Here is a 70,872-nt window from a genome sequence, read left to right as displayed (position 1 = left end):
AGCCTCATCATCGAGAGGAGTTCCAGGGTGAACAAAATTTGTGACATCAGCAATATCTAATTGCATGTTGTTAAGGATTAATATGAAGTCTGGCATCTAAACTTCTTTCTCCAATGAGAACTGGCATGGAACCACCTTTAGACATATTAAATGTGGCAATGCCAGCATTAGCTTTAATACAAGCAAAATTAATAAAGAAGTCCTTGAAGATTATAAAGGAAATGACCAACGTCTAAAGAAATTTGACAGCACAATTCTGACTGAATATAAGGGCAATAAAGGTTTGCTTATCAGCTATTTTGACAAATAGAAGGGAATAAGATTTTGCAAGGGTGCGTGTTCTAAAGAAAACCAAGAAAAAAAATATTAATTATAAAATACTTATAAAATACTTACCGAACTGATAAGAAATTACAAATTTGCTATTATATAAGAACAGTAAAAACTTATAACTTGTTAAGAGTCGAGATGAAAAACGTTGAATATATAAAAAGATAGAAAGGAGATGTACAATGCTTTTGAGGCCCAAGTGCAGAACAGAAGGACTATTAATGATGTCACTCGAAAAAGGAGAGAAGTTATGCAACCAAAGGTTGAAACTCAAGAAATTAATTGTAATCAAAAGGAGATCACTACCAAGAAAATTAATAAGAAGGCCTATGTCCCTTCTTCCATAGAGAACAACGTGAATGGGAAAATATCTTATTCCTAGTAAAACTCAAGACATTAGAGACAAAGAAAAGACCATTGCATAGGTGGAGTTTCTAAGAAGAATGGAAATCCTTTTGAAATTCCTGATTCAGCTACGACATATATGAATGAAGCTAGAAGTATGAACAATATCTGAGCAATGTCTAGAAATCCCCAATCATGAAATCAATTTGGACGTATTAATCTAGGCAAGACTAGGAATCACAAGTATTTCCAAATATTTAAGCGTGCTGCAACCCAACACCCACAAAAAATTAATATATAAATAAACCAGAGGAAAAAAAAAACTGAGATAGAGATGTCTCTGGGACCACATAGTATTTCAACTGAAGATTGGAAGTACATGGGCAATGATGGTCTATCCTAGAGCACTAAAAAATACTAAATTATTTTTTAAATGGTGGGAATAGAAAAAGAAAATTGCATTTCAATTATGTAGACCAATTATTGGATTGCCAAAGCTAGCTATGAGTAGCCAACCCAAACAGTTGGAAGCGTAGCTTTTTGAAGTAAAGTGAGCAAGTACAATCAGTTGTTCCTATGTAGTTTATATCACATTTATGCATCTAAGCTCAGAACTCTTAATATGGAGGAAAATTCCATCATTCTTGGCACTGGATAGTTTATATGCTTCATACATTAATATAGTGAATATCAAATATTAATTAAGAAACAATAGAAGGTGACAGTTTCCACCAATAGGTTAAATCATCTTAGTTCCTTTTTTTTCCTTTTCTTAATAAGAGAAATAGGCTATTTCAACGTATATGAATATTTAAAGCAAACATTAGACTTTTGAGTAAAAATCCCTTCTCCAACATCATTCTCCAACTTTGTAAAATCCCTTCTCCAACATCATTCTCCAACTTTGTTTACCCTAATAATTTCCTTTCGATTATACAACTTTTCAATACTTTGAAGAGAGAAGGTCTGGGGGAGAAGGATTGCTCCGCAGACCAAAAAAATTCCCTTAATGGCATTTGTTGTTGGTAATATGATATTTTGACAATATCAGCATAAACGAAATAGGAAGATTGAAGGATACGAACTCCCACTTCAAAATTTCCATTTGCAAGAGCTGTACAATGTAATGCATCATCAATGTCCTTGCATCCTGTGACAGCCAGAAACATAATTAATCGAACAAAATTAGATGCCTTACAAAATAACAAGATCCTGTCTAAAAGGCATTTGATCAAGTAGAAAAACTACAGAAGGAAAGAAAGAAAGAGAAAAGGCTATAGGTCAAATGCCTGGAGGATCCACACTAAAGAGACGCAAATGACGCAAATCCTGCCTAATGGGATTTGCCAAATCTTCAGAAGACACAGACCAAGGTAATGGCGGCAAGCATGCCAAAACTTGAGAAGAAAATGGTCTTGCATCTATATCATTCTCAATCAACACCACCTGCAGCATCCACAGAATTGATTACAGCTATAAATTGAAATAGGTTTGTCAATAACGAACTCGAGTTCCTGATACTAGGAAATTTTAGATCAACAAGCAAAAATATATAGAATATGATTACTGAACAAAGATATGATATCGTACAGGGATGTAAATGATCTTGGTCATCACCCACTTAACCAAAAGAAAACAATAAAAAGTCAAAAAAAAAAAAAAAGAAGATAAGACCACCCATTACCGCCTACCTCACTCTCAGTATCTCTGTCACCGATTTCTCCAATTGTCCGTACATAATGCCCAGAAGGATATCGAGATAAACAATCCCAAGAATCAACCGCAACAATAATTCTTTTGTCCAGAAGATTCCCAAGCTGTCGAGTTTGAATCCGAATCTTAGGAAACCTGCGATCTTTGGAAACAAATAAAGCATGGGCAATACCACCACTGCCTGCAGGCATAGGCATTGGCTCCAATGATCCACAATATCTGCATGATATCATAAAGTTCAAAAACATAATGCCCTGCCAGAAATGAGAAAACTCAAGGGACATCGCTAATTCTAGCCACCTATAATATTTTAAACCTCCTCCGTAAATTCTAATAAGTATGAAATAAATGAGTATTGCAGTTAAACTTGTCACCAATTTTTTTTTTTTGATAAGTAAGAATTGTATAAAAAACGCTCAAAAGGGGAGCGCATCCCAAAGGAACAACAAGAAGCAAAAACCACTAAGCCTTCAAAGAGGCCAAAAAATCTGCAATGTCCTCAATAGATCTATAATCTCTACCCGAAACCCAACAAAAAAGAGTGGAAACAATGGAGAATTTCAGAACAGAAATAGGTGACTCTTTTCCCTCAAAATAAACTTGTCACCAATAAAGTAAAAAACCAACAACTAAAACAAGTTCCACTGCGATGCACGAGAGAAATATGCCTCTAGCCACAAAAATTTACCACCCAGATATAGAATTAGGACCAGTGATGTGCTAGAGGATATGCTTCTAACAACTAAGAAAGCACTTTCCTACAGGCAAAAGTGAAATGCATGCAGAAATCACAGAACACCCCCCCCCCCCCCCCCCCCCCCAAAAAAAAAAAGGGAAGAGGAACAAGAAGAAGAAGTAATATTGTTGAACTGTCTCAACACCAGTTCAAAAAAAAAAAAAAAACTAATTATACAATACAATGCAATAAACATAATGACTTTAAATCACAGTAACTACATAAACATATTTCAAGACCTGTATGAAGATTTTTTTTCCAAATTCCATAATATTTTAAGCATTATAAAACATGTAAACTATACTTCATATTGCCTATTCTAGATGAGCTTATACCACATTGTTCGGTCTTCAGAATAATAAAATTAAAACAGTTATAAATTTTCAACACTGTCAAATATATTAAAAACAGCCTCTCAAATAACTTAAGAAAAAATCATTACAAAAAGTAGGAAAATACCAGAAAGGCAAAACAAAAAAAATGTCACTGACAATTGGAAATTCATGCCTAGAGGAAGTGCCTGAGCAGCCACCAAATACTTTATTTTAAAATAGCTAATCAATTATTTAGCAAATGTGAAAATATATATATATATTTTTGAAAATATTTCAAACAGAAACAACAAAACCCAATAACACAGAGAAGTGGCAATACCACAAACTCCTCAGAGGGAAATCTGAAAGGTGCCCCATAACTGACTAGAAGGTAATACCTAGCATAAAGCAGCTGTATGGATGAGGATGAAGATGATGATGATGATGGTGGTGTGTGTGTGTGTGTGTGTGTGTGTGTGTGTGTGTGTGTGTGTGTGTGAGAGAGAGAGAGAGAGAGTGTTTATCAGGGGAAGAAGAGGCCGGGAAAGTATTGCAGAAACAGTCAACTGCATCAAACAGTAGCAAATCCTGTAAGAAATTTATTACCTACTTAAAGAGTAAAGTCCTTCCATTTGTGAACAAAAATTTATTGTGCGCAAAAGGGATGAGTGAGTAAAACACCGACCGTAAGCAAGACAACTAAACCAATCACCGGTTTGTAAGAAAAATAAAAAGAAAAAGCATAACCACAGAAAGACACCAAGTAAGCAAGACATTAAACTTACGAGTGCCAATTTCTCTTTATGATACCAACAACACATCCAGAAGGGCGACGAGGATTTGCTTCTCCAGCAGAACCCTGGGTTAGATTTGCTACTCTAGGAGCATCGTCAGCACTTCCTGGAACTAGATGAACATCATCATCCTCCTCGTCCTCTGGAAAATAGTGAAAGTTAATGAAAATCATTTGTTTTCCGATGTGCGGAGACATACACATTATAGAGAGAAAGCGAAGCACACAACATTACCTATGATTAAATTATACTAACAGTAGAAGAGAGACGATTAAAAATCAACTGATGAGGGAGAAATTACATAGGTGATATGGACATATCCAATGTAATCCATGGATGAACCAATTAGAGAAATATTAGTTTGTAAAGAAGGTAAGAAACAAATGGGCGAAACAAGATTATCTCCATGAAATAATAAAAAATGATTTTAAAAATAATAATAATAATAATAAATCAATATAAATGGAAATTGGCTGGTAATAGACTAGAATGGAAAGGAGATTCATGTGGCCAACTCCATTCAAATGAAAGACAAGTATGATGATGATATGTCGAATTGAAATCTATGGACCAAAATCATTTATTTTTTGACACGTGAAAATATATCAAATTTGTTAAAGGATTGAAATATTAAAGTTACACCCTGTCTATCAGCTTAAGCTTTTGGAGTAGATGGTCGTTAACATGGTATCAAAGCCAAACGCCTCGAGTTCAAACCTTACCACCACCCTAATTAAAAAATTGAAAAACACATGTTGGACCAAAAAGAAGGCCACACATGAGGGGGAGTATTGAAGGGTTTAAATATTAAAGTTACACCCTCTCTAGTAGCTTAAGCTTTTGGAGTAGATGATTGTTAACAAAATTCATTTTAGGAGACGACAAAAGCTTTATTAAAGAGGTATTGTTTTCAAATAATTCTGGAAGGTAGTTGAGGAGTTGCATGTGCTCAGACCAAAGTGAACTCAATACTAGAATCAACCAACCCAAAAACCAAAGCAAGATTAATCATAACAGTTTTAACTACATTTGTCAAAAAAAGAAAAAAGAAAAAAAGAAAGATAACTAAGAATTACTTTGTGAATTAATAAGGTGGACAATAACGCTAAAAAGTAACAAATTAAATTGATGATATGTAAGGGGAGGGAGCTAAGTCACACAGCGGGAGGGTGAAAGCGACAAAATGTAAGTTACACAGAGTGAGAGTGAGAGTGCGTGAGAAAGAGAGGGGGAGGGGGGTGGGCGCGGGGCGGGTGCGGCGCCCACTTAGAAGAATTGTGTGACTTGGGGAGGGAGAGAGAGAGAGTCCAAAAATTAACTTAACAGCCAAAAGTATAGAGCAAATGGCAGAAACCTAACCAGCCAGGCCAGCTATATCTGATGGGATGGGATGGGATGGAAGAAGAATCCCCACTTTTCCTGATAGTGGAAGAACCTTTTTCCCTTCCCTCAACATAAAAAAACTAATAAACAAATAAAATGAAAAGATACAACACTTAAGTTCAATTTATTTACCAAAGCCACCAAACTAAAATAAAACAACCATGGTCAACCCCTCTTTCTTTCTTGTCGCCTCCAAACTTTCCTCTCAGATACAAGAGTAAATCATATTCTTTCTTTCAACAAGCAATAGCTTCCCAAAAATAAAGAAGCTAAGAATTTGTCTTTATGTGCACATAAAACCAATGACCACCTTCAGGCTTCTGCCAACAAACAAGGCATGTATAGATTTCATGGATGTTCAGAACTTCTAAACCACTAAAGGTACTTACAATCAAAATTCCTGGAGAGCAGTTTTTAGAGAATCACATAGTTGAGTAACTTTTTCCAGGAAAAGCGCTTTGATTGAAGAAATATGTGTATAAATTTATATGTTAAATTATGCATACACAAGTTATTACCATGTCTTTGTCTATGTAATAAACATAAAGTTGGTTCAAGAGTCAAGAATCACTATGACATTAAGATACCTTCATCGGCTATAGAGAGAGTCTTTTCCTCATGCCACTGATCTTGAGGCAAGAGTTCTACTGCCACAATATCACCATCAAACGCCCTATTCATATTTCCACGACCATAAATAATTATCTCATCACCAATGCTCTCACTCCCGACATATGCTTCAAATGGGTTGAAACGATTAACACGAAGCTTCCCCTGATGATAAATTCCACGATGCAGTCCTGACGTAATCTCGGACATGGGTTTATGCTGGACAAAAGGCAGAAAACAGGAATTGTTTTCAAGACAAGAAGTTGTTTCAAGACAGCACATAACCAACAAACACTACTATGCAGGGAGACAACTATAGTTACAGACATGCACTAGTAGTCAACAATACCTCAGGGTAAATGACTTTCCTCTTTGAAGGTCTCAAATCTTCAACTTCCTCCATGTCTACATCTTCAGAAGATGGTTGAACAAGCAGATCAAGCAAACCTGCTTGACCAAGTGATTTCACATATGATTCAACTGAAAAAGAATAAGGAGAATCAACAGTCAGCCTTGTCTGTATAATAAGTTAAATCAGTCCATCTCATAAGGATAAATTTAACAATATCCAAGTAATAATGTAATATTTAGTAGTAAAAGATTTACAGAGTTTTTATCATATTCCTAATGAGTCGATTGATCTGGTTCTGTTGGTTTAGTCATGCTATGGTATTCTGTTTGGGTAGTTTTGATAGTTTAGATTCTAGTTTGTATAGTTTTGCCTGGTTTGGGTATCATTCTCATTAAACTAGGGGGTAAACCCTCCCTAAATCCCAAAAAAAATTATTAGTAGTGGCATAAGTAGTAAAAGCCACAACAACAGCAACAGAACAAACATTGCTGGAATTTAACAAATCAGACCCTTTTTTTTTTTAGGTAAAATTTCAGACCCATTAAAGAACTGCATGAACGGAAAGACAAGGAAAAAGCAAATCACATGTTTTTATGTACCTGTCTCTGCACAAATTCCATCTTCAGTGGCTTTCCTCTTATTTTCTCTGTCATTCGTGATTAATAAGACCCGTGTTGCACCACCAAGATGATTATGATACCACTGAGTTGCCACTCGAATTGCTGAACTTCCAATTCATCAATTTCAGAAGAAGGAAATCTACAATTGCATGTTCTTACACTAAAAACAGGAATAAGTACCACAATTACAGTAAAGTGTGCTTAAAAAAATGGTTCATACTTTCAATATATATAGTATTCCTGTTATACTCCCACCATGCTGTAAGACATCCCCGTATATGATTACAATTACAAGACAACGCAAACACACGCAACGTGAAATAAGACACCATATGCTCCCCATTTTTAGATAAAACAACAGAACACCATTTAAAAGTAGCTTTTAAGACATCATTACACTAGCATTGTTTATAAAATGCAATCATCTGAAGTAACTGTTATAAATTCCAAATTTTCTGCAAAAATTTGTACTGTCATCTTATATATCTTAACAATTAATTGCAACATGAACCGGTGATTTTATAGTGTATATGCAAAAAACTGCTCCATGGCTTAGCATTATTAAGACCCTGTAGTCCTTGTAATAATAACTACCAATGAATCAAAATCTGGAATGTATTGTTATTGTGATAATCGAGATGGCTAACCTCTATCGTTCCGATCATTTGGACTTTCACCAACCATTGCCTTCACATATGTATCCCTTCAGAAAAAAGTAAATCGATAAATAAAATAAAAATTGTCAAGTACTATATAATAAGTCATAAAACATAATCAATTACGAAAAATAAAGCAACAAAAACCCACAACAAATAACAATTTGAAAGTTGAGAACGCACACATAGTACATAAGATTGGAAGGTGCATATATAAATGAATCAAGCCAAGAGCATATTGGCAGTGGTAAACTAGCCATCAAAAGCAAAAGCACGTTGAAAATAACATCCAGTTTACATAGTATTCTAAATACGGACGTATTGTATACCAACAACATTAATTAAAATTACCTTTTTGAAAAAAATATTTAATTAAAATTGTAAACGAACTTCTATATGTATCTTCATTTTTGGACCCAAACGATATTTTGACTTGTCTTAAATATAAGAAGACTGCCTACAGGACCATTGCTTCCTTAAATTGTTGAAAAGAAATTGAAAGAATTCAAACATCGTGAAAATGATGAAAATTAAGAGATGACTCACCTGTGATGTTCGTTAGAGAAAACAAAGAACTTCCTCGTAGAATTGCTGCACAGGGCTCTAACTCTGTTATAAACCGAAAGATTCTTGTTCTTGACCTCTTGCAGCACAACCGATAACACAACAACATCGTCAATTGCCGGATTCTCAAGCAAATCAATCTGAGAACACGGACAGTGAAAACCAAACCAAAGTTCTAGTTATACATATATATGTGTGAATGTATATATATATATACATACATACATATATATATATATATATATATATATATATATATATATAATTTGTGCAATGTAAAACAAGAACTTGTGAAATGACCTGATTGAGAACAACATTGGTGTCGACAATGAGAATGGTGGAGTCAGACGAAGTCAAGCGAGCGGCGGAAGTATCACAGACTTTGCAAAATGAAGCTCCGCAGTAGATATCGTCTCTGAGATAGTGTTCTCTTAGTTGCTGCAACAAACAAGAATCACATCAAGAACCCTACTTAAACCACCAATAAGAAAAAGAAGACGAAGAAGAAAGGTTATTAGGTTAGGGTTTTGGATAGTAGACAGACCTTGATTACTTTGCCCTGCCTCGTCTTTCTCACGAATGACTTTTGCTGCAACATCTTTCCCCACTAATTTGCCTTGCCTCCACCTTGCGCGGTGCAAGTTATGTCTATAAACTTCGATTGCGCCTTCGGGTCTAGTTTTCTTTTCTTTTCTTTTCTTCTTTTCTGTTTTTTTAGGGCTCGCTTTTACCTTCCTATTTTTCTTTTAGGTAAATTACAAAAACCCCCTTTACTTTTAAGTTTTAGCAAGAAACCCCTTTGAAGGAAAAAATTGACTTAAAACCTCATACTGTATGCATCTAATTTATTGAAAAGTATTGTTATAATGACGCAAATGTCCTTTAAATAAATTATAAAAAAATTTGACGCAAGTGTCCTTTAAATAAATTATAAAAAAAAAAAAAAAAAATTTCTTTTTAATTTTTATAAAGTAGAACTTCAAGAAAAGTTAAAAAAACTCACACCATTAAATTGAAGTAATTTGAAAATGCCCTTTAATGTAAATATAAGAAATTTTAAGGGGTCTTAACATGATTTTCATTTTAAGTTTTCTTTTTTGTTTTAACTTTTTTTTTTTGAATTAAAAATTATTTGAAATTATTTTCATTTTTCTTATAGACGTCTATTAAAAAGTTTTGAAAATTTATTTAACACCGCGAATGACTTATTTGTATTAATTTTAATTTTATATTAAGATAAACTATTTTCTTAAATTTATACTAAGGGATATTTTCATCATCTAAGTCACACAATTTTTCTCAAGAGGTGTTGTTCTCATGTTCCGAGCGCGCTACCGCTCTCATGTTTTCCGCGCGCTCTTACTCAAATTCTCCTTGATTATAACTTAATTTTGCCGCTCTTACACTCTCGCTCTTGAATTCGCTTTTACTCTCGCTTTTATGTGACTTAGTTCATCATGATAATATTACTTTTCAATAAATTGAATAGTTAGAGGGTTTTATGCCAACTTTTTAGTTTAAGGGGATTTATTACTCATATGCACTCAATTTTTATGGGACAATATATACATCCACTTTGTTTATATTAAGACTTGAACTCACAACCTACTGTTCACTCAAGATATAGAGTAGATATCACTATGCTACAATTTAATGCTGTGTTTGGAAATATGAAATCGGCATCTTAAAATTGAAATTGAAGAAAATTAATTTAAAGTTTAAACTATTTTTTTTATTCTATTATAATGTCTCAAAAAAAAAAAGTGTTGGGTTGGAATTAAAGATTATATTTGTTCAAAATTTTAACTAGTTCTAAAATGTAAGGATTCATTTGAAAACAAGCCTACCCAAAAAAAAAAAAAAAATTAAATTTTACTATATCTAATTTTAGCTCAGGCAAAAAAAATAATAATAAAATAAATAAAATTATTACCACTATTAATCCATCTAAAGAAATATTAGTTCACTCCATTGACAATTCATGAATTCGCCCTTATTTGAAAGCATAATAGACTTCGGCAGACTTAAAACGTATGAAGAAGATAAAGAGGTGAAAATTACAAAGAGCAAGTTCATTTCTTCGCCTTCTAAATTAAAAAGCCCTTAGTTCAAGTCTCAAAAGATCGCGAGTTTGAGTTTCTTGGAGGAAAGAAATAAAAATATATAAGAAGTTGCCGAAAAAATGTTGGAATTCTTGATCCAGCTAAGGAAGGAAAATAGGTAGAAATATAACATACAACAATACTTTCCAATTCATGCATTACTATAACATCACTGTATGTATTTCACAAGCATAGTGCTTGTATATTTGCAGGAAGAAGCTATCGGTAAACAACAGTTAGTATTAGATTATTTGTTCTAGATATTGACTGCCAAGGATTTGAATGTGACCCCTATTATCTCAAGTTAATTAAGAAAACTCTTGTTGGGACTCAATTTGAGCGAGAAATATCAAATTTAATAATAAATCAGAATACATTTATATTATATTTGAGATCAAAAAATATTTGCGAAAAACTTATACTAAATATTTTGAATCGGTATTTTAAATTTGAAATTAAAAAAAATTAATTAAAAATTAATAATAACATCATATTTCTATTGAGCAACTCTTATGTACTATTGCCAATGATGATGATACTATTGGATAAAATGAGTCCACCTGAATAGACACTCGTCCGATTTATGAATTGAGAAATGATTTGAAACCTAAATATGCAGTTGAATAGGCCAATGGAGGGCTTAAACAGCCCTTGGATGCATCATCCATTTAAGTTGGACTTTTCCGAAAACATGTTTCGTCAACCCACTGTAGTTATAATTGTGATAGAGAACTGTCACTATATGATCAATATATGAATATAATAAATAAGAATGTACCATTGTGCAAATCATATTTTGTAAGAACTGCGAACACATTGACAGATATGTTAAGTGACACATAATTGCATTGGTATCATTTTGAAAATAATAAGTTTGATTTGTTATACCCATAAGGTCAACTGGTCGACTCCGTAAAGCCCACAAAATGGAAATTAAAAATATATAAAATTAATATATATATATATATATATATATATATCTAGTATTTTTTGTTGTTTATAAATATATGATGGGTGGTTGAAATAAATTATTCATATATTCACTAGTGTAAATCTTGATATTTTTCTAATCTCCAACAAACAAACCACCAATTTTCTTCATTAATTTTTTAATTTTCCTCTTTTCTGTCCAAAATCAAAGAGTTAGTCACATCTCTCAGTGTCCAACCCTTCTAATGAAACTTGTTTTTGAAGCCCATAGAGGGACACTTCAATTAAATGCACAAGAGGACTTAAAAAGTCACGCGTCATCGGCGAACATCACGAGGCAGGCTCGCAATCACCAATTAGGTCGTCCTTTTTGGCGTCCCATTTCGCAACTCAAATTTTTGGACTTGCCAATTGGAGACTCCATTGGACTTGTTGCATTGCTAAATTAGGCCTAAAATCTCTAAAACCTACACCATTGGACTTGCTCTTAAATTCTTTGTTCTAGATATTGATTGCCAAGGACTTGAATGTGACACCCAACCTCTATTATCTCAAGTTAATTAGGAGAGCTCAGCTTGTTCGGGCTCTGTTTGAGATTGTCGAACATTATACTAAATATTATGAATTCGAACATTAAATTTGAAATTAAAAGAAATTTAATTAAAAATTAATAATAAATATCCTTCAATTCCAAATCAAATTTCTATTGAGCAACTCTAATATTCCAGGACCATTGCTTGATGGGTTCACTATTGGATAAAATGAGTCCCACCTGTATAAACATTTGTCCGAGTTATGAATTGAGAAATGATTTTGAAACCTACTAAATATGTACCACGGAGTTGAATATGTCAATGGAGGGCTTAAATAGGCCCTTGGATGCATCATCCATTTAAGTTGGACTTTTCCAAAATGTTTCATCAATCCACTGTGGTTATAATTGTTAGATAACTGTCGCTATACACAATCAATATATGAATATAATTTTTTTTTTTTTTTCCCCTTATCATTAGAACACTTGGATACGCTCCATAATATACGTATCATTCAAATCAGGATTACAGTTCGAAAGCGAGACTTTAAAGACTCTCCTTTTGAATCCCTATCAATATGAATATAAATTAAAATGTACTATGATACAAAACATATTTCATAAAAACTGTGGACACATTGAAAGGTATGTTAAGTGACACATTGGTATCATTTTGATAATGGTAAGTTTGATTTGTTGTACTTTTAACTGTTCATGTCCATAGAGCCCACAAAATGGAAATAAAAATATATATATATAAAATTAAAAAAATATGTATAATAAAAATATGTATAATTTTTATTTCTTTAGTATTGCTTTTTGTTTATAAATATCTGATTGGTTTGTTGAAATAAATCATTCGTATATTTAGTATTGTAAATCTTGATATTAAACAATACAATATTTATTATGAATTAAAAAAATTAAAACAATACAATATTATATGATTTTTTTTAAAAAAAATAAACAATACCATTATTAAAATTAATTAGGAAAAAATAACAACCACATGACAATTTTTTCCTTTTTTAAAAGAACAATCATATGGCACAAGCATATACAATATATTTTTTTCTATTTAAAAAGCACTTCTCTTTTTTGTTTTTTATTTTATTTTTACTTTTTTACCCAAAAAAGCCTTTAACGGCTCTTTTGTCCAATTATGTTGAGGGAAAAAAAAAATAAAAAATAAAGAAGAAAAAAAAACAGCCAAAAAAACCTAAAAAACAGGTTTCTGGAATATTTTTTCCAACCAAACATGCCTTGGGTTAAGGGCTACAGTGATTTGGACTTAAAACAATTAAAAAAAAATCAGGCCGGCACAAGGCAAGCGTGCTAAAGCCAACTGGGTCGCCGTTTTAGGCGACCCATTCCGCGACCCAAATTTTTGGGCTTTACAATTGGAGACTCCATTGGACTTGTTGCATCTCTAAATTGGGTCTAAAATCTCTCAAACCTGAACCATTGGACTTGTTCTTAGATTCTTTGTTCTAGATATTGATTGCCAAGGACTTGAATGTGACACCCAACCTCTATTATCTCAAGTTAATTAGGAGAACTCAGCTTGCTCGGACTCCGTTTGAGCGAGAAATACCAAACTCAATAATAAATCAGAATATATTTATATTATATTTGAGATTGTGGAATTATTTTTTTAAAATTTGAAATTAAAAGAAATTTAGCTAAAAATTTATACTAAATATTATGAATTCGAACTTCAAATTTGAAATTAAAAAAAAATTTAATAAAAAATATCCTACCATTCTAAAGTCAAAGCACTTATTCAATACTTTCAAACACTAACATCAAATTTCTATTGAGCAACTCTAATATACCAGGATTTTAACAAAAAAAAAAAAAAAAAAAAAAAAAAAAAAAAATCTCTAATATACCAGGACCATTGCTTGATGGGTTCACTATTGGACAAAATGAGTCCCACCTGTATAAACATTTGTCCGAGTTATGAATTGAGAAATGATTTTCAAACCTACTAAATATGTACTACGTAGTTGAATATGTCAATGGAGTGCTTAAATAGGGCCTTGATGCATCATCCATTTAAGTTGGACTTTTCCAAAAACAAGTTCCATCAATCCACTGTGGTTATAATTGTTATAGATAACTGTCGCTCTACACAATCAATATATGAATATAAATTTTTTTTTTCCTAATCTTTAAAGCATCTGGACATAATTATAATACAAGTACCATTCAAGTTAGGATTATAGTTTGAGAACGAGACTTCCAAAACTTACTTATCGAATCACTATCAATATCACTATGCCCCTGAAAGCACTATATAAATATAAATAAGAATGTACTATTATGCAAAACATATTTCATAAAGACTGTGGACACATTGAAAGATACGTTAAGTGACACATTGGTATCATTTTGATAATAGTGAGTTTGATTTGTTGTACTTTTAACTGTTCGTGTCCATAGAGTCCACAAAATGGAAATAAAAAAAAAATATATATATATATAATTAAAAAAATATGTATAATTTTTATTTCTTTAGTATTGCTTGTTGTTTATAAATATCTGATTGGTTCGTTGAAATAAATCATTCATATATTCAGTATTGTAAATCTTGATATTTTTCTAATCTCCAACAAACAAACCACCAATTTTCTTCATTAAATTTTTATTTTTCACTCTTTTCTGTCCACAATCAAAGCAGTCACATCTCTCAGTGTCCAACCCTTCTACTGAAACTTGTTTTAGAGGCCCACAGAGAGACACCTCAATTAAATGCATCAGAGGACTTAAAAAGCCACGAGTCATCGGCTAACATCTCACTTAAATGCGTAGGAGAATTTAAGGTCCCGTTTATTTGAAAATAAATGAAAGGTAAAGGAAATAACGGGATATAATTTAGGGTAAAGCGCAACAAACTCCCTTAAATTATGACCTAATTAGCAAATATCTCCCTTAAATTATAAAAGTTACAAATAACCCCCTCAACTAACCTTTTTTGGTGCATATTACCCACTCCGGCGGTCAGAGGTTGAATTTTGATTGTTAAAATGGCACGTGACTACCCAATTTAAATTAAATGACCATAAAGCCCTTATGAAAATTAAAAGACCTAATTGCCCTTCTTAGAATCTTTAGACCCCCCCAGCCAAACATGCCCTATTTGTGTGTCCCAGAAATTCTTAGCCTTGAATGGAACACTAAACTTCAGAGAACAAATCAGTGAGCTTCAGAGATCAAACCAACAAATTGTATAAGATGCTAAAGGAGGAACAAAATTGGGAAGATGAAACATATATTTGGATGAATGAGTATTAAAATAATATCAAAAGATCACATTTTTTTTTTTTCCCAACACAAAAGAGGTTCTTAATGAAAACGAAGGTGTTATTATTAGAGAAAATTGGTGAGGTGACTCCTTTCTCACAGGCTCTCCCTCGCAAAAGATCTAAGTATGAGGGGCAACCAAAAATTGAACTTGAACTGGATGAAGAAAGAAATCTAGTGTACTTTTCTTACCCTTACTCTTATTTGATTCTAAACTTCATCACGGCCGGACAGGGGCTATCTGCACCTATATAGCATTGCCTTTGTACAGTTCTTTATTTTCCAGAATAAAGAACATTGACAACCGGAAAAGGTTTAAGTACAACAATTCAACCGGCGAGAAGCTCTGAGCATTAATGACTAAATTAACCGTATAAATCAAACCGACGACCCGAAAGCTTCAAACTAAATGACCACCGGCCCAACCGAAGATGAAAACAAGTGCAGAGCTACAATGACCCATCCATTCTGGCGAGCTCTGAGCGGCAGTGTCCATTGAAATTGGATCGGTGAGCTCCGAACTGAAGCTGCCAAGACAAGATAATTAAGAAAAATGGTTTGGAGAGGTGTTTGAACTGAACTAGAGTTCCATTGAAGACCTAACTAAGAGCTCCATATAGAGGGCTTGAGAAGCGACCCAACCTGAAAAGCGTCAACATTCAATCCATTGGAAAAGCTTCAGCGAACCTCAACCGTTAGTTTCAGACAGACCCAGAAACTTCAGCGATGAACTCCGGCGAGCCACAGTTTCAAAAGACCTACATCGAAGTCTCGAAGAGCTTCAGCGACCCAACAGTTTAGTGAGTGCAATACGAATGAATGAATGGAAGAGACGACGGTAAAAAATAAAATTTGGAAAAAGAAAATGAGAAAAACAGAATGAATGGAAGAGATAAGCAGTTAATGGTGATAAGGTTGGTGACGTGTCGAATTGTTAGTGGTTCTTCAGAATACAAGGGGCCACATCAATTAATCAACTTTAAAAGCATGGTTAAAGAGTTAAATGACCACGTTTTACTAAAGGGCAAAAACGACTTTACCAAATTCCGGCCACGGAAACTTACCTGATATGATTTCTATGTCCTAAATTGCAAGGGATATTGTAGTTTCAGGGGTTAGTTGCACAAGGGATATATTTCAAGGGGGTTTCTTGCACTTTACCCTATAATTTATTATTATTATTAATATTTGGGTGTATTTGATATAAAATGTTGAAAGAACAATATTGATTGAACTTGTGGGGTGACAGTTAACAATAGCAATTAACAACTGACAAATACAAATATCTACTCATTCGTGAAGATGGCGACAGGTTCAATCATCACGAATGAGTAGATTAACTTGGGCTCTGCTAATGGAAGTATGGAACCCAATCAATTGCTTCATTTTAGTGTGTGTGTGTGTATATATATATATATATTTGAACATTCAACAAGATTTATTCTATGCAGAGGTTGATATGATGAAATATTGATGGAAATTTTTTAAAAATCGTAGCCCTTAATAAGTGTCATTGATTTTCTTTCATTAAGGTGATTTCCGTAGAGATACACTAAACAACAACAATCCCCTCTTCTCTGCGCACGTGGCCTATATGCCGAAGCAAGTAACTCATCTTGTTTTTTATTCTTTGTTGCTTTAGATTTGTTCACCTTCTCATTTTTTAGTTCATCATCTTTTCTGTTCACTTAATGGTGATGAACCTCCTTTCACATCATGCTGCTAATACTAAGATGGAAAAGTTCTTACTCTGCAACTTTGCTAAATATGTGTATGTGGTTGGGTTTTTTTGGGGTTTTATAAGCTTCTTGGGTTTTGATAATTAAACTAAATAAACTTAGTTTTGCACTCATGTTAACTAGGGTTTAAGAAGTTGTTCTTGTTTTCCCCCGAAAATCTGGCTATATTACTTGTCATTTCACCTTGTTGCAAATTTAGATCTTGAGTCTTCATAATAGTTAATTATGTTTTTTAACAATCTTTATTTAATAATGTTCTTGAATTTTTCCTTTTTATTGTTTGCTTAGTTAGTTACAATTCAGTTGCTAGCTTCACATGATCTAGGCATATATCAGTATTGGAACATAGAGTTTCTTATCAAAACTTGATGCTGAAGTATGTTCGTTTGTGTTTCTTCACATTACAGGGTGAAAATTAAGGTTTGTGATCGACAATTCACCATGAAACTAATTTGGGTACTTCTGTTAATGGTTTTGTTTAATGGGTACTTTTCAAATGGAGTGAGCACAAATGTTACGACAAGGCCTGAAGTTGTGAACATTGGTTCCATATTCTTTTTCAATTCTACAATAGGCAAAGTTGCCAAAGTTGCCATAGAAGCTGCAGTGGAAGATGTGAATTCCAACCCGAATGTTCTTGGTGGAACCAAGCTCAATCTTGCAATGTATGACTCCAATTCTAGTGGATTTATGGGCATTCTAGAAGGTACGCGCGCACAACTTTGTAACATCGGTAGTTTTCTTCATTTCTGTTTAGCATCTCAGTTCGATAACAATATCTAAATGTTTAATTTTCATTACTGATAACAGCTCTACAGTTCATGGAGGAGGAAACTGTGGCCATAATTGGGCCTCAATCATCCGTTATAGCTCATGTGATTTCGCACATTGCAATGGAGCTGCAAGTCCCTCTTTTATCCTTTGCAGCAACAGACCCCACTCTGTCTTCACTTCAGTACCCATTCTTCGTTAGGACAACACAGAATGATCTGTTCCAGATGGCTGCAATTGCAGAAATTGTGGAGTACTATGAATGGAGACAAGTAGTAGCAATTTATGTGGATGATGATTTCGGTAGGAATGGGATAACAGCCTTAGCAGATCAACTTGCCACGAAACGTTGTCAAATCTCTTACAAAGCACCAATGAAGCCTGAAGCGAGCAGAGCTGACATCATGGATGTCCTGATTAATGTGGCTTTATCCGAGTCTCGGATTCTTGTTCTTCACACTTATGACAGTTGGGGTCTAGATGTACTTGCTGTGGCCAAATATCTTGGGATGTTGGATAGTGGTTATGTGTGGATTGCTACAAATTGGCTCTCTAATCTTTTGGACACTAATTCTCCTCTCCCTTCAGAGACGATGGATAATTTTCAAGGAGTTATCACATTGCGTATGTACACTCCGGATTCAGAACTGAAAAGAAACTTTATCTCAAGGTGGAGCAACTTGACAAGTAAAAAAGGGGCTAATTCTGCTTCTCTTGGATTGAATGCTTATGGCCTATATGCCTATGACACTGTTTGGCTGCTCGCTCGTGCAATTGATGCATTTTTCAATCAGGGTGGAAAACTTTCCTTCTCTAATGATTCCAAGTTAAATTTGCTGCGCGAAGGGAGTTTGCATCTTGATGTTATGAGCATCTTTGATGGAGGAAACTTATTGCTTGATAGCATTTTAAAGGCTAATATGACTGGTTTAACGGGACCAATCGAGTTTACTCCTGACAGGTCCCTGATTCATCCTGCATTTGAAGTCATTAATGTCATTGGCACAGGCTATACTAGGATTGGTTTTTGGTCGAATTATTCAGGATTATCAGTTGTGCCTCCGGAAATACTCTACACGAAGCCACCAACTCGTTCCACTTCAAATCAGCATCTGTACAGTGTAATCTGGCCTGGACAAACTACACAGAAACCTCGCGGATGGGTTTTTCCAAACAATGGAAGGCAACTGAGAATTGGAGTCCCTAACCGAGTTAGTTATCGTGAATTCATTGGAGAAATACCAGGCACTGATATGTTCACAGGGTACTGCATTGATGTATTCACTGCTGCCCTCAACTTGTTGCCATATGCTGTCCCATATAAATTAATACCATTTGGAGATGGTTATAATAACCCAACGTGCACTGAGCTTGTCCGCTTAATCCCTATTGGCGTGAGTATGAAAAAGTAAGCTTTGTCATTCGTTTGCTACATTGTCTGCCTTATGTCTAATCCTGTGGTTTTTTATTCTTTGATACAGGAATTTGATGCTGCAGTAGGTGACATTGCTATCACCACTGATCGTACTAGAATAGCGGATTTTACTCAGCCATATGTGGAGTCAGGGCTAGTCGTAGTGGCTCCAGTTAGGAAGTTAAATTCTAGTACTTGGGCTTTTATGAGGCCATTTTCGCCAATGATGTGGTGTGTCACAGCAATTTCTTTCGTAATTGTTGGAGCAGTTGTTTGGATTATGGAGCACAGATTGAACGATGATTTTCGTGGCCCCCCTAAGAGACAAGTTGCCACTATTCTATGGTGAGAACCTAAGGATTTTTTTCAAATTTATATGACAATGACAGATTAAAAGTTCACTTCCTTTTTGATTAGTATAGTGCATGCACATCAAATTGCTGCACCCTGAAGCTGAAAGCTCCAATTCTTCAATCAACACAGTTTTCTCTATTAACTATAAGATTAAACAAGGCACATCAACATGTTTTGATCTCCTTTTCTTTGCATAGCAATACGTCGGCCATTTTTTATTTATTTTTCCATCGATGTCTCTTTATTGCTGATCTTCGTGCTTTCACTTTGCAGGTTTAGCTTCTCAACTTTGTTCTTTTCCCATAGTAAGTGATATGACACTGGTTTGATAATCATCTCTATTTGTCACTGAATAGAAGTGATAAAATTTCTTTTTTCCTGTTTAATGCAGAAGAAAGAACAGTGAGCACCCTAGGTCGTCTTGTGCTTATCATATGGCTATTTGTGGTACTAATTATCAACTCGAGTTACACTGCAAGTCTGACCTCAATACTTACTGTGGAGCAGCTTTCTTCGCCCATTAAAGGTGTTGAAAGTCTAATGGCGAGCAATGTCCCTATTGGCTACCAACAGGGCTCATTTGCCCGAAATTATTTGATTGAGGAACTTGGCATTCGCGAGTCAAGGCTCGTCGCTCTCAAGTCAGCAGAAGAGTATGATAATGCCTTAAAAAATGGTCCCAAGAATGGTGGTGTTGCTGCATTGGTTGATGAACGCGCATATATTGAACTCTTCCTCTCAACCCGTTGTGAATTCAGTATTGTTGGTCAAGAATTCACCAAAACTGGATGGGGATTTGTAAGCAACTCTTTTTTAACCACATTTCTTTTATGAGATATATAACTCATTTGTTACACTTTTTGTGTGGCTCATTCAACATTCACACTCAGTGCACTACTAGATTCTAATTCTCAACTTAGAAAATTAGGTCACAATTTTGTTCCTCGTTTACTATCAGGCCTTTCAGCGGGACTCTCCTTTAGCAGTTGACATGTCAACTGCCATCCTGAAACTGTCTGAGAATGGGGATCTTCAAAGGATTCATGACAAATGGCTTACAAGAAGTGCCTGCAGTTCACAAGGCTCAGAGCTTGAAGTAGACCGGCTTCACCTGAAAAGCTTCTTGGGCCTCTTCCTCGTGTGTGGATTAGCGTGCTTGTTTGCTCTTCTACTATATTTTCTTTCAATGGTACGCGAGTTCAGCCATCATTACTCCGATGAGTCTGAGTCATCTGGTGGAAGCTCGCGATTAGCACGCCTTAAGACATTCTTTTCATTTGTTAATGAAAAAGAAGAGACAGTAAAAAGCCGATCCAAGACTAGGCAGATGGAGAGGGCTTCAACCAGAAGCAGTGAGGAAGTTGAATCAACAGATGGTTCCAAGAAAATCCATATGGAGCTCTCTTCAAACAGAACCGTTAGTTTTGACAGTGGAGTCTAGTAATTGGTGGCTTTTGGAGAAAATTTAGTTTAAACTATTTCCTCCCATTTCAAATCTAATGTGCTGCAGCAAGTTAAATAATTCTCAGTCAGCTTTTTATAGTCCGTCTTTACATTTGGTTTCATGGTGCTGTGCGTTGGTCTCTTGTACGTAAGTGCTTTTTGTAACAAAAAGTTGTGCATTTTTATTATTAGCATAATAATAGGCTGCAAGTTTATCCCTGTTCTTTGCCATGAAACGCTTTCTTGAGTTTTTTATTTTTATTTTTTTATGCTGAACTTATAACAAAAAGAAAGTATAAATTTGAAAAAATAGAAGATGGAATACCATACAGGAAATGCTGGGTAATAGAAGTTCCATTCAATGTTGCTAGGGGAAGCCATTCCGTACACAAGTTAATGATTGATGCAAAGTTACTTATTAGATTCTTGTGTTCCAGTTTTGCTAATTATTTTTTCAATATATAATCTAGAAAATTCAAACACTTCAATAAAAAAAATCATACTTGTATTTTATCTGTGTCCAACACGGACACTCCTCAAACAGACACTATATAGCGTCCATAAATAAAAATAAATAAATTTTGAATATTTAGCCTACACTGGACACTTTCCCAAAATACTTATGTTGACACTTTTCTACATTTCTAATACAAATTTATTTGATAATAATTAAAATAATATGAACACACTTCAAAGTGTTAAACTTTTCTTTTAAGAGAATTGATATTATATAATAATATAATAAAATAAGGAAATAAAACTTTTTGTGGGCTTCTGATAAGTTTGGGTTAAATAATATAAAGAAATAAAAAAAATAGAGATGTAATAATATATAAGAAAATAATTTTGGGGATTTGCTATTAGTTAGAAGAAGGGCAGTCCATATGATGCAGGCCGACCAAAATTTGATCTGTCCAGAAATATATGCTAACTGTGATATGTGCGGCAAGTCTTGTGGGGCTTGCTTTTGGCCAGTCCCACACCATCGCTATTTTGGCCGACTCAACTAAGCAATTATTTATGTCTTTAAAAATTATCTGTGATTTTTTAAACTAAAACAACCAAAACCTTATTGTATATAATTTTGGATTCTCTTGTCTAACTTGGAATTTCAAATAATTTTACATATTTATTCTTAATTAAGATACGGAAATAAATTAGTATAATTGCAAATCTATTAGATTAATATAGGGTTTTTATTTGAGGTGATTCCCAAATTTAATTTGAGAAATGACAATTAATAAAAAATAGAAAAAATAAATAGAAAGTTAATAAACGACTATTTAATACTAGAATGCTGCACGTACAATAAAACACACCCTTAATTTGCAAGAGGGATGCAAGTGTTATATAAAATAAAACCAACGGCGAATTACTTGAATACCACAAATCACAGGGACACTAAAATCAAATTACAGAAATTTAGGTCAAGTTTCGGCAATACAAGAAACATAAATAAAATATAAAAGATCAAAGACGCCAAAACCGAACCGTTAGTCTTTGACAAGACGTTACGTACCTAGACGACCGCGGTAACCTCACGGACTCGGAGATCCCAAAACCGCAAAGACAGAGGGAAGATTCGAATCTTCGTTCTTGCACATCGATGGTCTCCCACAGATCTTCACAACCTGAATCGTCAATCACGTGACCATAATCTCATAAAATCTTTGATTTACCCAACTCAGTCACCGACTTGCCGGACGATTTGATATTGGCTCCGATCAGCTTCAATTCCGCCAATGAGACGCCACTTTGTCCGTTTTCTATTTATTTTCTTGCTCGTCGTAGGGCTATCGGGCTCAGCCGGCGACGTTTCTAACTCGGAGGTCTCAAAGATCTCGTATAAGAGTCTGATTGGGAACGATTTCAATAGCCACAATCGAGCCGCCAAGCGAACTCTCCTGTCACTGTCAAAGTAAGCTCACTTTCTATTTGTTTGAATTTTGATATATATTTTTTTGTCTTTAATTTGATTTGTTTGAAGGTAAATGACATAGACGCGTATGGGTTTGGATTCGTGTTGAAGTTTCCTAGTGTTTTAATCCTGTTATAACCTGCTGATACACACACATATATATGATTCATACTATTGACAGTGATGTGATATCCATAACACGTTCTAAGTGATATGGATTATCATGTCCTTTGAAAACGTGGATTCCTATTTCTCAATGATATCCCACAATCAAGACAATTGGCTGAACCATTTCATAGAAGTTCATTGATATCTTCTTTTTGTAAAGCAAATTGACTTTGATTCATGATTGGAATTTGTTTAGTAGTAGATTAGTCTTAGAGCTCGCCAAGTTGTATATGAGCTGAAGCTCTGGGGCATTTCCCATTTTTATAGGAAATTCTGTTCCAGAAAGAGATATTGTATAAGCATTTGTTTATAATTCTTATGATACATGCTTAATGTTGCTGTGAGGTGTCATAAATACAAATAGTCTATTACTTATATCCATGCTATAAACACTTGTCTGACTGATTTTTGGGAATACATTATTCCTTTTACGCATAAACGTGACAAAATTGATCATACGTCTGTAATGCATTGTATGTCCCATAATAGGTCCCATTCTTCTACCCTTTCCCGGGAGTCGATGACTAGTCATAGCTATTACCTTGACGCCAAAGAAGAGTTCAACCCAATGCTTTATTTCTGTCCTAGTTGATACTGATTCGACATTAGAAGTATATTGATTTTTCCCATGATAAATGGGCATTATATTTCGAATAAAATTTCAGAAAGCTTTGTTGAGTAAAAAATTTATGGACATCGAAAATTTTGAAGAAGTGGGATGCAAGGATCGTTAAAGCCCACTTATAAAGTTAATGAAGTTGAGTTTGGTTTGCTCAGGGTGGTATATTCATTGTGATTGTTGGAATTTTCAAAAAGTTGTCTTGTTTTCTGTAAAACCAGGTAATATAATTCTTGAACAAATTCTTGGTTCTGGTTTGGGCTGAAGCCGCTGAACTTGACCAGAGTGATGAGAGAACTGTTTTTAATCTTTATCCACGTTCTCTTCTTAACCAATCCGAAGAAAATAAGTTTCTATTTACTTATATTTTTTCTTCCATCTCTTTCTCCCTCCCTACCTCCTTGTGCACCAAACAAGTGAAGAACAAACTTTAAAGATCATCAACGTTCAATATTATCTTCCCTTCTTGTATCCTATTTTGTATTTTCTTTCATTTTGGATTATCTTACACTTCTTTCTCTTTCCCTTCCCCCTATGGCCAGCATATCTGTCTTGATTTGCTTTCAGGACACAGGTCTTCCTATCTTGCTGAGAGTTTCAATTTCTACATACTTGTTGGCTTGTTTCAGTGGAGTTTACTCTAGTATTCATGCGTGATATAGTCTTTGGCATTTATGTTTTTAATCAATATTACTATGATTTTTTTAATTTAGTTTTTATTTGGATTACACCTGCTTCCACTTTTGATATAGCATGGTTAGTTCACTCCTTTCCCTTGCCTATTATTGTGTGCTTTATTCAAATAATTTTATTGAAACAGTGAACATGACACTGCACTTGTTGCTGCCCTGGATGGTACAATCTATTTGATCGAGCCTAAATCTAGAAAAGTACTCTGGTCATTTACATCAGGCTCATCTATTTATTCTTCATATCAAGCTCCTGTCAACCATGACAACGATACAGAAAATGTCTCTGGACCTGGTGGTGGTTACTTCATAGATTGTGGAGATGACTGGGAGTTGTATGCACACAACAGGCTTGGGAAAGTGGTATGTATGAAAATTCACACCTCTATTTCTCACATCAACGCGTTTAAGAATGGTTTGCTGAGTCAAGTCTGACTTCTTCCGGATCCATATGTTCTTCCCAAACTGATGGAATGTTTTGTTAGAACTTATTTTTTGTAAAGACAGTTCAATCCAATTTAGTCCATTTTCTGCTCTTCTATATCAAGGAAGTTGGGTGTCTGATCTGTCTTTTACCTGCATTATTAACTTTCACAAATTATCTTTTATTTTTTTTTTTTTTGATAAGTAAATTATCTTTTATTTCTTTAAATACATTCCACTATCATCTCTGAGGGAGAGATTGGAGAGGATGTTGTTAATTGATTTAAAGAATGATGGTTTACATGCATGAGAGTTGTTGATGCATCGTAGTAATGATATATATATATAGAAAAGTTCTTTAAGACTGAGTATTAAATCAGGCATGCTCATTGGAATGTAATTTCTAACAGTTGAGCAACATGTTCATAAATAAGCAAGGTATATTGTGAATGTTGAGATAGATGTGATAATTTTTTTTTTTTTTTTTTTTTTTCCATTGGCAAGGAACTCACGCACCCATTTGCCCCTATGGGGACTTAAACCCTACCTGTCACTTTGAGACGCAGAGGAGATACCACTAAGCTACAAGCCTACAACGCCCTTGGTAGAGGAGATAGATGCGATAATTTATAAGTCATGAACTAATAAAATTAGAAATATGCATAGTTAGGAGTCAGTGAAAGTAGAATATTTTGGAGATAAAATGAGAGAAAATCAATTTAGATGATTTAATCATGTGTAGCTACGACCACTAGATATGCCAATGCCAGAGAATTGGCATGGTCAACTCTGAGAATGATGATGCTATAAAAGGCAGTCCAAATTAACATGAAAATAGTATATAAAGACATAAAGCATGCCGTTTAACTAAAGTTACGATCCTTGACCATAGTTAGTAAAATACGATACGGGGAAAATACGGATACGTAAACATACGAGTATAATTCGATATTTTTTATAAAATTCGTTTTATAAAAACGAAAACGTAAAAATACGAATACGGATGCGTACGTGTATAAAACGTTATATGCACTAAAAATTCGGGACCAAAAATTCAACTATACACATCTTATTATTTTCTTATATATCATATATTTGTAAGGACAATGAATAATAGGTAACAAATAATAAAAAATAATAGGTGTTTCATTACTTTGATTAAAGATCAAGCATTGGATTGACAATAATAAGAGATTAAAAAAAAATAAAAAAAATAGAGTGATATTGAACAACTGAGTGCTCAGAGCCTTCCCGAAATTGCACAACAAATAGTATTATTTTGATGGTGTGAAAGAGAAAGGCTATATCAAACAAAGGACTATAGTTTGTGTTAAGAATGTGTGTTTGAGAAAAATTCACCATTATAAAAAAAAACAATTATGTTACTTTAAAGTATAAACACGAATTAAACGGAGCAACCTAAACGAATAAATTAATAAATGTTTTACATACGGGATGATGAAAACAAACGCGCGTATTTTACCGTATCTTTCAAACGAAAGTATTTTTTCAAAATTCGTACGTATGCGTTTAATTCGCGTATCATACGCGAATTTACTAACTAGGTCCTTGACAAGTAGGATGATAAAATAGGATTATATAATCTACCATAATTATTATTGATACAATGTTGTTGGAGTTAAATTGATACAAGAGTACAACAAAAAAGTATAGGAATAGATTATTTAACTTAAGAGAAACAGGGGCAAGACCAATAATGCTTGTGTTTGGGCTGTAAAATTCACAGTTCCAATGGAACTGGCGGGCGTGCTAGGAACGTAAGAAGTTCCAAGTGAGAGTCATCCAAACTATATTCCAGATGGAAATGGAATGCATTAGGCAATTGAATGAGGGTCTGGAATGACCACCCTCAAGGTTCTTTTTTGCCTTTGATAAAGGACTTAGGGTTTTCTTATGGCTGGAGAGTAAAGGAAATTGAAGTGCAGGACTGAAAGTCAGGGAATTGAAGGACAATTGTTGAAAGTAAAGTATTTAAAGTGCGGGACTTGAATAAAATATAATGAAAGTACATTGCTAGAATGTAAAAGATATCTGGAATTGAATGAAAATTAAAGTGCTGTTTGGGTTGTGTGCTGATCAGGGTCTTATATAGAGTATTTTAATGGAAGTTGATATAACACTTCCAGCAGTAGTTGAGATGCTTCTAAGTGGAATGTTCAGATCGTGTCATGTCCTATGTCCTCCCCCTCCTCCTTCTTCCTCTCTCTCTGTGTCATTACACACTTGAGAACATGTATTCCCACGATTTGCAACATTTGATGAGTAAGCTGGGTGGTGGAATGCTGTAGTTGCTCAGAAAATCCCTTTCTATTAATGGAGAATTTCCTGCTTTACACCAAAAGAGATCCTTTCCTTTTTCCTCCTTTCCCTATTCATCATACATTGCTCCCTACCCTAATTCCATTCTGGACCCTAAGTCCAAAGTAAACTTGGCTGGTCCTTGTGTTCGGTCTGTCCGTTTTAAAGTTTGGGCTCGATGTATATGTGGATGGACTCGAGGGTTGGACTGGGCCAATCCCAAACGGGTGGGCTGGGTCGCCACCAGCCCAGTGAGAATTTCTGCCCCTTCAAATGCCAATCACAAATTTCTAGTCATGCTCTGGATTTTCACATGGAGAAAACCACAACCTTGCATCTTTTTAGCAACTTTGCTTACACGGTTTAGGTAGTTGTTCTTCTGTTGCTTCATTCAGGTCACTCCGAAGACAATCCCCTACAATCTCTCCATTAGTGGTCTGTTTGGTATGACTTAGTTCCAGTGGAGTCCTTGATCTTTGCATAGTTCCTTGTTTGGTTAGATCATTCATTGCATGATTCTAGGAACTACTTCAACTGATATGGTAAGTGGTAGTAACATGTTACTTCTTCAATTTTGACAAAGTCAATTCTGATTTAAATCTTCTTTCCTTAAAACGTCATCCCCTGCCACGTGGCAATTAAATTCTCTGACCTGTTTAGATTATGCCACGTACATTCCTTTAGGTGGTTCGTCTCTCATTGAATCCTTTCTTTTCTTGACTTAGTCTTCAGCTCCAAGTGGCAGCATTCGAATGGTGTAAAGTTTCAAGACTTAACTTTCTGGTGGAATATAACTGCAGGCAATCCCCTTTCCTTTTGGTTGCCATGTGTCGTTTCCCAATCAGTTGTATGTGAAATAATCTAGTTTGGCAAGCTCCAATGGAACTCGCCACGTGCCACCTTCTCATTGGCTAGCATGAGCTAAAATTGGTGGAGTAAACACTTTGTAAGTCGAATAAGTTATTATCCCACAGAGCTTGAATCATGAAATCCAAGGATGGATGCCATGAATTAAGTCTTCCAATGTCAAATTACATTGAACCTCCTACTAACGGGTTCACATTTTAAGCATCTGATCTACACACTATGCTGCATAGTTTAGCCGATTTCTCTTGCCACATGGCATAGTGTACGATTCTTACACATATGAACCAAGTTTGTGTGTTAGCTCCTAAGCCTCCTATATAGATTGTATTTTCTAGATGTTTACTTATAAGTTGCTTGATGTATGACAACGCTGTGACTCAACTCAGCTCAACATGGCTTTTCAAGCTACTTAGGGTATGGGTCACATACATGAATCCTATTTTTCCATTCTGTTTTATCTAAACCATAGCCTCATCAAAACCACTTGCATCCTATTATTTTAGGTGTTAGACAATACTTGTAAACCTAATATAATGGTACCTAAAAATGGTTTAATGGCGGGCTTAGGTTAAGGAAAAAGTTGAACATTTAGGGTTTTACTTAGTGGAAGAAAGGTTGTGGCATTTAAATGAAAATGGGTTGGAATTGGTCATTTTAAAAGTGTTATGTTGCTTGGAATTATAAATAGTTTATTTGATTCTTTAGATAGCAAGTTTAATGTGATTTTTTATGTTAATCTAAAGGCCATTTGGTCGGAGAATGAGTTTTAGTTAGTGGAATAAACCAACAGGCCTGTGGCCTAGCGGTACCAAGCCCCTACTTCCCAAGGGGAGGGGAGGTTAGGGGTTTAAACCTCAGTGGAGGCATGTGTGTGTAAGTACCAACTAGAAAAAAAAGAAAGAAGAATAAAGGTAGTAAGGCTTTAAATGAGTAGGTGATGAAAAATGTATTTTTTGAGAAGTGAAATGTTGCATGGAATATAAATAATTTACAGTTCTTTGAATGCAAGTATTTGTGTTTTTTATTGTTAAACTAAAGGCCTTTTGCAGGAAAATAGGTTGGGATTGATTAGGATTTGGAATTGTAGGGTTTTAGGGCTAAAATATGGGCTGTTTGTTGGAGTATCACCAATAACTTATGAATAGTGGTTGAGAAATAAGAAAAAGAAAAGGAGAAGGAGAAGAGGAAGAATCTATGATTAATGTGAGAGTTTCTTACTTCTCACCCTTTCAAGGAATAAGCTACATCAGACAAACACAATCTTAGATGGTCATAACTTAACTACATTGAATAGGAAGATCTAATATCTAATTATAGGTTGGCAGGCTGTTTCCTAATTTTGTTAAAAGTACATACCTAAATGTTACAAGCAACATATTAACCTTATATTATTAAAAATTAAATTCAATTACTCGAGGTCAAGATAGAAAAAAAAAAAAAAAAAAAAAAATGAAAAGAAAAATTGATTGCTGAAACTATTTTAGACCTCTTAATCTCTTATAGACTCCATATTAAAATTAAATAGCATAACTTGACCCAAAATCCAGTAATGCACCATAGCTATAGCATATGTACTCAAAAAATTATGACCAGCTTATTAACCCTTGATTAAGATAATTGAGACTAAATGCAACCCTGAAATTGTTTACACGAGGTCTCAATTATGTTCCATGTGAAAGCCCTGGCTTCCTTCCTTTTGTTATCCTGCGAAGCATCATTGCCAAAATTTTAATTTTGGTATGCGTCCTGTGTGTTTTACAAAACATTTGCTTGCAGTTTCTTCATTAAATATTGAAACAACCATCACAATGCAGTTTTTATAAAACTTGTGGTATGTTGACCAGTTTTTATTCCTTCCAAAATTGGAAGGAAGAGAGGAGGGAAGAAAATGATAATTGTTGTGTATAATTTAAAATGACATTATAACCCTTAATGTAATTTTGCCAAATTATATAACGAGGGTGTTATGGAAAAAAATATATACAACCTCTCATTCTCTTCTCTCCTACCAAATAATGGAAGGTGTTATCTCCTTGAACTCCCTGCCACTCACCAAACAAAAGGGAAAATGAAACTTCTTACTTAAGATTGTCTCATCCAGCCTTCCTACTCTCCTTTTTATAGCTATTAAAGGTTCAAGGTGCACTAAGACGCTAAGGTCTACTGGAGCCTAAGTGCAAGGCACAACATAAGGTATGGGCCTGATTGAAGGTGCTCGTGTATTAGAAATGAATATTAAATACAAATACTCAAAAAATGCACATAAATTCTTTTGGTATGCACAGGCATTAACTAAGTCAAATACCATTATAATTGTGCAACAATAAAAAAACAATAATTATGTAATTTTGAACATGTGTTATATTATGATTAAAAAGATGAATCAAGCAAGAGATGGATTGAAGGTAAGGAGTCACATAAGCCCATGAATTCCATCAAATATTTATAAGATTAAACAATGTGATTCATCGAATATGATATGTGTAGACTACGTAGATTCATGGTCAAATAAAAAACAAAGGAAACAATATAAATGAATGATTAAAAAAATAGACCGCGTGCTTGAAGACTTTATGTGAGCCTTGTTGAAAGGCCCTGGCCTATAGTCTGTTGAGGCACTTTGGCTGAGCCTTGATGAGCTCAGACCTTTTTTTGGAGCCTAAGCGCACCTTTTAACAACTATGTTCCTTTCCAAACAAAGCATTAGAGAGGTCTTACACTTATACATATGCGCGTGCACGTGCTTGCTAAATGTAACTGAGTCCATTTAACATATTTATCGAGTTTTGTGTTTGACATTTCTGATTGGTCACGCACATTGTAAATATATACGATAATTCAAGTTTATTATATACTTTGGATAACATTCTTTACTATGAGTTTGTTTTTCCGGTTGTATCATTGCTTCAAAATGTGTGATATCACTGATATGGCCATTTTAAACACTCTTTTTTACATGGAACACTATTTTTACCCTAGAAAATGAAAGAAGGATTTTATAAAATATGAATAATTGGTGTTTTCCAGTGTCCTTAGATTTAAGAAATACGGTTCTTGGTTTTACACCACACTTAACACACATCCTAGACCATGTAACGTAGGCTATCAACATTTGAATTGAAGAAGTTCATTCTTTATCTCATGTTTAACATTTTTAGTCATGTTCTTTCTAGATCTTCTAAAAACACTTTTACAACTTAGATATGTCAAATTCAATATATTAAATGTTGAACTCAAAACTTGAACCATGCTAGCAAATGATTGCGAATTGGATAGATTCATCATGAGACTTATTTACGCCTTAGTCTTTTGATGTTTTTTTGCTTGATTGGTTTAGTTCTTCGTCACTATGCCAAATCTACTTTCTTCAAGGTTGGAAATCAAAGGATTAGTTGATCTAAGTTTGCATGTCTTGAATCATCAAATAATTCTGATATATTAGCTTATTTTACTTATCAAAAAAAAAAAAAATTCTGATATATTAGCTTATTTTATTTAATTATAAAATTTTTAGTTGTTATTTTTCATTTTAGACTTTGTTCTACACGCAAGGATGGAGAAAGATGGTATTTGCCACCAACAGGGACTAAGAAATTAGTCTAAATATCATTGATTATTCTGAATCATTTTTGTTGGTTAAACTACTTAAAATCATTAAAAAAAATAATAATAATTTTGGGAACCTGGGACTAAAACATGCATGTTCCTACCATTTGAGGGATCCATGTGATTAAAAATAAAATGCAAGGCTTTGTTATGTGGCACCAACATGTAAAACATCCATTGCACCTACATCCATGTTAGTGGCTCTGCAACATTTATCAAAAAAAAATGTTAGTGGCTCTGCAACCAACATTAAAACATCCATTGCACCTACATCCATGTAACTGCAACTACGATGATTGCTGTAATTGTGACTTAAAACCTTGTCTGTGACTAGAAAGTAAATGATCCTGACATCACTAGAGAATTTTTTTATATTGACCCATTAACTCCAAATGGACCCATAATTATTAGTGATTCTCCAGAAAAGTTTTTTCATGGCAGTCCTTTTCCTGCTCCCAATAATTCGTAAACCCAGTTCACTTACATCCTCTGCTCTACATTGGACCAGCTGATTATATGGATCGCATAGGTGGATGACAAAGAAGTTTCAGTAGATATATTATTGTAAAGCTGATTCTGAAGGATTTAGTTTTGTTATAACAGCTCTTCTATTTACGAGCTATTAAACTTGAAGGTGGGATGGTTTTTAGAAATTGTCAATTTTCAGCATATTGTTTTAGCACGTAAGAAGGTATTTTGTCAGTAAAGGATTGTGAGATGGATCATTTGCATTTGTGTTGAAGCAGATGCTGCCGGATCCAACCATCAGCTGTCCTCTTAAAAGTTCAGAAATCCAAAAAATATCTCCATTTCAAAGCCAGCTTTGTTAGAGTTTTCTTCCCTTGCTAATGTAGATGCTCTTCATATTCATGATTTCAAACCCATCTCTGGGTTTTCTTTGCAATTTAAGTTGTATTGAAGACGAAGAGGTCTTTTCATGTGAGGCACTATTACCTTTGCAATGCAAAAGGGAATTTTCCTTGTGCTTGTTGCAGTATTTATTTTTGTCCTCGTCCTCCTCTTTTTCTTCTTCTTCCAAGGAGAGCCTTTGCCATATAGATTGCTGGTTATAAAGCGTGAAAGATTTATTAATTTTCTTTTTGAATTTTAATCTTAATTTTTAGATAGACTTATCAAAAAAATAAATAGATAGATCTGTACAATTTATGATGGAGCTAAAAAGTATCATCAATTTCGTTTCTTTTGTCCTTAACTTCTTAAACAAGGTATTAGTTTTGTGCTTTTCCTGCGTATAAAAGTTCTTGATGGGTGTAATTGTGTGTTATGTATTAATATTTTTATTTTTTGTTTATTCATAGATTTATTATGAGTATACAGAAGACATCTTTATGATGTCACAGACCAGATCATTTGACCTGGAAGATTGACCCTGTTGAATTGTGACCTGGTCCCTTTTACAGTACCAATAAATGATCTGGGTGTAAAAACATTGGTAGAAGCATGTTTTGGTGCATATGAGATTTACTAATTTTATTTCCGTGTGTGCGCGCGCGTTGATTGGCTAATGTTAAGATATGGATCTGCTGCCATCTTTCATTTACACTTGTGAGTATTGAATACAAACACATATATAATTGAACACATAGTAGGGACTCAAAATACATGAGATATATCTTGCATGTGAGATTTACTAGTTTATTTATTTTTATGTGTATGTGTGTGTGTGTGTTGATTGGCTAATGTTAACATTTGGATTTGCCACCGTCTTTCATATACACTAGTGAGTATTGAATACAAACACATATATAATTGAACACAAAGTACTCAAAATACCTGATGAGATATATTTTGCTCAAGGATTCTCTTTTTCACACGGGTGCTAATTAATGTGACTGGTTTTCTGTATTAAGTTGTAATTATTGTTATCTTTTGTCATAATCATGAACTCCATGTTCATAATCATTCTATGGTTCTTGCACTCGCAGAAAATTCCATCTACTGTTGAAGATTTTTTGAAGATTATGCCACACGTAGATGAAAATGGAGGCGTTGTTGTTGGATCTAAAATTACTACTGTTTTTCTGGTTGATGCTAAGACTGGAAGGCTAATTCATACGTATAGTTCATCCGATTCTACACCCACATTGCAGACCAATGAAGAGAAGAGTGTTTTATATAATCCTGCTATTGAGGAAACAGGACAGTCAGGTTCTACGGACTGGAAAACCGGTGAGATGCCACTTTACATCACGAGGAAGGATTATTCACTCAAGTCTTTTGTTCCAAAGTCGGACAAAGTTTTGTGGAATTTGACTTTTTCGGAAATTGAGGCAGCTTTTCTTTGTCAAGACATTGAGAATTCAGTTAGCGGACTTCATCCAGATTCTGGATACGAACTTCCTTCGGAACCTGATGCTCGTTTTAATATGCCATTGGCATGTCAATCAAGGGCTGTTGTCTACCGCTTTCGCAGTCATAACATGTTAGAAACTCTCCATAGTCCTAAAATGCTTCCCAAGGTTCATGGTGGAGATGTAATGCTCCCAGAGTCCGCATCACTTCCTATGCTTCCTTCACAACCGAAGATTGATCAAGTTTTGGAATTTCATCACACATCTCCAAATCTTTTGCTTCCTTCACCACTCAATGCCAATGAACTTTTAGACTCTCCTGACCACGATAACAGTGATACAATGACCTCTTTGCCTCAATTGACTGACTATTCAGCAATTGCTGGTGTGCAAGTTGTGCAAATGCCTAATAATGATGGATTAAGAATCCTTTCCGAAGGTTCTAGAATATTGTCTCTTGTTCCTTTTGTTACCATTCTTGTGGGCCTTGTTACTTACCGCTGCATTGTAGTGGCAAGAAAACAAGTTGAGTTGGCTAAGCAGCCAAGAAATTTAAATACTAGAGCTGTACCTTCAAAAAAGAAGAAAATTCGCAAATCAGGAAAGAATAGTGGCATTGGTGAGGGAAAGGAGAAGATCACATTATCTGATGTTGGGGATGGATATGCAAGCATTGAAAGTGATAACAAACTGCAGTTGAACCTCAATCAGTCAGCTGATGGCAGCATAGATGGACGTACTGTTGGTAAATTATTTGTCTCCAACACAGAAATTGCGAAGGGAAGCAATGGTACCATTGTCCTTGAGGGAATTTATGAAGGTCGTCCAGTTGCTGTGAAACGCCTTGTCAAGGCCCATCATGATGTTGCATTTAAAGAAATTCAGAATCTTATTGCATCTGACCATCATCCAAATATTGTTAGATGGTATGGCGTGGAAAACAATCAAGATTTTGTGTATCTTGCTTTGGAGCGTTGTGCTTGCAGCTTGAATGATCTAATCCAGCTGTACTCAGATTCCTTTGGAAGCCCAGTGTGTACAGAGGACCAAACTACAAAAACTATGATAGAGTATAAAGTCCATTTGAGCTCAATGAAGGGTATTACACAAGATATTAAATTGTGGAAAGCAAATGGCTACCCATCACCTACATTACTGAAACTGATGAGGTTAGTTTATGGTTTTGATGATGCAATTAGTTTTTACGAAAAAACCTGTCACCACATCATGTCGTGTAGGTCAGTGCTGTGCTTTCCATCAAAAGACAATGTCTTGTCCTTGTTGATGAGTGTCGCACTCGTTGCTCTTTGGGCATGTTTGTAGAAAGAAAATAACCCACACCATTGACTCTGAGCCATTCTAAAGTTGGGTACTGAATTCCTGAAGTATTATTTAATCAGATAATATCTACATCCTTCAGGATGAGCCAACTCCATTTTGTTCTAGATTGGGATGTAAGTTTGATCTAAAATGAGTGTTTACATTTTAGGAGCCCTTGGTTTATAGTTCCTTTTATATTTTATCTGTTACTTATGATGGTCTATGTTACATTGATGTTTCTAAATGTGTGAAGTACCTGCTTCAGACATCAATACTTACCTATGGTATAGGTGTAGTGAGTAGGTATGGGATGTGTGCATTACATGCACCTAGCTAGTCTATCCTATAGTTCATGTATATCACATGATTGTTTGTAAAGTCTCTTATATGTTTCTCTTGTTTCATTATTAGTGAAACACGAGTGAACTATATTTTGAACACTGTTAGATGGAAAACAACGATTTACCCTAAGAAAAATAAAAGAATAACATTAAAATATTAGAATACTTTTCGCTGTATTTGAGTTTAAAGAAATACGACAAATAGACACTTTGCTGCACTATGCAAGTCCTTTTAGTATAGGTGATGGTGATTCCATTTTCTTTTATGATTATTCTAGAGCACCTTTTTGCCTGACGGAGATTAAGACATCACTCGTACACGTGAATTGCACGACTCTCACCTATGCTTGGAAGAGGGGCAGGGACAGATAGATTCTAGAGTTTTGCTGTAAGTTTTAGGATTTATGATAACTATGTATTAGCTTTGCAGTATTTTCTTTTAATTAGTATTAGGTCTAGGTTTTTCCATAAATAAGGTATATTGTCTTGCAGCTGCATTGGAACCTAGAATAGCTATTTCCTAACTTCAAGCATAGGCACGGCTACGGGTTGGCTACATGGTAGCCATTTTTATTGACTTTTTATGTTGCAGCAGCTATTTTGGACCTTAGGGTTCTTTGTATTGCCTATATATACATAGGCATATGTATCATGTTAAGTACCTTTTGATGATTGAATATTGTTGAGATTTACAGATTTCTTTTCTCTCCTCTCTTTTCATGTCACTCTCCTTCTGTCTTTTGGTTCTATATCACTCACCCTACCCATTTTACATCAATTGGTATCAGAGCTCACTACCCTTCCTGCATCATTGCCTTTAGAAACAATGAAAGAAAAGGAATATTTTTATGTTCAATGAATCTATAAATTAGTTGGAAAATTTCTAAATTCTGGTTTGCCAGAACTTATGCTAAAGGGCCATTAGATTTGATGACTAGGTGGGGGAACTAGATCTGGAATGGTTCCATACCTGGGCAATTGGAATTGTATGCCACCATGAAAATCTATGCAAACACAGTCGTAGGCTACACACGTTTATATATTTTTCCAAGTATGCAGGCTTTCTTATAAGAATTCAAGTGGATTAATTTAGTTCACGTTTCCCTGATGTTCTGTTTTGTTTGTATAACACAGGAATATTGTTTCTGGGCTTGTGCATTTGCATGAATTGGGGATAATTCATCGAGACTTGAAGCCTCAAAATGTTTTGATAATTAAGGAACGGTCTTTATGTGCAAAGCTCTCTGATATGGGTATCAGCAAACGCCTTGTCGGGAATATGTCTTCCTTGGGTCACCATGCTACTGGCAAGTATTCTTAACAAGTTTCTGATATAGCAATTGTATGATGCAGTTGTATGGTCAATGGCACTTATATTTGATTTTCCATGCAAAATAACAATCTGTATATAAGGAACCTGGTTGGTTTTCTTAATTGACCTCTCAATCCTTTTTCTCCCTTGTTTTCAATATATGAATTTATTTAGAAAAGGATGTAACAAGTCAAATCAAGTTGAAATGGCTTTAGTTTTGCGGTATACCTAGGAGGAGATTTTGGAGGGGATGCAACCAGTCTTACTTCATCGGTCCTGCCTATTCTGACAATTTGATTCTAATTATAGATAATTATTAATTATTGTGTTCATCATTTTGTTTATGAATTATTGCAGGATGTGGCAGCTCCGGATGGCAAGCTCCCGAACAGCTTCTCCATGGACGCCAAACGCGTGCAGTGGATACATTTAGTTTAGGTTGTCTTCTTTTTTACTGCATCACTGGTGGTAGACATCCGTTTGGTGAGAGTCTTGAACGTGACATGAATATTGCAAAGAACAAAGTGGACCTTTTCTTAGTGGAGAACATTCCAGAAGCTGTGGATCTCATCTCTCGTTTGTTAGACCCTAATGCTGAATTGAGGTAAAATTTATTTTATTTCAAGGTGATTTGCCTGGCAATAGTTTTAGGTTTTGTTGCCTCTCAGTTGCGATGAAATTTATTATATTACCTGACTAGAGCTTTCTGTCATTTGTTTAGGTGGGATATTAATGCCTCGCTAAATTGAAATTATTAATTTCATTTGAAAACAGTATTTCAAACACATCCTTTCCTTGATTGTACAGATGACCACCGATATTATGTCATTCATGATTTTCTAAATATCGTTTTTTTTTTTTTTTGGATTATGTATAACCTTAAGTGTGATGTTAAAACACAATGGAATTGTTGAACTTTCAGTAGTTAACAATACATTTCGGTAATTACTGATAGTGATCTTGATAGGACAAGCAGGAATTATAACCTTTTTACCGAAACTTGATTTTTTTGTATATTCTTTTTGAATATTTTAATTATTGAATTTCTTATTTGTTGCAGGCCAAAAGCATTGGAGGTGTTGCATCATCCTTTGTTTTGGAGTTCTGAGACACGGCTGTCTTTTCTTCGTGATGCCAGCGACAGAGTAGAGTTGGAAGATAGGGAGACTAATTCTGATATTTTAAAAGCACTAGAAAGTATAGCACCAACGGCCTTAGGTGGAAAATGGGATGAAAAAATGGAAGCTGCATTCATTAATAATATTGGACGTTACAGACGCTATAAGTTTGACAGTGTTCGTGACTTACTGAGAGTAATGCGAAACAAGTTGAATCATTATAGAGAACTTCCCATAGAAATTCAGGTTCATTTCTCATGCTGACAATTATTCATTGGATCGTAGTTCTACTTTTTCTAATATAATTATGGTTACATTATTTTGTTGATTTAATCACACCGGATTGTGGTTCTAAGGATCGATAAAAACTATTAGGATTGCGGCACTTGTCCAGGATCTAAAGCCATTAGGCACTTCCAGGCTCTTTTTTTGTTTTCCTCATTGTGCATAGGTGTTATAAGTGGGACTTGTCCCACATCGGATTTGGATGGGAGTTGAAATTTGTATAAATGAGTGGGTATGCAGTATTACCCAAGCGCCCACCCGTTACAGTTGGTATTAGAACCAGATCCAACTCTTAATCCGGTGTCACGCCAAGCGCACGGCCCAGAGGGCGTCCGGGTCTGGACCCGGGTAGATAGGGTGACCCTATCACAACGAGGGCGTTGTGTGGGTTTGGGTGGGGGAAAATGTTACAAGTGGGACTTGTCCCACATTGGATTTGGATGGGAGTTGAAGTATGTATAAATTAGTGGGTATGCAGCACTAAGTTAATGGTTAAATGGGCAAGTGCCCACCCGTTACAAATAGGCACTGTGATTGGATAGTATTGCTATTAATATCACATGTTTTTGGACTGTCCTCAATTGGAAGATTGGTAATACCTTCATTCCCGAAATGGTTATATATCGAGTGTTACCTTTGTAGTATGCGACTATGAGCCATATTCAAAATAGAATGCCGAAGTTCACGACCTTCTAGACTTCTCTGCTTGACAAGATTCTGATAATGCTATCTTTGAAGTTCCTGTTTGTGTGTTACTCTCTTAAACGTGAATTTTATTTTGTTATCACAGATTGTATGTGTATGATAATGGTAAGGGCAATGAGTATTGTTGACAATTTCGTGATGTTCTTCTTTGGTAAAGTCTCAATATCCCAATTTTACTATAGCTGATACGAGTTCCATTTCGGCTGTTTATTTTCAGGAAATTCTTGGACCAGTACCTGAAGGTTTCGATGACTATTTTGCAATTCGATTCCCAAAGCTCTTCATTGAAGTATATAAAGTTATGTTCGAGTACTGTAGCGAGGAAGAGTTCTTTCACAAGTACTTTAAAAGCAATAATACTCAGTAGTCAGTAGGTATCTTAGTGACTAATGGTAGATGCCCTAATATATGTCCTGATACGTGATCAAATATTGATCGTGTATTCATGTAAATGTGTCTGTAACAATGTATGAAACGCTTTTGATTAATCTTATCAACTTATATTACCCAGCATTTCCTGGTTGGTATTTTATTCATTGTTTGTCTTGTTTTGTTAAATCCGAATTAAAATAAAAGATGCACTGATTATGCAAATTTATTCTTAATTTTAGAGACTTGAAATGCACTTTTGCAAGCCAGGTTTTATATTATAATTGGTATGCGCAACCTTTTTTTGTTACAAAAAGCACATACAAGAGACCATCACAGTTAATTAGTTATAAGAAATAACACCACTAAACCAAATGTGAAGATAGACTATAAAAGGCTAAAGAGAAGTTATTTAACTTGCTTCAGGATAGATTCCACTGTCAAAACTAGCACTTCTATTTGAAGAAAACTCCATATGGATTTTCCTAGAACCAGTTGTTGATTCATCTCCATCGGTACTGCTTCTAGTTGAAATCCTCTCCATTTTCCTTCTCTTGGATCGGCTTTTTACCGTCTCTTCTTTTTCATCAACAAATGAAAGGAATGTCTGAAGGCGTGCTGCCGATCGTAAGCTTCTGTCAGATGACTCTGACTCGTCAGTGTAATAACGGCTGAACTGGCGCACCATCAAAATGAAATACACCAGGACAGCAAGCAAGCATGCTAATCCACAAACGAAGAAGAGACCTGAAAAGCTTTTCAGGTGAAGCCGGTCTACTTCAAGCTCTGAGCCTTGTGAACTGCAGGCACTTCTTGTAAGCCATTTGTCATGAATCCTTTGAAGATCCCCACTCTCTGACAGTTTCAGGATGGCAGTTGACATGTCAACTGCTAAAGGAGAGTCCCGCTGAAAGGCCTGATAGTAAACGAGGAACAAAATTGTGACCTAATTTTCTAAGTTGACAATTAGCATCTGGTAGTGCAGTGAGTGTGAATGTTGAATGAGCCACAAAAAAAGTGTAACAAATGAGTGTTATATATATATATCTCATAAAAGAAATGTTGTTAAAAAGGAGTTGCTTACAAATCCCCATCCAGTTTTGGTGAACTCTTGACCAACAATACTGAATTCACACCGGGTTGAGAGGAAGAGTTCAATATATGCGCGCTCATCAACCAATGCAGCAACACCACCATTCTTGGGACCTTTTTTTAAGGCATTATCAAACTCTTCAGCTGAATTGAGAGCGACGAGCCTTGACTCGTGAATGCCAAGTTCCTCGATCAAATAATTTCGGGTAAATGAACCCTGTCGGTAGCCAATCAGATCATTGCTTTCCATTAGATTTTCGATACCTTTAATGGGCGAAGAAAGCTTCTCCACAGTAAGTATTGAGGTCAGGCTTGCAGTGTAACTTGAGTTGATAATTAGAACCACAAATAGCCATATGATAAGCGCAAGGCGACCGAGGGTGCTCACTGTTCTTTCTTCTGCATTAAACAGGAAAAAAGAAACTCGATCACTTCTACTCTGTGACAAGTAGAGAGGATTGTCAAAACAATGTCATATCACTTACTATGGGCAAAGAACAAAGTTGAAAAGCTAAACCTGCAAAGTGAAGCACAAAGATCAGCAACAAAGGGACATGGATGAAAAAGATGGGATTCACACATTAAAACGATCAAAGATGACCAACATATTGCTATACAAAGAAAAGGAGATCAAAATGTTAGCAATTTGATGTGCATGCACTAATTAATCAAAGAGGAAGTGAACTTTTAGTTTGTCATTGTCATATAAATTTGCAAATATATCTTGGGTTCTCACCATAGAATAGTGGAAACTTGTTTCTTAGGGGGACCGCGAAAATCATCATTCATCCTGTGCTCCAAAATCCAAACAACTGCTCCAACAATTATGAAAGAAATCCCTGTGACACACCACATCTTTGGAGTAAACGGCCTCAAAAAAGCCCAAGCACTAGAATTTTGCTTCCTAACTGGAGCCACTACGACTAGCCCTGACTGGACATATGGCTGAGTGAAATCCGCCATTTTTGTACGATTAGTGGTGATAGCAATGTCACCTACTGCAGCATCATATACCTGTATCAAAGAAGAAAAAACCGGGAAATTAGACGAAAAGCGGGCAGTGCATCAAAAGTATGACCAAGCTGAGTTTCTCATACTCACACCCGTAGTAATTAAGCTCACAAGCTCAGTACAATTTGGATTAACATAACCATCTCCAAATGCTATGAATTTATACGGGACAGCATATGGCAACAAGTTCAGGGCAGCAATGAATACATCAATGCAGTACCCTTTGAACATATCAGTGCCCGGTATTTTTCCAATGAATTCATGATTAATAACGCCATTAGGAACTCCAATTCTCAACTGCCTTCCATTGGTTGGAAAAACCCATCCGCGAGGTTTCTGTATAGTTTGTCCAGGCCAGATTACACTGTACAGTTGCAGATTTGAACTTGAACGATTTGGTGGCTTGGTGTAGAGTATTTCCGGAGGCACAACTGATAATCCAGAATAATTTGACCAAAAACCAATCCTTCTATAGCCTGTGCCAATGACATTAATAACTTCAAATGCAGGATGAATCAAGGACTTGTCAGGAGTAAACTTGATTGGTCCTGTTAGACCAGTCATATTAGCCTTTAAAATGCTATCAAGCAACAAGTTTCCTCCATCAAAGATGCTCATAGCATCAAGATTCAAACCCCCTTCGAGCAGCGAATTTAACTTGGAATCATTAGAGAAGGAAAGTTTTCCACCCTGATTGAAAAATGCATCAATTGCACGAGCGAGCAGCCAAACAGTGTCATAGGCATATAGGCCGTAAGTATTCAATCCAAAAGAACCACCATTAGCCCTTTTTTTACTTGTCAAGTTGCTCCACCTTGAGATAAAGTTTCTTTTCAGTTCTGAATCCGGAGTGTACATTCGCAATGTGATTACTCCTTGAATATTACCCATTACCTCTGAAGGGAGAGGAGAATTAGTGTCCAAAACATTAGAGAGCCAATTTGTAGCAATCCACACATAACCACTATCCAACATCCCAAGATATTTGGCCACAGCAAGTACATCTAGACCCCAACTGTCATAAGTATGAAGAACAAGAATCCGAGAATCGGATAAAGCCACATTAACTAGGACATCCATGATCTCAGCTCGCCTTGCTTCAGGCCTCATTGGTGCTTTAAAAGAGATTTGACAACTTTTCGTGGCAAGTTGATCTGCTAAGGCTGCTATCCCATTCCTGCCAAAATCATCATCCACATAGAGCGCTATTATTTTTCTCCATTCATAGTACTCAACAATTTCTGCAATTGCGGCCATCTGGAACAGATCATTCTGCGTTGTCCTAACGAAGAACGGGTACTGAAGTGAAGACAGGGTGGGGTCTGTTGCTGCAAAGGATAAAAGAGGGACTTGCAGCTCCTTTGCAATGTGCGAAATCATATGAGCTATAACGGACGATTGAGGTCCTATTATGGCAACAATTTCATCTTCCATGAGCCGTAAAGCTGTTATCAGTAATCAAAATCAAACATTTACATACTGTGATCATACTAGATTCTAAGAAACTCTCATATTAGGAAGCAAAAACGACAGAAATGAAGAAAACTAGAGAGGTTACAAAGGGTGTGTAGTGTGTACCCTCTACAATGCCCAGAAATCCACTAGAATTGGAATCATACATTGCAAGATTGAGCTTGGTTCCACCAAGAACATTAGGGTTGGAATTCACATCTTCAACTGCAGTTTCTATGGCAACTTTGGCAACTTTCCCGATTATAGAATCGAAAACGAATATGGAACCAATGTTCACAACTTCAGGCCTTGTTGAAACATTTATGTTGGCTCCATTTGAAAAGTACCGATTACAGAAAACCATCAACACAATTACCCAAATAAGTTTCATGGTGAATTGTTGATCACAAAGCTTAAATTTCACCCTGTTTTGAAGAACATAAAACAACATACTTCAGTTTCAGTATGAGGTTCTCATAGGAAACTCTGTTCCAAGACTGATATATGCCCATAGCATGTGAATCCAACTACAGAAATGTTAATATTTAAGATAACAATTAAAATGAAAAATTCAAGAACATTAAATATAGATTGTTAAACACAAAAACAACAACTAGGAGGACTTAGATATAAACTTTCTTCACAACAAGGTAAAGTGGCAAGGAAACTATATATATATACAGATTTTCCAGGGAAAACAAAAACAACCATTTAAAGCTAATTAACGTAAGTGCAAATCTAAGTATGTTTACCTAATTTCCATAACCCAAGAACATACAAATATTTAGCAAAAGTTGCAAAGTAAGAACTTTATCATCATAGTATTAGCAACATATATGGTGCGAAAGTAGGTTCATTATGTGTGGAAATAATTAGAAGAAAAGACATCGCCTTGGAGTGAATAAAGAAGACGGTGAACAAAAAAGAGAGTGAACAAATTTTCTTGAAGGTCAAATATACACGTGCATATATAGGAGGGGAGAAATTTATATGAAAATAAACAGTAAAAGAGTTAAACCACCATGTTTCATGTTGAACGAGTCTCACTCTCCGTTAGTAAAGAAAAAAATTTAGGATTTATATAGATAAATGTCACTTTACTAATAGTTAATATTTTAATTAAATACAATTAATCTAACAACTGATATCAAAGTCGAATCCTAAAGAATGATGATCCCTTAGTCAACACAATGATCGGTAACATTCTACCCATAAAAAAGAAGCCTATTTGAAGAAGAAATTATTGGATAGTCCTCTCCATTACAATGGGGCATTGCAAGAAGAACAAGACAACAAAAAAAAGTCGTAAAGGATATTCCTGGGTTCCACACTTCCATTAATAGGGTAAAGGGAAGCAGTAACATCTAACTTTCCCAAAAAAAAAAAAAAAAAAAAAAAAGGCACATTTACTAACGTGTGTCACAGATTTTTTGACCTGTCGCCATCTTCAAGAATGTACTAGATAATTTGTAATTTGTCAGTTATTAATTGTTATATAAATAACTCACTATATACAAAATTACACACACAATCAATATATATGAATATAAATACAGGATAGTCATTTATATATATATGTGACGTTGTAGGATTGGACTCCAAAAACAAGTTTCATAGCAACGGTGGAGCGGACACACCGAATGCATTCAAGTAAGAACCAGTCTATTCAACTACAACATATTCAGGTTTTAAAAATAAATCTTATTAGGAATGATTTCTTACCAATTATTGTTAATACACCACCTTATTCATCTTCAAATTATCTTGAGGATACAATTTAAATCCATGTTACGTTTCTTACCAATTATTGTTAATGATCAAGTTGATAACAATATTCATAATAAGATCCATACGTATTCACAAATATAGTTTTACGCAACCTAGGATCGCGTTTGCTTGAGGAACTACATTCGGGTTTAACAACAAGTGTGATGAAGTCCAGATTCTACAGCAAATAAGCTTTCCATAGAGTCCCACAATTCCTTAAGACTATGCAAAAATATGTTCGTGCTATTTTCTGAGAAAGAACATGCAGTTATGGGGCTCACTGGTATTCTATTGATCTCGAAACCTTGACCTATAGCTTGGGAGCAGTTAAGGCCCAAAGCCGCCAAGGTAGAGCTAGACCGGTGATGCATTGGGTTTTATTCTATTCCAGTCTCGAACCCTTGACCCGGTGGTTCAAGCCATGTTTAGTCATAGGCACTTCTACAAGCTCTAGAGGAAAGGCGCGCACACAAAGATACGATCATCAATGCAACGCATTAGCCATTGGTCCATCAACTCATCAACCCTAAAATGATGTGTTAAACTAATTAGTACAAAATGAATCTCAACCATTACTACACCCTCTCTAATTCAGTATTGTGCTTGTCCAATTGGTCCTTCAACTCCTTTCTCCACCCTTGAATCAATCTTTCTTGCTTCTTGATAAGCTCAGTCTTGATCTTCAACTCTTCTTCCATCACAGCAATCTCCTATAAAGAATACGACACAGGAACAACATAAATAACTTCACCAAGGTCTCCAAAATCTATGTGATGGAAGAATAAATACAGAAATGTGGGCTGAAAATTGCCTTTTGAAGAGTTTCTGCCTTGGTTGGTTGATCCTCACGTTTAAGGCCAACAAAATAGAGTTGAAGCTTTTTAGCAGCCTCCATAAAATCTCTTGCATGCCTTTCGACATCGACTGCAGCAATGAAGAAGAATTATCTCTTCTGGCAATCATGGGAAACCAAAAAAAAAAAAAACACATCTCAAAACGGATGCTTGGATTAAATAATAAAATATTCATCCAGTTCACAACCATAGATACAAAACAACATAGAAAACAGACAAATTTAGACAGCAATTATCACTCAAATGTGTATACATGTTGCTAAAAAGCCTGTTTTTTTATGAATTCATAGAAATGATGAAACATCAACCTCTCTCAGTTAATCCAAATCTTTGGGTGTTCTCCACCAGGAATTTCATTGGTCACCATTACAAATCCCAGCAGGTTAAACTTTCCAATTACTTACCATAACTCCTGATATTCCATTACCCATTCTGAAATGTTATCATTAGAAATAATCTATTCTCCTGTTTTACTTCTCAATATACATGCTAGAATTTATTTTTTTATTTTTGGTTCTCTTTAAAGTCTAATTTACGAATGAAAATGTTCTCAAATCTTGTCCACATTGAAGTAGCAATTTACATGGGGGAAAAAACTAATGGTGTCATTACCAGACTATTTAATAAATGTACGATTGATGCTATGCTTATATGAATGGCAAAATGGTATCTTATCCGAAGCAACACAGAAAAATTGTTCAACAGTGACAAGAAGACATGAAAGTCGGCAACTAGTTATGAGCAGTGAGACTTTGCGGGCTTGTATAAGTAACTTACATAATAAAATCAATAAATAAGTACTCACTCTGATGAGAAGGGTGAGGAGATCGATCTATTGCTTGGAGCTCTCTTGCGGGCAAGCATGGAAGCAAAGCAGCCTCCAGTGCCATTACACAGGCAATCATGTCCTCTTTTGGTGGAAGTGGAGATTGCAGCTGTGGATCAAGTGGATTTTGTTGATCAAGCGGCAGCCGCTCAGCCATATTTAACTCTATTGGTTAACAAATCCAATGGCAAAGCAGTAAGTACTACTTTTCCCAAGGTAGTCAGAAAACTTAAAACTGTAAGAAGCGGAATGAGATATAGGTTAGATGCATGTGGGCTCAATAAAAATACTCGATGATCTCAGAAATAAGGATATGCCTAAAAACTTTTTATAATAAAGGTATAAAATTACAAAACCTCAATATTTATAAGTCAACCTTACAATAATATATAAGTAGAGGTCAATTTGGAGAGTCCAAGAGTTCCAATCAAAATGGAAGAACATTTGGAAAATTAAATCAAAAAGAAAAATAATGTTTTTATATGGCAAGTTTGTCACGAAAGAATCCCTGTTCTCTTAAGCTTGGAGCAGAGAGAAATTTTGAATGATGTGACATGTCCGGTTTGTGGTCAAGCATAATAATCAGCTATTCACATGCTATGTCATTGCCAGATTGCTCAAACGGTGTGGAAATTAAGTCCGTTGAGGATCGATTTGAGTTCTAACCATATGCCTTCTTGTAAACATTTTTTGATTTGGACTCATGGATTATGTAAACAAATCCGATCATGTTACATATCTGCATAGTCTAGGTTCATCATTGTTTGGTAACTCTGGAAAGTTAGGAACGATTGCCATTTTCAAGGAAATCGCTGGGATCCTCTTGCCATTGTTGACATAGCTATGGTAAACCTGAATGAGTTCAAAACAGTGACAACCATGGATGCTTATCTTTTGGTTGGTGATAAGGTTATCCCATCTCCTCCTCCTCCTGAATGGTCATGGTTGGCAAGCTAAAACTTAACGTTGACGCTTCTTTGACCTACCTCTTTGGAAGCTTGGGGGGAAGAACAGGGATGATGGAGATTGGAGGCAGACCCATCAAAGTAGTTTCTTTATTCTCCCAACGGTCAACGGCTCTAATTCTTAGAAAAGGTCCGAAGTGGCTAAGTGTTACTAGGGGAGACTTGTCCCACATCGGATCCGGATGGGAAGTGACATGGGTATAAATGAGTGGGTATGCAGCACTACCCAACAGTTTGAGCTTTTGGGTAAATGGGCAAGCGCCCACCCGTTACAGTTAGTATCAGAGCTAGACCCAATCTTTGATCCGGTGTCACGCCAAGCGCCCGGCCCGGAAGGCGTCCGGATAAGCCATCCCGGGTAGGCAGGGTCGTCCGACCGCAACGAGGGCGTTGCGAGTTCGGGTGGGAGAGAATGTTACAAGGGGAGGAGACTTGTCCCACATCGGATCCGGATGGGAAGTGACATGGGTATAAATGGGTGGGTATGCAGCACTACCCAACAATTCGAGCTTTTGGGTAAATGGGCAAGCGCCCACCCGTTACACTAAGGCTCTAATTCTTAGAAAAGGTCCGAAGTGGCTTTCAGAGTGGGGGCACAAGGATGTGGTTGTAGAGGGAGACTGCAAACCGATTCTATACCAGAGTCCCACAAATTAATTCTCAGCCATTGTGATAGATGACATTAACAAAATGCTCGAAGATAATAGAGGAAAATCCTAATCATGGGTACCTAAAATCTGTAACAAGGTAGCCCATGCTTTGGCAAAATGGGCTTTCCAGTCCATATAGTCTCATTTAACGGTATAAATCCTTGTTTTCTGTCATCATTTGAGATCATAGTAAATCCTAACATCTCTTATAGAGAGAGTGGCCTTGTTGGACTAATCCTAACATCTGTTTTAATTTTAATTATTTGTGTGATGGTGAGGTTTGAAAAAGACCTATAATGATCCTACATTAATTTTTCTCCAACCAAACTGGCCCTAAGTTCTTAATGCAGGACATAATAAGCAGAGTAAACCAAAAAGATACAAATTTTTTTTTTTTTTTGGGTAAAAATACAAGCAGAATGGCAAGCCGTGATTTCAGATGTTTGGTACCAACCAGATTAATTCAAAAAATAAATAAATAAAAATAAGATCCTAAACTGAAACTTAATTAAAATTAAAATCAATAATGGAAATAATGCATATTACAGCACAGAGAGAGTACCTAGAGATGGGCTGTTGTTGCAATCGTTTTACAGCACTGCTCCGTTGAAACACAGGCCCTTTCCGACAAGGTCGACAATGAGAGGTAACGACAAAACTTGAGGAGAGAATGAGAGAGAGACTGGCCTTGATCTGAGTTGAGGCTACGGAGAACATAAGCGACGCGCCGGCAGTGAAGGCCACAGCCAGGGGAGAACAAAGGCGGCGAACCCAATTGAGAGTATCACTGTTCTTTAGGCTTCGTTTGGATGGGATGATTTGGAGGTACAGGAAATAAAAGAAAGAAAGCACAAGGAGAAGTTTGAATGGGTTTAGCGTTATTGGAATTTTTTTTTTTAATTATTATTTTTATTTTTGTAATAAACTCACACACACCATTTACAAGTGATTTGGATCCTTATTCCTTTAAAACTTTCTTTCAAAAGTAAAAAGATAAAGAAGGAAAGGATAGTAGATTAAGTAGTATTTTTATAATTTTGAAATTGTCTTTAATAATTTGAAGAAAGAAATTATCTAATTAAAATAGTAATTTATTTGTTATCATTTTTTTTATTTTTTTTTCTCTCTCTCCTAGTCTCCTCCATCTTATGCAAATAATATTATTATCCTACCTAAACATGAATAGAGATTATTGATATTAAATTTTTTTTTTTTTTTTTTAATGCTCTCCTATGTTTCCAAACGAAATCTGAGTGTGGCTTTGTGTTTAGGGGAGCGTGGGACTAGCACGGAACTTGCTTGTGGGTTAGCGCATTTATTATGTAAATGGGGTTAAGAATGGAGGCTGCTTTGAAAAATCTAACTAGTTTTGGAACAATTATGGAGTGAAAATATTAAACAGGAATGGAGATAGGGAATGGGATATCTGCCCCATTGTCATCCCTATTTTTTTTTCGATGGTGTTTGGATGCAAAAAAAAAATAATAATAAATAAATAAAATTACTATTTATTTACTATAAATTATAATCTATTAAATAAGATAATTAGGGCTTATTACACAATTTAAAGGAGAGAGTTGTGACCTAATATTGTATATGTTGTTACTATCTCATTACTATAATTGTCTCATTACATGTTTGTATATAGTATCAATTTTACTAATCCATTTGTTCACATAGTTCTCCTACTCCAATATTCCCTTTAAAAGACACTATCATTATTATTATTGAGTGAGAAATTAATTTATCTTTTATCTTTGGTTTTTTTTAGTTAAATCCCATAATTTTGCATCAGTTTTGATATTGGTCTTTTTATTAAAAATTCTGATACGATTAGTCAAGACACTGTCCATCAAACGACGTTACAATTAAGAGTGCCTTTTTTATAAAATTCCAAAATTATCCCATTAAACTATGATTTTAGTTGTCACCTCTTTCTTCATATAGGAATTTTTCCAGCAATATATATAAAAATTCTTTTCCAAGCAATATAAATAAAAATTTGGTTGGATTGTGATAAAATACGGAAACTCTTGTCATTCCAAATATAAAGTTCATTTTAGAAAAATTGTTGTCAAACTTCAATGGAATAACTTTCCTCAACAAAAAAAAAATGGGCATCAGTGTTTCCCATATGTAATCCATCTACTATTTCAATGAAAGTCAAAAATAAATAAATAAATAATTAATTAATTAAATTATTTTGTTTTCATTTATGCCATTAAAGTACAAGGCATTGATCAAGCAAAAGAAGGGTAAACGAGGCCCCTGAAACAAGAAACAACTTTAGGGAAAATAAAATTTAAAAAAAAAAAAAAAAAAAAAAATCTAGGATCAATTTGGAGAACTAACACCAAGGATCTAAGGAGGCTCCTGAAACAAGAAACAACTTAACGGAAAATAAAAAATAAAAATAAAAAATAAAATCAAGAATCAATTTGGAAAACTATAACGCAAAAAAAAAAAAAAAAAAAAAAAAAAAAAGAAAAAGGATCAATTTGGAGAACTAAGACTAAGGATTTCACAATCTGGAAAATTTCAAGATTGCATAAGTCAAAACTTTATTGAAGATTGCACTTTGAAGTTGTGAAAGTCCCCTAAATGAGAAAGAGTTGCAGCCAATTTCTTGACAATCATTTTAATTTTTCATAGATTATGAATTATGGTTATGTGAAAAAAAAAAAATAAATAAATAAATAAATAAATAAAAATAATGAATATATGAAGTAAAAAAATAACAATTGTTTGTAACCATGATAAAGCATAGAAACAAAATAGGGAGAAAAGGGGAAGTAGGGTTTTGATGGTATCTAGGGAAGCTAATTTTGGAATTTAGGGTTCTAATAGTTTGGTAAAAATTAAACTAAGGGCAATTTTGGAATTTAAAAAAAAATGCCCTTTTAAAGTTAACTTTGTCTAGTTAGCTAACTAAAATGTACAAAAAAATAAAAATAAAAATAAAAATAAAAATAAAAAAGAAGAAGAAAAAAAGGAACGATCTCTAATATTTTTTTAAAAGGGGACTAACATCAAAACCCATACAAAATTATGAGATTAAACTAAAAAAAACCCTTTATCTTTTATCATTAGAATACAGCTTCCTTCATGTTTTATTAGACTATTTTTTTATTTTTATTATTATTTTTTTTTACAGAACAATATAATTGAAGTATTATCGCTTCTTCCTTGATTTCCTCGTTCCTCTCCCTTTCCTTATAGAAAATTATATCCACAATAGTTGAATTTATGTTTATAATAGTAAATTATGTAACAAGGATACGGACACATGATATGGAGGACACGATACGATTAAGGCTGCTCAAGCTTGTGGGTTGAGCCGAGTAATGGTGTGCTCGAGCTTGGCTCGGTCAGATAATAGGCTACTCAAGCTCTGCTCGAGCTCGAGTCGAGCCTAGAAAATTTAGTTCGAGCTCGACTTGGGCTATGTTTAACGACTCGTGGGCGACGATACACAGTGACCCCAACTGTAATCGGACCTATACACATGCCAGGAGAAAATCCCAACAGCCCACAAGACCCATAACGCAACTCTCAGTGCCAGAAATCGGCACAACGATGATGACTGGCAAGGAATCGCCTTGGTCACCGAAAAAGATAGAGACGGCGGGAGATAGAGCAGCGGGAAAAGAGAGGGCCGATGGTGGCACCGGTGGAGGTTGGTGTGTGTGTATATATATAAGGAGAGAGAGAAGAGGAGAAATGAGGGTTGAGTGGTGATGGACGAAGGCGATGAAGCCACCGGTGGTAGATGGAAGGGATGTTGACGGTAGAAGAAAGGGTAGATAAGCGAGTGAGATCTTAGCAATCGTTCTTCGTTGATGGTTGGGGATCGTTGGTGGCTGGGGATCGTTGGTGGTCAATGATGGAGAAAGAGAACAGATTGAGATAGAGGCGCAAATTCTATCAACCCTAAACATAAAAGGGTTTATATAGAAAGACAAGAAAGGCCTATTTGCATAATTACCACAAACTCTATATACAATTACAATATAACCCCAACATAAATTTATATTTATATATAAATGTGCTACATATAATTACAATTTGACCCCAACTTTTGTATATATTATAATTAAGTGTGTGTGTATTATAATCGAGTATGTTTGTGAATGCATTATCGAACCTAGTTCATGAACAGACGAGTCGAATATACTGATTTTCAGACTCGACTCGTTTATAAATCGAGCCTCATAATTCAGCTCGAGCTCGGTTCACTTATTTAATAAATGAGCTCGAGCTGAGTAATTAACGAGTCGAGCCCGAGCCGTTCGCGAACAGCTCGGCTCGTTTGCAGCCCATCATACGATACGAATACGACATGTCAAATTTTAAAAAAGTAGGACACGAGTACAGCGTGGATATGGCTACATATAAATATAATTTTTTATTTTTATACATTTATTCAGCAATAATATTATAAAACTTTAATTCATTTATAATTTCTATACTAATAGTTGCTATGAAATGAATTATAAAATGAAATTATGTTATTATTGTAATAATTTATATATATATATATATATATATATATATATATATATATATATATATATATATCATTATTTCACTATGTCGTGATAGTATTCAATATTCATAATATTTTCAAGATTACTGGGTAGACTTGCGTTAGATATATCTGTCATGATAGTATTCATAATATTTTCATGACTACTGGGTAGACTTGGGTTAGAAATGTGTAGGAAGTGTAGACAAAGTGTCGGGAAAGTATCTAAAATAATAAAATTAATTTTTATTTATGGACATGTATATGAAGTTTTGAATACATATTCGAGGAGTGTCCAAAGAGTGTCAAGTGTTTGACACAAGTACGACAAGGGTAAAAAAAAAAAAAAACTCTTTAATTACTTTTGTATTTTTTTATCCCGATACATATGGTCACTTTAATCTTTCCAATATTCAGATTCTTTATTTGTTCAAAAATTAAATATTAAATTTTTTTCAAAACATATGGGATTATACACCTTATATTTTTCGCTTGCCAACCTTTTATAATGTACTAAAATTTGCGGCAATTTCATTTTGCATTTGCTGGGCTGCCACCAATCCGTAAAAATCCAGCAGCAATCTTCATAGCATAACTCATTGTATGATTTTAGAAGCCCTCGGTTGGCCTCGTCTGCAAGATTTGCATTTCATTGAATGCGTGCCATATCTCATATGGACACGAATTTCATTAAACCCATCTCTACATTCAGTGAGTCCTTAAACCCCATGATTCACATTTCAAACCTTTCAAAACATCCTGTCGTCTTCAACACAACAATATGTCACAGACTACTTTGCAGCTTCCAATCAAAACCCATCTCAACCACACCTGTTCCAACGCATGAACACATTGCCCATCTCATTTTAGATCAAAAATCAGCAACCCAAGCACTCGAAACATTCAGATGGGCTTCCAAGTTCCCCAATTTCACCCACACTCAATCCACATACAGAGCTTTGATCCACAAGCTCTGCGTTTTTCGTCGATTTGACACTGTCGAGGAACTGCTCGACGAAATGCCTAGCTCAATTGGTTCGCCCCCAAATGAGGACATCTTCATCGCAATTGTGAGGGGTTTTGGAAGGGCACGAATGATTCGACAAGTCATTAAGGTGCTTGATTTGGTTTCTAAATTTGAGAACAACCCATCTTTGAAACTCTTTAATTCGATACTTGACGTTCTTGTTAAGGAAGACATTGATTTAGCTAGGAAGTTTTATAGGAAGAAGATGATGGAATGTGGAGTTCAAGGTGATGAGTTCACATTTGGTATCTTAATGAAGGGACTTTGCTTGACCAATAGAATAGGTGACTGTTTTAAGCTTTTGCAAGTGATGAAGACTCGGGGCTTAAGGCCAAATACTGTTATTTACAACACATTACTTCATGCTCTTTGCAAGAATGGGAAGGTTGGGAGGGCCAGGAGCTTGATGAATGAGATGGTTGAACCAAATGAAGTGACTTTTAATGTTTTGATATCCGCATATTGTCGAGAGGAAAATTTAATTCAAGCTCTTGTGCTGTTAGAGAAGTGCTTCAACCTCGGGTTTGTCCCTGATGTTGTTACAGTGACTAAGGTTGTTGAAATTCTCTGCAATGAAGGCCGTGTTACGGAGGCTGTTGAGGTTTTAGAAAGAGTGGAGAGCAAGGGAGGAAAGGTCGATGTTGTGGCTTATAACACCATGATCAAAGGGTTTTGCAGATTAGGGAAAGTGAAAGTTGGGCATCGCTTTTTGAAGGAGATGGAGAAAAAGGGATGCCTTCCAAATGTAGACACATACAATACATTGATCTCTGGTTTCTGTGAGTCTCAAATGTTAGATTCTGCTCTTGATATGTTTAATGAAATGAAAGTGGTTGGAATAAACTGGAATTTTGTCACTTATGATATGTTAATCAGTGCTTTGTGTTCAGGAGGAAGGGTGGACGATGGGTTTAGGGTCTTGGAATTAATGGAGGAGAGTAAAGGGGGTTCTGGTGGTCATATTAGTCCTTATAATAGTGCCATATATGGTATGTATAAGGAAGGCCATTTGATCAAAGCCCTTGAATATCTAAGTAAGATGGGTAAATTGTTTCCCAGAGCTGTCGATAGGAGCTTGAGGATAGTAGGTTTCTGTGAGGAGGGTAATATCAGGGATGCAAAAAGAGTTTATGATCAGATGACTGGGGAAGGAGGTATTCCAAGTGCTCTTGTTTATGTCAGCTTGATCCATGGATTTTCCCGAGAAGGGTGTGTACGGGAAGCATTTGAGCTGATGAATGAGATGGTTAGCCATGGCTATTTTCCTGTTGCATCAACGTTTAATGCACTAATAATTGGGCTTTGCAGGAAGGGCAAAGTTGGGAGTGCATCAAAATTCATGGAAGACATGGTTGGAAGAGGTTGCTTGCCTAATATTGGTACTTATAGTCCTTTAATTGATGCCTTCTGTAGGGAAGGGAATTTCCAAAAGGCTTGGATACTCTTTCTACAAATGGTGGAGAAGGGAATTCTTCCCGATTTTTTTACTTGGAACTCATTAGTTCTGCGTCTTAGTCAAGAATCAATATGGTTAGAAGGAAAGAACATGTTTCACGTAAATAACCTATTACAGTCAATTCTTGAGACCTGAATTGTTGGCTAAGAATGGTTGCAGTTTGTTGACAAATTGCTGAAATTCTTGAAATCAAGGAGCCAGAATATTAATGCTTTATGGGTTATCTGGTTTGCGACATGGGAATACATTTGGTTTTTGTTTGGGGGGAATTGCCTTATCCAAAAATTGTTCTTGATTTTTTGTTTTTAAACGGCAAAACGATGTGCTGTGACAGAGAGGGAAGCAGTACAAGATTCAATAACAACAAATGATCATTCTTTGTTTGTATTGCAAACGAGTGTTTGGTTTCTGATTTCTGAGGTCAAAAGGGACGGCGAAGAAGCTTCTTGTGATCTTCAAGATGTTCATTTTTAGAAATGATGACACAAGCTAGGTGGTGGGAGAGATCCATTTGGATAACACTGCTTTTATTGAAACTAAAATGGTTGCTGTCCCAAGGTCATATTTTGAAGGAGACGGCTGCTAGAAGAACATTGATGAAGCTGGGTTGAAGATGTAATGCACTTTCCTTTTTAGTGGAGTTGTTTCTCTTACATCATTATATGAAATAATAATAATAATAATAATAATAAAAAACACGCACACACTATAGCAGGAGATATCCTTATTATTGGAGAAATAACATATGGGCACGGATTTAACACTAAAAATAGAAAGGCGCATGTGGTACATATGTTACTGGCCTAAGGGTTAGGTTGGCGGCCTAAGCTATTTAGATTTGTGAAGATTTGGTGTTTTTGATAAAGAGGTAGTGGCTATCATTAGCATGGTTTGGCAAGCTCCTCCGGTACATCAAATTATGAGAAATTGAAATTGATTACTTGTGTAATCTTAAGTGGACTGAACTTTTACCGTAAATGTAAACAATTTTATTGTCAAATAATATATATTTTTTTTACCAAATAATTATATTTCTATCAACTAATTTGTGGGTTTTTTTATTGTCAAATAATTAGATTTCATCTACTAGTAGAGTTTGTGAAATTTTTTCTCAATGATTTTAGTGTCAATTCGAACGGCCGGGGATGGTTCCTATAAGACAAGAGAAGTTTGTCACCCAACTTTCATAATAAGTAAAAGAAATATTTTGTATTTATTTTTTTAACCTTTTTTTTAGGTTTCACTAACGACTCTTTTTATAAAAGCATTACCAGTGGTAGAATTTGTATTTAAATCTGATTCCTTTTCTTGTCCGAGAATTAAAAGAGTTTCCTAACTGTTTAAATATTCTGTATAAATATGCAATAAATATTCCGCATCTCCTTTAAATTTAAAAACTATATATATTAGAAGTTTTTACTTTTCAAAATAAAATTGTGAGTTAAGATCTCACTATAGCAAATGACACTGAGTTATTTGGTAAGAAAATAGAAACACTAATTAAAAAATGAGTGCCGACCAAAACTAGTGGTCCGTGTCAAACTGTGATGTGCAGCAGGACAAATACTCTTTATGAATAAAAGGTCGAGAGACACCGTCATTTCTGAATTCAATTTCTTATGATTGGCTTAAAAAAATAAATTAATTAATTAATGCAGATGTGAGTTCAAATACAAGAATAATCACAAAAGACCCGTATTTCAATTTCTTTTGCAAACGTGTTAAATTTCTTATCTCCATCTTTGTTATATACTAGTGTTTTTTTTTTATAAGATTCCATCTTTTCTTTTGTGGTGGCTAAATATTTGTTCTAGTGGTATGTAGTCCAAAAACTACACCTACACGTTATTATGTAACGGAGTCATTTTCCCTTCAACTTCTTTCTTTTTCTAACAACTTGGCTCGAATAGGACCAATTCCTAAATATCATAATCCGTGAAAATATAAAAATAATAAACCACCAACAGGTCCACCACCCCCAGCAAAGTAACAGTGACCACCTATTCTCTCTCTAGAACTTTAGAGAGAGAAACAGCGGGGGTGGTCATTCCCTTTATCTCATCAACACCTGTGCCGTGCCCCTCTCTCTCTCTCTAGAATATAGAAGAGCTCAACCAAATTTGATCGAAAATCAGCAGCCTCTACATCCCTCAATCAAAATCCCCCATCAATGCTACTTCTTCCACACGCACAATAAATTAGATCAAAACCCTCTCCAACTGTATTTAGAATATTACCAAATTTGATCGGAAATCAAAAGATTCAAAAAAAAATAAACGCCTCAATTCTCCTTTCTCACACAGTCGCACGCACATATTTACACACACACGCATATCAGAGGAGGAGGCCGACCATGGGATTTGATAAAGAAGCGAGCTCATCCTCCCATGTCCTCCAAGTCCCTTCTCTACCCAGAGAGGACACTCCACTCGTCTCCAAATCCAGACACCTCTCGTCCCAATCCAAGACCTTCGCAAACGTCTTCATCGCCATAGTCGGCGCAGGTGTGCTCGGCCTTCCCTACACCTTCAAGAAGACCGGTTGGGTCATGGGTCTTCTCATGCTCTTCTCCGTCGCCTACCTCACCTACCACTGCATGATGCTACTGGTCCACACTCGCCGGAGACTCGAATCCCACCACGGATTCACCAAGATCAACTCCTTCGGCGACCTGGGCTTCGCCGTCTGCGGACCCATCGGCCGGGTCTCCGTCGACATCATGATCGTCCTCTCTCAGGCCGGTTTCTGCGTCAGCTACCTCATCTTCATTGCCAACACCTTAGCCTACGTTTTCAATGAAACTTCACCAAATCTCAGTCCCAGAATTTTGGGGGTCTCGCCCAAATCGTTTTACATCTGGGGTTGTTTTCCTTTCCAATTGGGATTAAATTCGATTCCGTCACTGACCCATTTGGCTCCTCTGAGCATTTTCGCCGATGTAGTTGATATTGGAGCGATGGGTGTGGTGATTGTTGAAGACATCATGATCTTTCTGAAGCAGAGTCCTGTTTTGGAAGCATTTGGGGGGTTTTCTGTGTTCTTCTATGGTTTGGGTGTGGCGGTTTACGCATTCGAAGGGGTTGGAATGGCTTTGCCACTAGAAGCAGAAATGAAAGACAGAAGCAAGTATGGCAAAATCTTGGGGTTGTCAATGGCTTTCATTTCTTTGATGTATGGAAGTTTTGGAGCTCTGGGTTACTTTGCATTTGGTGAAGAGACCAAAGACATAATCACTACCAATTTTGGGAAGGGTTTGGTGAGTGGTCTGGTCCAGATGGGTCTCTGTGTGAACCTGTTCTTCACTTTCCCTCTGATGATGAACCCGGTCTATGAGGTGGTGGAGAGGCGGTTCTGTGAAGCTAGGTATTGCGTGTGGCTGAGATGGGCGGTGGTTTTGGGGGTGACTTTGGTGGCGCTTTTGGTGCCTAATTTTGCAGATTTCTTGTCATTGGTGGGGAGTAGTGTCTGCATTGTTTTAGGGTTTGTATTGCCTTCTTTGTTTCACTTGATGGTGCACAAGGAAGAGTTGGGTTGGAAAGGGATGGCGTTGGATGGGGGAATTGTGGTGGTAGGGTTGGTTTTTGCAATCACTGGAACTTGGTCTTCCTTACTGGAGATATTTGCAGCCAAGGCTTAACCATCAATGTTTTTCTTTTTTTCTTTAATAAAAACAAAATTTGTGTATTACTTTGTATTTTTTATGATTTATTTTGAGTAATGTCTACGTTGCATTATTAAGATCAATTATAATCAAAACAACTAGTGTTTGATTTACAGGGTTCGACTCTAATCTTTTTTATTTTTTCTTCTCTGGGCGTGTGAAGTCGAATATAGATACACCATTTGATACATCATACCGTTGGGGGAGCTAGCTGTGTTAGCTATTAGGGTTGCAAATGAACCGAGCCGTTCATGAATAGTTCAAACTTGGTTCGTTAAAAGTTTGGTTCGGACTCGTTCGTAAAGTAAGCGAGCCGAGTTTGAACACATTTTTTTAAACTCATTTAATAAACAAGCTGAGCTTGAGTAATGCTGAACTCGGCTTGTTAGGCTTGTGAACAGGATCATTTAAGAAGCCCATTATATTCTTATTTTTATATTAAAGGTGTTAGCCCACATATATTAAAAGTGTGCCCAAAGTTCTTTATGTTTTATGCCTACTTCTTAAGGCCCATAAAACTAATATCATATGAGCCATTAGATTACATTAAAATCCAACGGCCCTAAACAAACTTTAGGACAACATATGCCCAAACTCATTTCACTTTCACTTGAACCCTAATTGCCGCATCCACACTTTGCCTCCTCTTACGCTTCTTTTCAGTCTCTGTTGTCTTTCATCTTTCTCTCAAATATCTTTCCATCTTCTCAGTCTCTCTCTTTCATCTTTCTCTCAAACATCTCTCTCTCTCTTCCCACTATTTCTCTTTCATCCTAGTCTCAACTTTGAAGAAGACCAACAAGTGCCATACAACATTACCAGCCCAAAACACAGACGATGGTTAAGAATCAGGTGCTGACGGAGATCAACGGCCATGGCCCATGGGATTTTCATCTTCTGAGTATGTGTACATATACAAACAGATCTTGAGATTTTTTATGTATATGCATATGGTTATATATATATATATATATATATATATATATATATATATAAACGAGCTTGAGCGAGCCGAGTCCGAGCAAGCCTTTGATTTTGGCGAGCCGAGCCCGAACAACCCCAAGCTCAGCTCGACTCGATTCATTTGCAGTCCTATTAGCTATCCATTTAATACACCATCCCCTTTGGGAGAGCTAGTCGTTCTACCAACAAAACCTATGTCAGTTTGGGGGAGTTAAGAGGTTAAAACCCAACTGGCTAGTAATATTCTCAAACTTTAAGCCACTCGCAATGTCCTCGAACTTTAAGATGTCAACTGTATCAAATAGTTTGACACATTTAGCTTGTAGAAGCTAACATTTATGTAGTTGATTTGAAATAGTTAGAAAAATGATGATAAATTCTTGATTGTTGTTCTAATACTTGTTTTTTTTTTTTCCAAAAAGGAAAAAAACAAAAAAAAAAATAAAAACTTTTGAAAACATTTTAGGCGAGAGGCAATCCAAGAAATCAGACAAACATTCCAGGCCAAATTTCAAGTCTTTTAACTCACGAGACTTGAGGATTTTGGAGCATGAAATTGTAATTTAAATCATTCGTAGATTTCTCTCAACTTTACCACATATACATCAATACAATATCATATTTCTTCATTCTCTCTTATTTTCTAACATGGTATCAGAACTTTCATTGGTAAACATTTTATCGTAATCACCGCCGGGGATGGCACCATCAGCCCCATCCCCGACAGCACGCACTCCAAGATCTTTATATGCCCCATTTAGGGAAGCCTCGTTGTTTAAGTTTTCCTTCAAGAAACTCAACGAGATGCCTCATTTAGAGAAGCCTCACCTAAGGAAGCCTCATTACTTAACGGAATATCTCGTTCAGAAATGTTCAACGTGTCGGATCAGTTCGGTCACCAGCAACCATGCGCCTCAAGTGGTAATCACACTCTTCCATACGCTTTCACACGCACCAGCGGTAATCCCGCACCTCAACGTGTCGGATCAACTCCGTTACCGCGCCACCACGTGCCATCAGTGGTCATCATGCACTCACACGCGCCTTCAACATGGTGAATCTTCACAAATTCATCACCCATCAGTTTATAGTAGTTACCACCGGAATAGCAATGTCAACCTATTCATGCTCCGCACCTACTTCCAAGATCTTCACAGATCCATCCTACGTCACCTGACATGTCAACATTAGTGCAACGTCAGACACATTCTGTAACAGTGTTAGTAGTTGTGTCACGTTACCTACCATGTTAATTGCCACGCAACAGAGGTGCCAGCAATAGCATCAAGTCACTTGCCACTTCAATTGCCATGTCATCAACCACATTAGCATCGGTGCCACGTCAGCTACATCAAAGTAAAAGAATTGTCTTCAAACTCAAAAGATGGCATCATATAATCCACCTTGACTTTGAGTGAAGCTGTTTTAATATATTATAGAATATATTGTTATTGTATGCACTAGAATTTTATGCACTTTTATTTTGACAAATTGATCCATCAAATATGGGTCTGATGTTTAATTAAATTATTTAATTGGCTCAACCTTGGTCAATTTAAATTATTTAATTAGCCCAACCCTGATGATTAAATTAAAAGATAATTATTCTTAATAAAATATATTTGGAATAATTATTTTTTATGAATAATTATCACAATATAACCGGCCCGACCGAGTTGTAATTATGTCTTTATCATCATCATATTAATCCAAGAAACCTATAAATAGAGACATAGAGGAAGGAGAAAGGGGTCCAGAAATTCAGAGACTCAAAAATCCAAATGGGCCAGAGAATTCTAGAATTCCAGAATTCTAGAGTAAAATATAGAAGTTCTAGCGACATTCATCCCCAACACCCAATTCTTGAAGAAGAAGTGCAATAAGCACAACGAAAGCCGTGTCGTTCTTCCACAAATTCTCTGATGACGAAAAACAATAAGCACATCTAATCCAAAGTCATGTCATTCTTCCTTAAATTCAACAACTTCAAATTCAATAAAGAACAACAAGCACATCAAAATCGTGTCATTCTTTCTCCGGATTCAACAAGTTTGAATAATCACCAAACAACATTGTTCAAGATCAAGTTTCATCAGCCCTCGATTACAAATCATCGGTAATCTTCCTCAACTATAAATAAGAAGATTGTCAACAGCCCGATTCAAGATCAAGCTCCAACAGTCCTTGGATCCAACCAACAAAGAAGATCGAATCAGATGATATTTTCTTTCTTTTGAAAAAAATACATCAAAGGATTGTACTCGAATTTTCATAAATCAATAAACTATTATTTGCTCCCTATTTCGTTATTTAATTTGTAGATACGAAATTTATGTGTACAAATTTTTGGCACCCCGGTGGGACATCCCCTGCCTCTCATCTCTTTCTCCTACATTAAATTCTCAACGTCTGAATTTATGGTTTTCGACAAGTTGTAGATGAAAAGAAAAAAAAAAAAACCCAATGACACCACAGTCATGGCGAACAACATCAATACCACCACAAAAAGTGGTAAGAAGGTTGCAACTCCATCAAGTGGTATTAACTTCTCTGCAAGTCCAATGATGCAAAGCATAGCCAAAACATCTGTTCCCGTCAAAAGGCAACCCGATGCGGTGAGAGTCAACTCTGTCAAATCCATCAAAGCAACAAATCAAATTCATCACACTTTTGACTCTCTAGGGGCAAGAGAAAAGGTTTATGCAAACTCAGAGGTTCAACTTATCTCAAAGAAATTGTTGTCAAATCCAAGTTCACCTGGTTCACCCAAGGCCAAATATTTTTTCTGACTCCGTCATTATGCCAGCCATGATGACGAGTATTACCACGTACGAAGAACAATTGACGAGTATGGCTCATGCAATTGAAAAACTACAACAGACTCTCAATGAGCAAGATCTAAAAATTGCCTCATTGACAGAAAAGTTAAAATTATGTGACGACATTGCTGAGTCAAGCAAAGGCCGGATTCCTTTTCCAGATTTCACTCTAATTGACGATCAAAATGTCATATCCTCCAACCAAGAAATTGAAGCTGCCTCTGTCGCCACACTTTCTGTCCAACAACTTCAAGACATGATAATGGATTGTATAAGAGAACAATACAGTGGCATCTTTCAAAGTGCTCATATGTACTTAAAGTCTTACACCAAAAGAATTGACAGCTCAAAAATGTCAGTTGGGTATCAACCTCCAAAACTTCAACAGTTTGACGAAAAAAGGCAATCCCAAGCAACATATCTTACACTTCGTGCAAACTTGTGGCAATGCTGGTATAGACGGAGATTTACTTGTCAAGCAATTTGTTCATTCCCTCAAAGGGAATGCATTTGATTGGTACACAGACCTCAAAGCTGGGAGTATTGATAGTTGGGAGCAAATGGAACGAGAATTTCTCAACCGTTTTTGCAGTACTCGCAAAATAGTGAGCATGTTAGAGCTTACTAACACCAAACAAATGAAGAACGAACTTGTGGTTGACTACATAAACCGTTGGCGAACTCTAAGTCTTGACTGCAAAGATCATTTGTTTGAAATTTCTGTAGTTGAAGCATGTATGCAAGGCATGCGCTGAAAGCTTTTTTACATCCTACAAGGGATTAAACCTCGTATATTTGAAGAGCTTGTTACTTGAGACCACAACATGGAACTTAGCATGAAAAATCATGGTGCTAGGGAACCAACAGCCTTTTTGAAGATGAAGGAAGTGTGTCTAAAGAGAAAGACAAAATCGTACTTAACTCAGATGATGAAATAGCTACATCTTTCATTACAAGCATCATCTCCAAAAACTTGCATTAAGAAACGCACCATGCTATACCAATAACTTCAAACAAAAGTGTGAAGTGTAAGGGGGCATTAAGTCAAGGAAACCATAGTAAAAGACCAAACTTGTTAAGAAAATTTGCTTTCAAGAACAAAAAGATTCTTACAAACTTGAAGAATAATAAAAGTATAATTCCCTGATACGAGCCTAAACTGTCGATGACACTCCTTAACACGAGTTTAAACTATCTACCTGAAAATAAAAGAAAAAAAATCAAGAAATCCTTGATATGAGTATAAACTATCTAAAAATAAATAAAAAATAAAAAAACTCCTTGACAAGAGTATAAACTGTTTTCGAAAAAAATAAAATAAAATAAAAATAAATAAAAAATTTTGAACTACGTGATGACTTGATCCTTGTTTAGGGTACCTATGCAGCTTGGAAGTCTATTCCAAGTTAAGTCCACCAAAAAAAAAAAAAAAAAAAATCTCCTTAGAGTTGCAAAATGGCAAAGTGTGCTCGTCACGAGATATCAAAACGGCTAGTCACAATTTGTCAACTTCACTTGCTGTCAAGATATTATTGTCACTCATCATGCAATATCAAAACTGCTCGTCGTACCCTGTCAACTTGGCACGCCACCGAATTATAATTATAAAGGAATTTTTGGTATGTCGCCAAATTGTAGCAGCAAGAAAGAAATTAAGCCCGCCGCCAAAGTGTAGCTAAAAACAATAATTTTGGTTCGTCGCCAGAATTGTAGTTGCAAAGAAAAATTTGATCCGTCGGCAAAGTGTAGTTATAAAGAATAATTTTGTTTCGTCACCAGAATGTCGTTGCAAAGGAAAAGATTTTCAGTTCGACGTCAAGGTGTCGCTAAAAAATATAACTTGTCGCCAAAGCGTTGCTGAATAATCCGATTTGTCGCGAAATCACTAGAAAGAAAAAATACTTGCTCGCCACTAGAGTGTCATTGCATAGGTCGGTTCATCGTCGAGGTGTGGCTGGAAGAAATAAATAAATTTGACTTACCACTAAGGCGTCGATGAATAATCCAGTTCATCATCAAGGTGTTGCTAGAAGAAATAAATAAATTTGACTATCTGCCAAGGTGTCGCTAAAGAATCCAGTTCATCGTCGAGGTGTTGCTAAAAAAGAAATTTGGTTTTCCGTTAAGGTATTGCTGAGAGGAAAAAATTCTGCTCGCCGCCAAGGTGTTGAAAAAAAAAAAAAAAAAAAAAAAAAAAAAAAAAAAAAAAAAATTCTACTCGCTGCCGAAGTGTTGGCAAAAGATAAATTTGGTTCTCCGTCGAGGTATTGCTAAAGTTAAAAATAAATAAATAAATAATAAATAAAAAGCCACACCACATTGAGGGATAGGCATGCAAGTTTCGTCTGTCATACCTTACAGCATCTTCAACAACTTCTCGTCGTGGTACTTGTAGCCCGAGTGTCATAAATCGGTCCTCCTTTCAAATTGGTCACCTTATGCTTCCTTTTGATAATTGTGTTTACAAATTGCAGTTACTTGGGCTCTTCAATCACCTTCTTTCTGTGAGATATCCGTCGCTTGCTTTGTGAAACACTTGAATACCACCATAATGGAATAACAAACAAAATTCGAAATTGATCGGTGTTGTTTGAGAGAAAGACTCAATTTTATGCTTCGGTTAACAAAATTTTCGTCAATGCTTTTGAAAGTTTTTGCAAAAAAAATAAAAATAAATAATAAAAAAATCTTTTCCGTGGATTATGGAAAAAAAAAAAAAAATTAATAAAAATCATGTGCGTGGATTATATGAAAGGAAAGAAGACAAGACGAAAAAAATAAAATAAAAGAAGAAGAAGCCAGCATAAAAAAGACGTACTTTTCAAAGAGACGTTGCGATCTAACAAATCTTCATAGAGATAGCGCTCCAACCTAACAAGTCTGCAATAATACTGGAATTGATGTCAAACCCTATGAAATGGGTGATATATATAGGCAATAAAATACCTCCTATTTGTAATAAGATTTGTATAATTCAATTCAAATTGGAAAGTGCAGATTTACAATCCAATGTTGGATAGAAAAGCGAAAAAGGAAATTTTACAAATCCAAAATTTGATAGAAAAACGAAAAATGAAATCTTACAATCCAAAGTTGGATAGAAAAGCAAAAAAGGAAATTTTATATTTCAAAGAACAGATTGGATACTTCAAGTCCCACTTGAAATAGAAGACAAGTCTGGTACAAAGTGGGACTCGAAATGGGGGCAATTTGTAGACACTAAAATTTTATGGACTTTTATTTTGACAAATTGACCCATCAAATTAAACTTATGTTTAATTAAATTTTTTAATTGGCCCAAACTTGGTCAACTTAAATTATCTAATTACCCCAGCCAAGGTGATTAAATTAAAAGATAATTATTTTTAATAAAATATATTTGGAATAATTATTTTTTATGGATAATTATCACAATATAACCGGCCTGGCCCAATTGTAATTATGTCCTAATAAAGCAAGGATACATGTCATCATCCTATTAATTCAAGAAGCTTATAAATAGAGGCATAGAGGAAACGGTCCAGAAATCCAGAGGGTCCGGAAATTGAGAGACTAATAAATTCAAAGAGTCCAGAAATTCAAAGACTCAGAAATCCAGAGGGGCTAGAGAATTCTAGAACTCCAAAATTTCAGAGTAAAATACAAAAGTTCTGCCAACATTCATCCACAACACCCAGTCCTTGAAGAAGAAGAGCAACAAGCACAACCAAAGCCGTGCCATTCTTTCACAAATTCAACAAATTCTCTGAAAACGAAGAACAATAAGCATATCCAATCCAAAGTCGTGTTATTCTTCCTCAAATTCAATAAAGAATAACAAGCACATCAAAATCGTGTTGTTCTTCCTCAAATTCAGCAAAGAACAACAAGCAGATCAAAATCGTGTCGTTCTTTCTCCATGATTCAACAAGTTTGAAGAATCACCAAACAACAATGTTCAAGATCAAGCTTCATCAACCCTCAATCAAAAATCATCGGCGATCTTCCTCAACTACAAATAAGAAGATTGTCCACAGCCCGATTCAAGATCAAGCTCCAACAGCCCTTAGATCCAACCAACAAAGAAGATTGAATCAGATAATACTTTCTTTTTTTTGCAAAGAAAACATCATAGGATTGTACTCGAATTTTCATAAATCAATAAACTATTATTTGCTCCCTATTTCGTTATTTAATTTACAGATACGAAATTTGTGTATATAGTTACCATGTATAGGTTTACCATATAGGGTTTAGATTTACTTACTCTCCACACATGTCGTTGCCTATATAAATCCCTATGTATTCTCATATCTCATACATCAATACAATATAGAGTTATATACTCTCTCTTATTTCTAACATGATATCAGAGCCTTCCAATCTCTGGTATATAATTTACCAGTTTATCACAGTCACCATCAGGGATGGCTAGGGATGGTAATTTCCTCCAACCCGCTGGGTTTCCGCCCCGCTCCGCTCCTAATGGGGTGGATTTGGTAGCTCCATAAATACGTTTGGGACGGATATGGTAAAAGAATTGAGAACCCGAAGTAGGTTTGGGGCGGGGGCGGATTTAGTGATGCCCCCACCCCACCCCTGCCCCGACCTCGATTATATATATATATATATATAATTTAAGTGTCCATTTGTAATACCCCGTAATTTTAAAGAATGTATTTAAATTAATTTTGTGTTAGGTTAATTAATTTTATTTATTTGTGCATACTACATTATTTTATTAAATTCATTTAATTGTGCATGTAAATTAATTGTGTATGTTAAAATAGTAAATTTATTCATTTAATTGTGCATGTATTATTTTAATTACTTTTATTTGTTGATTATGTTTAATAAAGCTATATTAGTTAATTAGAGTATTATATTTGTGTTATATAGTATTATGATGATATAATGTATTATTTTGTAATAATAATAATTATATTAGTTTAATAATAATAATAATAATAATAATATAATAATAATAATAATTATTATAAAAGTTTATTAATAATAATATTAGTAATAATAATAATAATATTTATAATAATAATAATAGTATTAAACCAAAGTCATGATGAAATTAGAGATTAGGATAGGATTGCATCAATGGTTATGGTTGGAATTAAAGCCATATAGGTAGGAATATGAGAAATGGGTGAGAAGTTATTATAAATTAGATATTTGTAATATTTATATTATATATTTTGTCTATAAATTAACTAGCTTGCCTTAGAAAAAAAAATAAAGGGAGTTAGAAGCAAAGTATAAATTCTAGAGAGCTATTTTATAAGAGTGAAAGGAAAAGAGAAAGAGAAAGAAGCTTGGACCGGTGTAGGCAATTTTACCCGACTACGCGCAGACCGGCGGATTTATTTTAAATCCAAAAAGGCAAGTTATTATCTACTTTTCCCCTTTGAATTAATAAATTAATTGTTTAGCTTAGTTTTATGCATAGAGCCAAGGTTTAGAGGTTAATAAATTATTAGTTTTATTTTATTCAATTAATGGAATTTTAATTATATAGGATGGTATATATTTATTTAATGTCCTATGAAATTAATAATGGCTAAAAATAATTAAATAAGACTTTAGGGATTTTTCTAGAATTTTCTAGATTTTTCCGGGCATTTTCTGCAATTTCCGGCGACCTTCCGGCGAGTTTTCCGGTCGCCGGCAGTGGGGGAGACGACCGGAGTGATCCGGTGCGACGCGGCACACCATAGGAGGGTGTACGCGCGCATCCTGGCCATTAGTGGAGTCTGATTGATCCGGTGCATCGCGGTCCATGATACCGCGGTACACCCGGATCCGTGGACGTTGGATGGAGGAGATGCAGATGAGATGATCCGGTGTGGCGCGCATGTAGGAAAGATGATGCAGCCAACCAACCGGAGAACGCCACGTCAGCAGGAAGCCATCAACGTGCGCGTGGCAGCGCGTGCGCGCGCGTGGGACTCTCCAAACGCGCGTGGGAGCGCGTGTGCGCGCGTGGCTGACGCCAGACGCGCGTGGAGGCGCGTGGGAGAGTGGGAAAGCTTGGCAGCGCGTGTGGGGAACTCTGGGAGGCGCGTGGGGGCGCGTGAAGGGCCTCTGCGGCTGCTGGAAAAGTCCAGAATACCCCTAGGGACTGTTTTGTCATTGCCAGGACCTTCACTATACATTTTGGGGCCTCGGGTTGGCATTTTTGGAATTTACGGGACATTATATTATTATTTTATTTCTCGTTAATTATTATAATTGTCCGATTAATATTTCTAAATATTAATTGTATCAGTTAAAGTGCGAATCGCTAGTAAACATATGTAATTGATTTAACGACTATTAATGGTATTATTTTATTAAACTGTAATAACCATTAATGTTAAATTAATTAGTGCTTGGTTTTCTTCATATAAATAACCCATTATATATTATGGAATATTTATACTGTTAATCGTATATAAACCATGATTATTATGCTGTGTGCATTTCAGGGAATAAATGGACTGTTTATTATGTCGCATTTATATTATATGGATGTGTTGCCATATAGAACCATGTGAGCTGACTAATAAGTTTAGACTCATTTATACCTTATGCATTCGTTGCGATAGACAGATGTGTGGCTGTCGGGGTATGTGGTTTAATATTATTGGCATGTGTTGCCTAATTGACATACTCGGTATATTTATTAATATTATTGGCATGTGTTGCCTAATTGACATACTCGGTATATTTATTAATATTATTGGCATGTGTTGCCTAATTGACATACTCGGTATATTTATTAATATTATTGGCATGTGTTGCCTAAATTGACATTCTCGGTATCTTTATTAATATTGTTGGCATGTGTTGCCTAATTTATATGCTCAGTATATTCATCAGTACTTTGCGAGGTGTTATCACTGTGTAGTTCGTTATAGTCTGTGTTGTCAGTACCGTGCACCATGTATAATAGCTGATTTCCCGGGTAGGGAAAGGCGACACTTAACCACCTAGTGTGAGTCTAAGTGATCACCGTCTATTCTGGTTGAGGTCATGTTATACATCGGATAGTTCCCGTAGGATGTATACAGATATAGTACTCATCCGATTCATAATGATTAATTTATTTGATTCTCTGATTTGGGTCATAGTAGAGAGGACTTGCTCGTGGGGTTGACCCACCATTGTTGTTATTTCAGGATACGGTCAGTATCCGTTTCAAGGCTGAGGTTAGCAGTGTGGGACCATCATCCGAACTCATCTACTCTTACGATCCAGTGCAGGGTAGAAGTTTTATGTAATACTTCAGTTTCAGTTTTTATTTACTTTTGACGTTGAACTCTCAGGGTTATATTTAAGGATCCCTGACGTAGGATTTCCAAGTTGTAATGAAGTACTGCATTAAATAAAGGTTGGATGGATGTTGTATTATTTAATGTTTCTTTCCTGTCTAAATTCTTTTAATTCCATCATTTTGTATTCCATGCTTGTATATTGCCAATTGTTTTTGATATCCCTCGTTTTTCGTGTATAAGCCTGATCAACTTATGCGTGGAAAATGTGGGGGTGTTACAGTTGGTATCAGAGCATTCCAGGTTCGAGTGTCTTAGGGATCTGTGATTACTATACTTCCGCGTTGTGTATTCTGATAATTAGAGCCTAAGTATTAGGGTTCTTTGTATTCTTTTAGTCGGTCCATGATAATGTACTGACGTTAGATTTTTCTGAATTTAAAAGAAGGATGTCTCGGCGTGGGACAAGGAATGCGAACCGTCATCGCAGTATTTCCCCAACTCAAAATGAGAATCAGGAATTTTCTCCTCAAGTTGCTGACATCATTGCACGAGCTGTGGCAGCAGGAGTAGCATCTGCTCTACGAAACCAGCAACCTCCTCCGATAGTACCTGTTCCTGAACCAGTGGCACAGCCAATGTCATGGGACAAAGTTCGTCACTCGTTCATCCGAGGAAATCCACCAACGTTTGCGGGGTCCACAGATGTCCTGTTAGCATATCAGTGGAAACAGGAGAGCGAGCGTCATCTTCGGATGGTAATCTGTACCGAAGTGCAGAAACAGATGCTGGCTACGTTTATGCTGATAGGCAATGCATTGCAGTGGTGGGAGTCTATTACTACTGTCGATGAGAGGACCAGATTGACGTATGCTGAATTTCAGACTCGCTTTGACGGCAAGTATTTTCCTATGTCAGTAAGATCAGCGATGAAGACCGAATTTCTGGATCTGCAACAGGAAGATCTGACTGTGGCTGAGTATGAACAGAAGTTCATAAATTTGTCATTATTTGCACCAGAGGAGGTCAATACGGAAGAAAAGAAGAGAGACCGCTTTGTGAAGGGGTTAATATGGCCGATTAAAGTGGTGATCTTAGGTAGTCCGGCATATACTACTTATATCCAGGTGGTTAATGCCGCCTTACAGCACTGCCAGATGAGGAGTGATTACCGGAAGTCCAAGG

General features: G+C 35.6%; 7 protein-coding genes across 11 annotated transcripts in view; 4 read left to right on the top strand and 3 right to left on the bottom strand.

Moving 5' to 3' along the window:
- LOC132286651 (exosome complex exonuclease RRP44 homolog A) overlaps positions 1-9,125 on the bottom strand; it is a 17,284-nt gene extending 8,159 nt beyond the window's left edge. The window contains exons 1-12 of the mRNA XM_059789010.1: positions 8,961-9,125; positions 8,717-8,854; positions 8,399-8,556; positions 7,844-7,899; positions 7,176-7,298; positions 6,574-6,704; positions 6,203-6,443; positions 4,224-4,374; positions 2,367-2,607; positions 1,965-2,121; positions 1,757-1,825; positions 1-56 (exon numbers count right to left, since the gene is read on the bottom strand). The exon at positions 1-56 is cut by the window's left edge and continues 70 nt beyond it. Of these exons, the coding sequence (XP_059644993.1) occupies positions 1-56; positions 1,757-1,825; positions 1,965-2,121; positions 2,367-2,607; positions 4,224-4,374; positions 6,203-6,443; positions 6,574-6,704; positions 7,176-7,298; positions 7,844-7,899; positions 8,399-8,556; positions 8,717-8,854; positions 8,961-9,014 (1,575 nt within the window). The 5' untranslated portion in view covers positions 9,015-9,125. The remainder of the gene's footprint in view (positions 57-1,756; positions 1,826-1,964; positions 2,122-2,366; positions 2,608-4,223; positions 4,375-6,202; positions 6,444-6,573; positions 6,705-7,175; positions 7,299-7,843; positions 7,900-8,398; positions 8,557-8,716; positions 8,855-8,960) is intronic.
- Positions 9,126-16,646: 7,521 nt separating this feature from the next.
- Positions 16,647-21,226, top strand: LOC132286649 (glutamate receptor 3.6-like). 3 transcript variants are annotated; one of them, XM_059789007.1, is made up of 7 exons: positions 16,647-16,888; positions 17,433-17,731; positions 17,836-19,190; positions 19,278-19,555; positions 19,838-19,869; positions 19,956-20,362; positions 20,523-21,226. In XM_059789007.1, exons 1-7 carry the CDS (start codon positions 16,881-16,883, stop codon positions 21,003-21,005), a joined length of 2,862 nt encoding a protein of 953 aa, XP_059644990.1. In that variant the 5' UTR covers positions 16,647-16,880; the 3' UTR covers positions 21,006-21,226. The 3 variants fall into 3 exon arrangements, with proteins under 3 accessions (XP_059644990.1, XP_059644991.1, XP_059644989.1); XM_059789008.1 differs by having other exon boundaries at positions 16,647-16,892; XM_059789006.1 differs by lacking the exon at positions 16,647-16,888 and adding an exon at positions 16,909-17,057.
- Positions 21,227-22,484: 1,258 nt separating this feature from the next.
- On the top strand, positions 22,485-39,522 carry LOC132286650 (serine/threonine-protein kinase/endoribonuclease IRE1a). Its single transcript, XM_059789009.1, has 7 exons — positions 22,485-22,925; positions 24,533-24,764; positions 33,563-35,097; positions 36,724-36,896; positions 37,259-37,505; positions 37,962-38,265; positions 39,227-39,522. The coding sequence occupies exons 1-7, from the start codon at positions 22,750-22,752 to the stop codon at positions 39,374-39,376; spliced, it is 2,817 nt and encodes a 938-aa protein (XP_059644992.1). The 5' UTR covers positions 22,485-22,749; the 3' UTR covers positions 39,377-39,522.
- Positions 39,523-39,629: 107 nt separating this feature from the next.
- On the bottom strand, positions 39,630-44,358 carry LOC132285417 (glutamate receptor 3.6-like). 2 transcript variants are annotated; one of them, XM_059787602.1, is made up of 7 exons: positions 43,686-44,358; positions 43,060-43,358; positions 41,572-42,926; positions 41,207-41,484; positions 40,956-40,987; positions 40,463-40,869; positions 39,630-40,294 (listed from the first exon to the last, which is right to left on the bottom strand). In XM_059787602.1, exons 1-7 carry the CDS (start codon positions 43,694-43,696, stop codon positions 39,791-39,793), a joined length of 2,886 nt encoding a protein of 961 aa, XP_059643585.1. In that variant the 5' UTR covers positions 43,697-44,358; the 3' UTR covers positions 39,630-39,790. The 2 variants fall into 2 exon arrangements, with proteins under 2 accessions (XP_059643585.1, XP_059643584.1); XM_059787601.1 differs by lacking the exon at positions 43,686-44,358 and having other exon boundaries at positions 43,060-43,670.
- A 395-nt stretch (positions 44,359-44,753) lies between these two features.
- On the bottom strand, positions 44,754-48,980 carry LOC132286140 (mediator of RNA polymerase II transcription subunit 28-like). Of its 2 annotated transcripts, none has more exons than XM_059788406.1 (4): positions 48,558-48,980; positions 46,360-46,545; positions 45,512-45,624; positions 44,754-45,410 (listed from the first exon to the last, which is right to left on the bottom strand). In XM_059788406.1, the coding sequence occupies exons 2-4, from the start codon at positions 46,535-46,537 to the stop codon at positions 45,276-45,278; spliced, it is 426 nt and encodes a 141-aa protein (XP_059644389.1). In that variant the 5' UTR covers positions 46,538-46,545; positions 48,558-48,980; the 3' UTR covers positions 44,754-45,275. The 2 variants fall into 2 exon arrangements, with proteins under 2 accessions (XP_059644389.1, XP_059644388.1); XM_059788405.1 differs by having other exon boundaries at positions 44,755-45,410; positions 46,360-46,615.
- Positions 48,981-53,028: 4,048 nt separating this feature from the next.
- On the top strand, positions 53,029-55,989 carry LOC132286337 (pentatricopeptide repeat-containing protein At2g17525, mitochondrial). The gene has a single exon (XM_059788662.1). It carries the CDS (start codon positions 53,177-53,179, stop codon positions 55,136-55,138), a length of 1,962 nt encoding a protein of 653 aa, XP_059644645.1. The 5' UTR covers positions 53,029-53,176; the 3' UTR covers positions 55,139-55,989.
- A 981-nt stretch (positions 55,990-56,970) lies between these two features.
- On the top strand, positions 56,971-58,777 carry LOC132283598 (amino acid transporter AVT3B-like). The gene has a single exon (XM_059785583.1). The coding sequence runs from the start codon at positions 57,357-57,359 to the stop codon at positions 58,638-58,640; it is 1,284 nt and encodes a 427-aa protein (XP_059641566.1). The 5' UTR covers positions 56,971-57,356; the 3' UTR covers positions 58,641-58,777.
- The last annotated feature ends 12,095 nt before the right edge of the window (positions 58,778-70,872 follow it).

The sequence above is a fragment of the Cornus florida genome, unplaced genomic scaffold (genome assembly GCF_030987335.1).
Source record: "Cornus florida cultivar Cherokee Brave unplaced genomic scaffold, ASM3098733v1 CherokeeBrave_3.0.0_Hap2_Chr11, whole genome shotgun sequence".
Taxonomy (NCBI): Eukaryota; Viridiplantae; Streptophyta; class Magnoliopsida; order Cornales; family Cornaceae; genus Cornus; species Cornus florida.
This window is presented reverse-complemented; position numbering and strand designations above follow the sequence as displayed.

Coding starts and splice junctions, on each gene's coding strand:
- LOC132286650 (XM_059789009.1), top strand. CDS start 22,750: ATGAGACGCCACTTTGTCCGTTTTCTATTTATTTTCTTGCTCGTCGTA. Junction 24,765..33,562: donor ACAACAGGCTTGGGAAAGTG/GTATGTATGAAA, acceptor TTGCACTCGCAG/AAAATTCCATCTACTGTTGA. Junction 37,506..37,961: donor GACCCTAATGCTGAATTGAG/GTAAAATTTATT, acceptor TATTTGTTGCAG/GCCAAAAGCATTGGAGGTGT.
- LOC132283598 (XM_059785583.1), top strand. CDS start 57,357: ATGGGATTTGATAAAGAAGCGAGCTCATCCTCCCATGTCCTCCAAGTC.
- LOC132285417 (XM_059787601.1), bottom strand. CDS start 43,384: ATGTTGTTTTATGTTCTTCAAAACAGGGTGAAATTTAAGCTTTGTGAT. Junction 40,988..41,206: donor CAAGTTTCCACTATTCTATG/GTGAGAACCCAA, acceptor TTCACTTTGCAG/GTTTAGCTTTTCAACTTTGT. Junction 40,870..40,955: donor AACTTTGTTCTTTGCCCATA/GTAAGTGATATG, acceptor TGTTTAATGCAG/AAGAAAGAACAGTGAGCACC.
- LOC132286649 (XM_059789006.1), top strand. CDS start 16,978: ATGGTGATGAACCTCCTTTCACATCATGCTGCTAATACTAAGATGGAA. Junction 19,191..19,277: donor TCCGCTTAATCCCTATTGGC/GTGAGTATGAAA, acceptor TCTTTGATACAG/GAATTTGATGCTGCAGTAGG. Junction 20,363..20,522: donor CCAAAACTGGATGGGGATTT/GTAAGCAACTCT, acceptor GTTTACTATCAG/GCCTTTCAGCGGGACTCTCC.
- LOC132286337 (XM_059788662.1), top strand. CDS start 53,177: ATGCGTGCCATATCTCATATGGACACGAATTTCATTAAACCCATCTCT.
- LOC132286140 (XM_059788406.1), bottom strand. CDS start 46,537: ATGGCTGAGCGGCTGCCGCTTGATCAACAAAATCCACTTGATCCACAG. Junction 45,625..46,359: donor TCCTCACCCTTCTCATCAGA/GTGAGTACTTAT, acceptor TCATTGCTGCAG/TCGATGTCGAAAGGCATGCA. Junction 45,411..45,511: donor AGGCAGAAACTCTTCAAAAG/GCAATTTTCAGC, acceptor TATTCTTTATAG/GAGATTGCTGTGATGGAAGA.